The 72,089-nt window shown below is 44.1% G+C and overlaps 2 protein-coding genes and 1 long non-coding RNA gene across 3 annotated transcripts; 2 read left to right on the forward strand and 1 right to left on the reverse strand.

The window, feature by feature from the left end:
• Positions 1–15,740: 15,740 nt before the first annotated feature.
• On the forward strand, positions 15,741–21,460 carry LOC123399503 (calmodulin-binding receptor-like cytoplasmic kinase 3). Its single transcript, XM_045093908.1, has 7 exons — positions 15,741–16,714; positions 17,617–17,874; positions 19,159–19,421; positions 19,647–19,812; positions 19,891–19,980; positions 20,217–20,515; positions 20,996–21,460. The coding sequence occupies exons 1-7, from the start codon at positions 16,411–16,413 to the stop codon at positions 21,203–21,205; spliced, it is 1,590 nt and encodes a 529-aa protein (XP_044949843.1). The 5' UTR covers positions 15,741–16,410; the 3' UTR covers positions 21,206–21,460.
• A 272-nt stretch (positions 21,461–21,732) lies between these two features.
• Positions 21,733–32,589, reverse strand: LOC123399504. The gene is made up of 2 exons (XR_006610384.1): positions 32,427–32,589; positions 21,733–22,309 (listed from the first exon to the last, which is right to left on the reverse strand). It is a non-coding gene; the product is annotated as an uncharacterized LOC123399504 (long non-coding RNA).
• Positions 24,473–32,418, forward strand: LOC123399501 (protein PHOX1-like). Its single transcript, XM_045093907.1, has one exon. It carries the CDS (start codon positions 25,638–25,640, stop codon positions 28,305–28,307), a length of 2,670 nt encoding a protein of 889 aa, XP_044949842.1. The 5' UTR covers positions 24,473–25,637; the 3' UTR covers positions 28,308–32,418.
• Positions 32,590–72,089: the final 39,500 nt, after the last annotated feature.

Here is a 72,089-nt window from a genome sequence, read left to right on the forward strand (position 1 = left end):
CCTCGGCATACTCTTCTTCGCTCCATCGCTCTCCTGCCACAGCATACACCACCGAACCCTAGCGCCATCGCTGGTAGTCTCGTCGCCGGTGAGGAAGAGCTTCACTACCTCGACTTCTCCGTCGCCGGAACCACGCCGGAGTCGGACCATCTTCGTCCGCCGCCGCCGTAGACGTCCTTTGTCACCGAGTTAGGGTGCATTGGACACGCGACCGAAGAGCTTCTCCACACACCTTTCTGTGTTCTTCGTGGGCACCTTCCAGGGTAAATAAATCCCATTTTTACAGCAAGTTAGATCTAAAATTTTACATCTTCTATGTGAAATCTGTTTTTCCTCAAGAAACGATAAGCACTTGATTACTCAAACACTGCCTATCACCACATCATTGATGAACTATGCTAAGCATCTAAGATTTTCACGAGATTCCTCAATTGTGCGAATTTTCGGATCTGTACAACTCTGGAACCCAAGAACAGTATGCTTAGGCAAATTCCTCAACCACTGGTTATATTCCTCAAACTGTCAAACTTTTTCATTTTCCTCAAATCTGAGAACGCATATGACCTCTCCAAATTCCTCGCAACTATACTCTGTTCACAGGTACACACATGTCAGCTGATGAATCTCTCGGTTCTCATAACATTAACTCATTTGCAGCGTTTCTGGAAGAAAATCTTCAAGTCTCATCAGAATCCTCAAGAATTCAATCTCATCACCAAAATCCTCAGCTGAAGAAAATGGAGGATGACAGAAAATAGAAGGGAGGAAAGAAACTTGAGCAAAACACAGCTGTGGATATCCCTGAGGATATTTACTTGGACTATTGCACTCGAGATGAAAATGAGACAATGGCCAAAAGAAAAATACGGCTGCAGAAGATAGAACACCGATGGGCAAAGGAATGGAAGGAATACAGGTTTGTGACTGCCAAGTATGCGAAGAAATTCGCTCTGAAGCCCCCCTGGCAGACAGGCCCCACTTGAGGATCATCAAGTAGCACATCCCTCGAGCCTCAAGACCATTGATGACTATCGAGATGAGAAGGAAAAGCATCTGGCTAAGCTCAAGAAGCAGGCAGAAGCTGCAGTGAGGAAATTCAATGAATCCTCAGTTGCTGCCTCAGCTGCTGCTACTTCCTCTGCCGCTGAGACCTCTGGTTCAGCAATTCCTCAACCACACTCTGTGCCGTCAAAGCCAAGGGCTCCAAAGCCTCAAGAGAAGTCTGCTCAGGCTTCAGTCACAAAACCCTCAGCACCAAAACCTTCAACACCAAAACCATCAGCGTCAAAGCCCTCAGTACCAATCTCCTCAGTACCAAAATCCTCAGCTCCACCTCCAAAGCCTCAAGAGAAACCAGTACAGAAGCAGGTCATGAAGCCTACAACCGCCAGCTCCAGCTCCTCACTCCCAGCTGCAACCAGCTCGGAGACAAAGTCTTCAACACCTCCTGCGAAGACTTTGGTAACTGCTGAACATGCAACTCTGCCAAGCCCCAGCAAAATCATCACTGTCCCGTCTGCATCAGAGGACAGTGATGAATATGATGATCAAACCCTGCAAGCCATCATCAGAAACAAGCAAGAAAGAGTAGCTCAAGCATCAGGCAGTGCCATCCCTCTGGCCATGGACCCCAAGGTTCTCCTTGACTACATCAACATCTGGTATGAGGACCCAAACACTCTGCTTGATGATTTGAAACTTCCCCCTGGCATTAGCCACATGGTGGCCACTTTTATCAATGAAGCCAAGTGGAAAGAACAGCAGGCCAGGCACGCCAAAGTTGCAAAGATTAAAAAGGAGAAATTCCTCAAGCAGAATCTCCTCAAATTAACTCCTGATGCACTGGTATCAACACAAGCAGAGCTGAAGAAATTGACTGACAAGTACGCCAAGCTGTCAGATCGTAAAAGCCTCAAGAGCAATTTCATCAAGCTGGCCACTAGTGCTGTTGATGACTACAACAAGAGAGTCGCACCCCCAGCACCAACTCCTCAGCCCTTGATTGAGGAGCCAGCTGATGAATCTCCTCATGATGAGGAAACTCCTCAAACTGAGGAAGTACACCAAGAGCGCCATGTTGATGAACCGGCTATTGAAGAAATCATCATGGAAACTCCAGTTGATGAATTTGCTAGCACTGATGAGACTGCCCCTGTCCTAGCTGCTTCATCAAAGCAGGCTGATGACTCTGTTCCAGCTGGTTCCTCAATACCAGCTGAAGAAACTATAGAGAGAACACCTTCACCAAAATCTTCAAAGGTGAAGAAGATGATTCCGTCTGCATCAAACGTGAAGAAAATCTGGGCTGCTGAAAAGGAAGCCAAAAAGAGAAAGGCCTCTTCAGCAGAAGAAGAAACAGAGACAAAGCGCCTCAAAGCACTTGAAGAATCTGCTCCTCTGGACCCTGTGCCCCTGAATGTTGCTCCTTCCTATGAAATGGTCATCATTGATGGTCCAGCGAAAAAGGCAGATGAGGAAATGAAAGATGTCGCCTCTGAGGAACACACTGATGAGGAAATTCTGATAGACGACAGTCCTCAACCTTTCAATCCTCAAACAGGCAATGTTCAAGCATCAGCTGCACCAGCTGATGAAACTGCCTCTGCCACCAAGCCAGCTGAGGAAGAACAAACTGAAAATCCTCAAGCTGATGAAATTCAACACTCTGAGCAGAATCCTCAAGATGAGGAACAGGCTGATCCAACTCCTCCAACTGAGCAAGAAGCAGAAATTCCTCACCCTGAAGCACAGCCAGAGCCATCTCCTCAGCCTGACGCCCAGCAAGCACCATCTCCTCAGCCTGAAGTACCAGCTGCTGAAATTCCTCACCCTGAGGAAAATGCTGAAGAGAATGCACCTGCCCAAGACAATGCATTTGTCGTGCTCAACCCAGAGACTGCTATTGTTGTCTCCCCTCCTATTCCTCAGCAAAATCTTCAGCCAGTTCAGCGTCAGCCATTCTCCAAGCGTCCAAAGTTTCAAAAGGAAAATTTCTTTGAAGAACGCATGTACTTCATCGGAGAGAACCCCTATGACAAGCCTCAAATGAGGCATCTGAAGTTTTGGACTAGGACTCAGATGAACAACTATGCCTCTGTGCTCTGTGGACGAAACAAGATATTCCAGCACAGGCATATTCCTCATGTTGAGCTTGAAGAAATACCGTGCCTGGAGCCAGTCCTCAGTGTACTCCATGATGCAGGTTTACTCCCAATGTGCTCAGACATATCTGACTGGAACAGCGAGTTAATTCTTCAGTTCTATGCCACTCTTCACATATCTGGCAACCGTGAAGACATCAACACATGGGTGTTTGATTGGATGTCCCAAAACACTCACTACAAGGCTCCTGCTACTGAACTCCTCACAGAACTGCCAATACCAATTCCCTCAGATGAGGCTGTGAAGCTTTATGGCGAGCGTGAGCTGCCAAATGGAATGATGGAAGTCCTCATGAAGCCTTTGGCTAAAGTAAAATCTCCGAGAACAACCTTCCTCGTCCACGAGCTCAAGTACACACCCAGGTCTGTCTACAGAATCCTCTGCACCGATCAAAGGCCATGACGATGAAGAAGATGTAGTAGGCCTCATGAAGAATATCCTCTTCAACATCATTCATGGTATTCCTATCAATATCCATGATTTCTTCTTGAGGACTTTGGCCGACAATGCTATGTGTCCTTATGATCACAAGATATATGCCCCATGGATCATGAGATTCATCAGGACAAGGACTGGCATCAACTTTCTTGCTGAGTGCCAAAACCATGTTGGTTATATGCCTCCTATTCGAGTCAACAAGAAGACTTTCGAGTCCATTGAAGGCAAAGGAAAATCTGTGATTGAAGAAGGCAGTAGGCCCCTTGATGGCCAGTTCAGGGAGCCAGAAGCTTATTCTTCATGGGATGATACTGAGACTCGTCCAGCAAGCCCCGTTCCTCCTCGCGTGCTGAATACCAGAGAGCTTCTCCTCAGTCTTCACTAGAAGGTGGATCGCAACCACAAATGGGTCAAACGTCAGTTTGGTGCCATTGTGAAAACCCTCACTGAAACACAGAACTCTGTGAAGCTCAACCATCACTATCTGCATGAGGTTTTTGATCGCACCTGGGCTACACTTGCACATCTGAAGACTCAGACTGAGCTTGAAGAAATGGACTTTGAGCGAGACTTTGAATGGTCGTGGCCTCCCAAGAAGAAGTTCAGGCCTATTCCAGTGCCAGACCTTGAAGACAGCTCCTTTTCTTCATTCCGCACTGCTGAATCTGATGAAGAACAACTTGACACTGCTACCAGTCCAAGGAAGAAGACTACCCCCAAGCAGCATCACGGCTCTTCCTCAACCGCCAAGGAGTGAAGTCTTCACGGGCGTTAGTCCTCAGTTTGTCCCTTTTTGTCACTTGATGACAAAGGGGGAGAAACTTGAGAGTTAGTCTTCAAGCGGGATATTTTTGGAGCTTATGAACTATATTTAAGTTACAAACTCTTGACTCTTCTGAAGTTTTTATGTAATGAGTTGTAACTTAAGCCCGATGGTTCTCTAACGCTTTTGAACGTTTTTCTTCGCATGCTTATTCCTCAAGTTTTAATGCACGCATGCTGGAATTCGTCAGATACCATTTGTCATCATGCATCTCCATTTTCTTCATATGATATGCTACATGTATGCATGATTTACAAGACTCACGGGAAGATCTCCATGATATAAATCATCAATGTGCATTTGATGTAAAAAGCAAAATCCTTAGGATATGCACATCTTCAGGGGCAGTCTCTCTGAATCTTGATTTCAAATTCCTCAAATGAGTATTTACACTTCATATTTTTGATCCATGTTGAAGACTTAACCTAATTGTCATCAACCACCAAAAAGGGGGAGATTGTAAGTGCATCTAGTGCCCCTTAGTGATTTTGGTGGTTTGAAGACTTATAGGTTAAGTATCTAATGTGTTTATGAGTGTACACAGGATCTATAAGTCATTTAGGAGTTTTGAGATATTTGAAGAACATCGACCCCTAAAAATATATGTCTTCAGTTGAAGAAATTGGTGTAAAGCTGAAGAAATGAATCTCGAGGAATCTGCGATGAAATTGATATTCCTCATGAAGATACTGACATTGAGAAGTTCGGTGGTTCCTGAAGAAAATCACTCTAAAGAATTGAAGAATGAAGATTTACACTTTCTGTTTTACTTTCTTCGCATTCGAGTAATAGGAACACCGTACTGTTAAAGGGGGTCAAAGTTACACTATGGAATGAATTTCCTCATGATGCTCAACCCAAGACTAATCCTACCAAAAGCCTCAAGTGAGGAATATGAGTGACATGAGGACTCTCACAGTTGAGGGTTCCGACCGTTTCGATAGCCACGCCAAGTCACTGGTCTTATCCACTCCAACGGTCATATTATTTAAAGGCATTAGTGTCAAATCATGTCGGGATGCTCCCAGGCTATAAATAGCCACCCCCCACAACCACTAGCTGGTTGGCTGCTCCGTTAGAAACAGACACTTGTCATAAGAGCAACCCAATTCCTCAGAGCCTTCGAGAGTAATTCATCAGTGAGGAAATACACCATACACCGAAACCACAAACCAAACCTAATGATTGAGCATCACTGAAGAAGTTGTTCCTGTGTGGGACTGAAGCCTTTTACCTTTGAGGACTGTGCATCCTCCAGACGGTTAGGCGTCAAGGTCTAGAGCTTTCCAGCAGTCAATTGTGGATCGCCGGGTGACCAAGTTTGTGAGGGTTTGGAAGTCTGCCCTGAAGACTTACCACGAGTGTTGGGCGAGGACTGTGTGTCCTTTGCTCAAGGAGAATACGGTAGGGACTGTGTGTCCCGGGACTGGGTGTCCTTTGGTTTCGATACCAAGCCGCTCCAAACCAGATGTACGAGTGTCACAGCAGTTGGAACTGGGTCATCAACGACTGTCTTCACTGAGCAACGGGCTCTAATTCCTCGACTCCTTACTTTCCTTGTATTATGTGTTGATGACTTTCACTGCAACTGTTTGAAGAATTTGCTAAAGACTTTCTCTGAATTTCCTCAACCCCAAATTCTTCACGTTAGTTAATCCTGATCTGTATTCTGCGTGGCTGCTCACAGTGCAATCTGTTTTCACATTCTTCACTCTGAAAAACTGCTGTTGTGAAACTTTGCACATCTGATCCTTTACTGTTTCCGCTGTAAGTTAGTCATCAGTGAGGAATTTCCTCAAAAGGAGTTTCGTCAGTGATGAAATTCTGAAAATCTCCTATTCACCCCCCTCTAGTCGATATAACGCACTTTCACATTGCCCCTTTTGACTAGGGGTTTGACCTCCACGGTCACAGACAGGTGGGGCCGAGCTGTGGTTAATTAAGGTTTTAGTTGTTAATTAAATAGTTAGTTTAAACAAACTTTCAGTAAGTATAGATGGCCCCACTTCTAATTAGTTAACTAGTTAGTTAATAAACCCTGTTATTAAACTGAGTCACTAACGTGTGGCCCCCACACGTCAGGTTTGACCTGACCCAGGTCAGTTGACCTGCTCACTTCATCCTGACATGAGTGCTGATAAAATAAATGTATTTCTGATTTTAAATAATTCCAAAATAATAGCAAAGCTTCAAAAATTCATCGAAAATAAAATATAAATCAGATGAAAATAATTTATATATGAAAAATGATCAGAAAAATTCAAGGAATCTGATTATGGCATTTTCATGCATGTTTGAGAAAGTTAACATCACCAAGTAGGCAAAATGATGATTAGGGTAAATTTAATAAATAGTTTGGAATTGGAATTTTGTATACATTTGAATTCCACTTCAATTAATAAGACCAAACATTGAGCTAGGAAAACTCAGTACCTCAATATGCCATCTCCATGCATGATAAAACAAGGTATGCCTCAGCATGAGGTCGAATCAATTAAAAGGGTATCTGGAAAATACCTTGCTTAAAATGATATTTGAATTCTAGTTCAAACAAGCTTGAACTCAAGAAATGGTAGCTATATTAGCCCTGCCACTTCTCATTTTCATGTCATGATCATGCATCATAGTGTTGCGTTTCCGTGAAGTAATTATTGTCCTTTCTTGTTTGCCGGAGTTGTTCCCTCTCGGTAGATGATGGTTCCGACGATGTGATCCTTGACATTGATGAAGACACATTGTTATCTTCAGACGTGTCAGGCAAGCAAACCCCCTTGAGCATACTGATATAACCCACTCTCTCGCTCCTACTTTCTTTTACTGCATTGGGACAAACACGATTCAACTGTTACATGTTCTCGGTAGTTGAACCCATTCCTCTGCATGACCTGATTTTGCCACATTAAATAGTTGAAACCACTTAGCATGAGTAGCAACTGCTTGAGCCTTGTTGTGCTTACTCATACCTGCTTGCTTACTGTGCCTGCTATGCTTAGAGTTTTGTCGGGTCTGATCCATATGGGTGATGAATCGAAATGGTTCTGTTCATGTTCTACCGTGTGAGAGTAAAGGTGTGAATCCGATTTGGTAAAGGTAGCGATGAGAGGCCATGTAGGAGTACATGGTGGGTTGTCTCATTAGGACCGTCCTTAAGAACTGAGTTCTGTGTATGTTATCCAAGACAAGTTACTACCACGCATTGGAATGCTTAAGTGCCCCGCTCGGCTTATTAATCGCCTAGATCTCTGTCCAGGAGTTGCAACTAGTTTCTGGTGTTTGTAGGAAAAGTGTTGGCGGCCGTGTTTAGCTCTGCCCGACGGGGTAGGCTTCTCTGCGGTAGATACACAGTGGCACGATGTACCAAGTGGCACCCGAATGGTGGGCTTGGGAACCCTGCGCACATCGTTTGGGCCTGCTAAGGAAACTTCGGCGGGACTTCCTTGCGGGTTCAGTCTCAAATAGGCGATAAACCTGGACTAGGGTCTTGTGTGGTTAACGGTCGTGGCCGACACCCACGGCAGTGCTTCCGCTTGAAGGTTGCCGAGATGCATGACGTGCATATGGTGCGAAGTGGTGAGAGCATGTGTGAAGAAGTATACCCCTGCAGGGTGATTTAATCTGTTCGAATAGCCGCGTCCTCGGATATGGACTACTTGGAAACATTACGTGGTACATAGACAATTTAAGTGGATACTCTAAAACATGCAAGATAAGTGTGAGTGCTATGGGTGGCCTTTTCGTAGGGAGACAAGAGTGGATCCATGGTGGTGTGTTGATTGGTGAATATGTGGACTCGTGTGCGCTATCCCACCCCCAAAGAAAGAACTTGTAGTTGTAGTACAGGTTAGCCAAGAGTCAAAGCTGGCTTGCTGCAATCAAACCCCACAATCCTTTCATTGATATTGATGCATATGTAGATAGTTCTGATGTAAGTCTTGTCGAGTACCTTTGTACTCATGGTTGCTTTATTTATGTTTTTGCAGAGAAGATTTAGTCTCATTAAAAGGTTCTACGAGATGTGTTCGATGTTGACCGGAATAGCTTGGGAATCCCAGACAGAGGTCTGGTTTCTTTGGTAGGGTTGTTGTAGCTTTTCAGGCTCTTCCAGCCACTTTTAGTAGATGTCTGTACCCAGACATCTACCAGCCACTTTTAGTAGATGTCTGTACCCAGACATCTACCAGCTACTCTTCCAGGCTCTTCCAGCTACTCTTTACGGGGAAATGCCTCTTTCTGCTTCCACCGAGCTTTGGTAGCTTGCTACTGCTCCGGACACATTGATTGACCGACATGTATCCTTCTTTGCTGCTATGTCTGTCCCTTCGGGGAAATGTCACGCGGTGTAATGGAGTCATTGTAGCTTGCTACGACTCGTCTACACACGCTCATGACCGACACCTGCTTTGTTGGGTTATGTATGCATGTCCCTGTACGGATGAACCACTTGGGTATATAACTAGTCATGTCTACCCGGGTTCTTTGTCGTTTGAACGCTAGCGACACATTCATATACGTGAGCCAAAAGACGTAAACGGTCCCGGCCAAGGTAAGGTGGCAGCCGTGGAATTTACCGTTCGTGAGGCCGCAAAGTGATGTGATGTGTTAGAGGCTAGGTTCTTATGACTTAGGATCGGGGTCCCGACAGCTTTGGTATCAGAGCTTGACTGCTTGTAGGATAACGAAGCCAAACTGGTCGATGTCTAGTCTAGCAACTCTTTAGTTATATAAGGGAATTGCTTGTGGAAGGGAACGTAAGGCTCTTTTTACCCATTTCCTTGTGTCATTCTTATTCTGAGTCATCCTCTTCTTTATTCTACGGGGTTTAAGAATTAGGCTTTCTCATCTATTCATTAGGATGATGAGTTACTATGTTGGAGACCTATAGGAAAGTTGTTGTCTTCAAGGATCAATGTCTCCATAAGAATTCAATTGTTATGTTGTTAGTTTTCTTGCAGGTTGCCTCATATTTCATGCCCGTACAGCCGTTATGTTGTCTGAGTTTTCCAAGGTTTCTATTAATCTGATGCAATTGAAAATCCTCTCATCCCGAGTTAATGTCTTTTGGCCAGACAAAGCACACTAATCATTGTGTTGAGGTACTCTATTACCTCGATGTTTTGTTGAAGTATTAGGAAAACATGTTACCTCGAAAACTACCCAATAGTCTAGTTGTGTTTTGGTTCCCAGTGTGATAATTCTGGCCATCATTTTCGAAAACATCTCGTGATGTTATTTAGCTAGTAGGTATTCTATTTATGGGTCTTTGAACCAAAGGATCATTCTGCTCACTTCTGTTGATAGTGTTGCTAGTTCCTTTAGAATGATTAGTAGCCTTGTTGTAGTTCCCAAGGTTCGTGGTATATCATTCTTCCAACACCATGGATCATCTCTGGCAGAAGTTCTTCATGAACTAAAGATCATAACAAGAGTGCTCATGATGAGTTCTCTACTCCATATTGAGATTCTGCCAATTCCACGTTTCTGCATGGGTTATCTGGAAGAATTATGTTGAACTCGTTCGACATGCTAATCTATGCATCCACAACTCAGAGAAATCATGTGCTTTGAGTTGGTCCTAACTAGTTGTATTCTAACCTTCATTTATGAGAGGATACTTAAGAGTAGTTGTGCATTCGTGTCATTGATGTTTTTTGTTCTCGTAGTCTGTCGAGCCGTTCTATTTCAAAATGACTGGGAGAAGCAAACTCCAGTACCACATCCATTTTGTGGATTGGATCAAAGTAGTTGTATTCCGCAGATCAAAATGCCAATCCAGCTTTTGCTCTGTTCTATCTTGGAGTATTACCCTCTTTTGTCAAGAATGTCATGAGAATTGCACCATATCTTATGAGCTCTTGATGTAGTGATACTTCTCGACATCATTATTCATCCCTCGGTTTCCGTGTTGGTTGTAACCGGAATATCGACAAGTGAACCATGATGTGTGAAATCAATACTCCTAGCAATGTTATTGCTTGGTAGCTAATGGACAATAATTTCACTCTTATGGTGATGGTGATTGAATCGTCATCCTAAGATTGACCGTGCTACCCAGTCCATGTTTCATGGTGCACTTTTCGACCAATGGGTTAGGATTGTGTCAACCCTTCGCTCTTTGATCATATCATCTTGCCCTGAAAAGCGAGATTGTTCCCGAGTTTAATAACATATCGGTGGTTCGTGATTTTCCGAATATCTTCTTGGAAGTAATACCAAGTTTTTCCTGACTGTTATGATAGAGCTCGTGATCAAGTTGGTTTCCCTATAAGCCATATTCTCCAAGAATCCGTGTTGGATACCCCCGAGCTAGTTGGTTAAACTAAACAACAACTTGGAGAGTTGGAAGATAAAAGCTTCGCCTAAACTTAGTTCATTTTAAAGGGATATATTTCCTGTTGTATGAGTCTTGAAGAAAGATGATATTGTCATCGGTTGATTCGTGTGATCAATTGTTGCATATATTATCTTGTCCAATTTTGATTTGAGTATGGGCTATTGTCAAATCAAACTCAGAACCAAATATATTCATAACGGTGTCTTACTCGTGGATTTCCTTGAGCATACACCATTGTATTCTTTGATCTTACCAATGCTATTATCTTCCTCACATAGTTGTGGAAATCCATTTATATGGGTATCTTGATGAATTGTTGTTGAGCCCATCGGCAACATTTTCATTTGTTCCATGATTTATGTTGGACATTAAGCTAGTGCTGGAAACTTTGTAGACATTGTCTTCGTGTCTCGAGCACGAGGTATATGTTAGGTGTAAGAAGTGACTTCGTCTAATTCATGTGCATTTGATGTAAGTTGCCACCATGAATTCGAGAAAAGTTAATTTGTTTTCTTCGGAATCATCCCAAGTCATTCACACATGTGCAAAGTATGCTATGGTTTGATAGACTGATCATCTCCACTCCATATGTAATTCCTAGAACACCAAGCCACTGATTGATTTGTTCAAGGAAAAGAACTTAAGTGCCATTCCTAAAGGTACCAGACGGACTTGCACATGGCTTCGTTATCTGCAATGATGGTTCCCAACCCAGAACTCGGTAGTGTTTTGTTGTAAGATTTTTCATGTGCTCATCCTTGTCTTGGACAGTGTGTTCATGTGGAACTCATGTTTTGGAGTTGTCTTCTGTAGTTCACTTCCCGAGAATCTTGCAGCGTTATCTCGTCGATTTGTGTTGCAAACTTTCTTTCCAGACATGCTGAATCTGAAACATCATGTCACCAACCAGAGCTGAATCTCAGGCAGTTATAATGGTTGGAACTTTTCGCAAGAGTTATAATGTTGGTCTCTCTGTAACCAGTAGAGTGATGTAATGGCTAGCACACCTAGCCGGAAGACTTAATATTATAATATCTTGCGTCAGCAACCTTAGCCATCTCCCTGTGAGGACCTTGTATGACTTATTTTGGAAGTTGTTCCTCATGGACCCCTTCGTGCCCCGAAGTCCGACCTATACTTGATGTGCTAGATATCAAGTATGACCTATAATTGGGTTGTGCTAGTACATCAAAGAGAACATTAGAAGCGGAGTGCTAAATGTCTCTCGGTCGATTAACCAGATTTCGTTTCCTTGGCATAGCTAAGGTGAAATCTGGAAAGTGTTGTCTTCCTTTGCGTCTGCATTCTCCATTATTGTTCATCATGGTAATATGTTGTGTCACCAGGATCCTTGGCACGGATGTTGGTAAACCTTGATGGATATGGAAATGCTCAAGTTCTTGAGAGCACGCTCAGACACTAGGTTATATCCTCGGCATCAATTGGAATGTGCCTTCCGTTTGCTGAGTTGTTCTATAACCCTAGTTTCTTTCCAACCTGAGTATGCAGTTAGTGAATTGCCTTACCCTGGTATGAAGAGTTTTAATGATCTTTGTATCAAAAGTAATTCTTTTTGCCACTTAAGGGAATAATTCTGCAAGTCACCCTCCTAAGGTGCCCCGTTATGGTATGATGGGCAACTTAACTCCTCGCAACTTTGAAACCTCGTTACCATCTATTTTAAGCGTGGAATTGTTGCCTACCAATTGAACCTCGATCATATGTCTCATTTCCTCATCCGTGTTATGTGTTTTATGTCTCAGCTCAAGGGACGTTCCTACGTCTCATTTTGTGAGTTGATCATGTGTTGCTTGATCTTCGAGGAGATCGAATTGGGTAGAGTCTTCCTGTTCTTTTGTCGTCGTGTTAGATGAAGACCTCAAAGTCAAAGACGTCAAGGTTATCATGATGCAATGAATCAACATTTTCGAGAAGGGCAATTGGATCGTGAAGATTTCGATAGTATAGTGTCCCCTCTTCCTCTTCCCGACTATGCTTGAATCTCGGGACGAGATTCTTGTTCAGTGGGGGTGAGTTGTCACAACCCTAGCTTAGAATTGCTTGCCATTGCATCTCATGCATGCATTCCTATTTTTTTTTGGAAATGAAATGAGGAGTGATCAAGCCTCATCATTTAATTTTTTGTCAAACAAGCAACATAAAAATTGCTTCAAACTGATTCAAGGAAATGTCCCTGATTTTCCAATAAAATATTGGACTGAAATAAAAATTGTCAACCAATAATTTGGATCAGATAAACATTTTATATTGGATTCTTGAATTAATCAAACAACTATTTTAAATGGAATTATATTTTTATATATAAAATATAGCTTTTCAAATACTGAAACTAATATGTGGCATTGGACATTTATATTTATGCCACATAAAAATATTATCAGGATTTTGCAAATGATTTGGATTTATTTTCAAATCAACATAAATGTCAGCAATTAGATAACAGAAAAGAATAAGAGAAAAATATAGAAAACCTTACCTTTCGCCTAGCCAAGCCCACCAGGGGCACATGCGTCTTCTTCCTCCTGCGAGAAGGCACAGGAGAAGCTCGCCACGGCTTGCGGCCGATGCCTCCACGCCGACAGATGCTTGCCTGCCTCGTCGCCCCTCCCCTCTTCCTTATCCCCGCGCTACCCAGACCCCCTCGAGCTCATCCCCCTCTCTGGTCTCTCCCCCATCTCTCTGTTTCTCCCTCCCCCGCGGATCCCAGCGAGGCCGTCGCCGCCGTCCGTCGCAGCCATAGCCTCCGGCCACCCCTCGCCCCTCTGTTGTGCCCTTAAGATCCACCGCGAAGCCCTGGTCGTCTCCGCCATTGGAATCAAGCCGAGATGCCCTGCATCACCAACGCCATCTTCATCTTCTTCCTTGGACTCGCCGGTCGTCGTCGTTCGATTCATCCCCAACAAAGCCTCCCCGGACGCGTTGACCACCTCTCTCTCACCGCAGTGAACTATCGAACCCATTCCCCCTCTTTCCGCAGTCGTTTCTGCCCTCTAGCGCCGGTTCCGGTGAGCTCGTACTCTGGCCGCCGCGGACGTCGTCGCTGCCGTCGATGTAGTGCACCCTAGGTGCTACCGCTTGCTTCATCGGATGCGCGCGAGCGCGTGCTTTCTATAGAGCCAAACCGCGCCAAAAACGGATGCCCGTAGCGAATTTCCGACGAGCTCCACCGTGTCTGGTGTCGCCAGCGTTGAGCCGCTTTGTGTCCGCGTGCGATCCAGATGTGATCCAAATTTACGCGAGAAATTGGTCTGCGCGGATACAAAACAGACACAAAATAAAAATAAATCTATGCATTGGGCCATTACTTTTGTGTGCGTCGATCCATACGAACGCAGGTGGACGGTTTGGGTCCTTACGTTGAAGTTGCTCTTAGCTATGATTGATTGGCATGAAAAACAGTAATAAAAACCAGATTAAGGCAGGATTTGCGTTGAAAAGTTGAAGAAGGTATACGAGACGAACGAGTACCAAATCTCCGTTTAGGAGTAGGGATTTATTAGGTGTTTGTTTCAGAGATTTTCGCCCGTCAACTGTTTATGTCGTAAAAGGGAAACGTTACTAGCATTTGTTAACTCGACATCGTAAACACATCCCTCTGTAAACAGGTCCGGCCCAGTCATCGCTTGATACCGCCCAAGCCCCACCGGTAAGGTCACGGTACCAAGCCCAAGCCATCCTCCTGCCCCACGAGCCCTCTCCTCCCGCACAGCCCCCTTTGCCTCGTCCGTCGCCGCCTCCAAAATCCCCTTCGAGTCCGACGTCAATGCCTCCCAAACCCCTTCGAGCCCCCCTCCGCCTCCCTTGCAACAACTACCTTCGCCGACATCCATGGCTCCCTGACGAACTGAACGAGTTCCTTGTGGAGATCAAGACAGCCGGCGCCGCTTATGACCAGGAAGGCTGCGGCGCTTGAGATCGGTGGCGGTCGCCAGCGCACATGGTCAAGATGGCCGGTGTGGCACAAGATCCAGCGGTTGGGGGCTGGATTTGGGAACGGTTGGCGGTGTTTGAGATCTTGGTCGGCTCGGTCCGGGGCGAGCAAGAGCAGAGCCATCTACGGGGACGATGGTGGCTGGTAAGCAGTAGGGACGAGCAAGAACAGAGCGATGGTAAGCAATTCCTCTACCTGAACGGGAAACAAACAAACTTAAAAAAATCTCATTACACCTCCTTAAACACTGTGATCTGATTACGTTACCGTTACCGTGACCCTTTGTGTTGCCAAACACCTCCTTAGGCCTTGTTTGGTGCGCAGGGTTTGAGAAGGTTTGTAGGGGATTATCCCCGAGGGGATCAGAAACTCTGCAATTTCCCGCATGTCCATTTGGTGGACAGGGTTTGTGGTGAGCAAACCCCTTCAATCCTCTCTAATCTCCTCGATTTCTTCCTACCCATGCGGTTCAGAAACCTTATCTCATGGCTCGGGGATTTGACAATTGAGGGGGTTTGACAGGATTGGGTGAAAGGAAGGGATTCACCCAATCCTCTGAAACCTCCCCCTCCACAATCCTCCCCAACCCCTTCCTGTCAAAAAAGGCCTTAGGCCTCGTCTGGTTAAGGGGGATTGGGGAGGTTTTGAGAGGAAAATCCCCGGGAGGGCCAGAAACCTCACAGATCCTCGGACGCTCATTTGGTAAGAGGGGTTTGCTTAGCCCAATCCCCTCCGTTCCCCTTCAGTCTCTTCCTATCCATGTGTTTCAAAACCCTTTTTGGGGTACTAGTGGAAGCAAAATCCTGGGGATTTGAGAGGATTGGGTGGAACAAAGAGATTCACCCAATCCTCTGAAATCCCTCCCTTTCAAAACCTCCTTAACCAAACGAGGCCTTAGGTAGTCTATTTCTCTATCCGGGCATGATACCCCCACTATGGCCAGTCTTATAGGAGTATTTAAGAAGGGAGGGAGTAGTTTTTTTTCTATCCCTGCACGGGCATTTATAGCTAGTCTAGAAAGAGAAAGCTGAGCAACCTGTCCCATCTGGCAGCAGCCAGTGACGCTGCCACCTGCTAGAAGTTTCGCACCCCGGTCCGCAGTTGCCACCCGGAAGTTACCGGCGCCGCCGGTTCCCACCCCACCCCGCCTCTCCGGTCTCTGCCTTGACCCTCCAACTCTTCCCACCTTCTTCGGGCAGGCTTCACTTCAGCTCAGCTGCAAAGATATCTCCTTTCTTCTTTTCCATCCGTCCCCCAACTGCTCCTCACTTTTCTTCTCCCCTTCCTTTCTCCCGATCTGAGCACCACCCATTCGCTCTATCGATTGATCCCCACAGCTCCGATCCTCGAGTAGCAAAGTGGCCAGATTAGTCGGCGTTCTGCTTCCTGCTCAGCCCAGATTAGATTTGCTTGTCTTGTTGTTTTTGTGCTGGGTCGCTCGCTCCAATCGGTCAAGATTTTCTACTCTCTCTCTCTCGCTCTTGGCGTCTAGTTCATCCGCCGCGGAATAGCCCGATTCACTTCCTTGATTTGATTTGACTTCATTTCGTCTTCTTGGAGGCAAAACAATCGTCCTCGTTGAGTTGGAGGAGAAAGGGGATGCAAACTTCGCTGCGGCCACTCTTGTATCCCCATTTTTAAGTAGCATATGCTCGTCTCGGGGATGAGATACTTGTGAATTTCACGGTCCAGTTTGCTGTCTCCATGTCTCCTCTGGCTCTTCTCCTCGCTCTGCTCTTCCTTTTGTGCTCGTCTCTGGCTTTGGTTTCCGGGTCCGAGCCAACCCTTCCATGGACCTGTGGGGATGAGCAAGTTTCCATCTTGGAGACCTCTGACGGCCGTCAAAACCTGTCCATCAATGGGGTTTTGGTGAAGGACCGTGCTCAAGGCTGCGACAGGCTCCGGTCCTACTTTGGGAGTGGTTGCCTCAGCTGCGATGAGCGGTCGCAATCCTGGAGGGGTGCGTGGATGCGCTACTGCAGCGATGATGGGAGTCAATCTAGCTATGGTGAGTCGCTTCTAGGTTTCTAGCTTCAGTTGTGTCTGCAGTTCGTTCCATACGTTTATGCTTGTATTAGAGCTTGAATTGCGCTCATGGTGATGTCAGTTGAAAATATGATTCGGTTGGTTGAGGATTACCTTTAGTTGCAAATGCTATCCTATAGTGAATTTACAATAGGGGCCCTTTATTATAATAATAAGTACGGCAGTATATCTTCTTTTGTTATTTTTCTCAGACTAGTCATTGGCAATTATCTATGGAACTTTGGCCATTTGCTAGCATGCACCGATGTAGTAATGAACAAAGTGACTACTGAAAATGAACAAAATGACAATCAAGTATTTGGCTTAAAATGCCTGATTGCGGTTGCTGGATTGTGCTGTGCTGAACCTATATTATAATTTTATGATCAAACATGAAAAGATCGGCACAGCAATAGGAAAAGAACAGATTATACAAATGATAAAATCGGCAAAAGCTGGTTAAGACAAATAGGATTATCAATTATCATAATGCACTACAATACCAAACACATGCATTGTACTGAATGATTCTGTTTACAAGACATGAATTGTACTGATGGAAGCTGTTGTTGGTACTTCGTGTAACACTAGCATTCATGCATCCTACTATTATTCTTTAGTTTTGCTGTAGACGTTTAGTTCTGTGGGAATGCCACTTCTATTCTATGCCAGACTGACTATATCTGTTAGTGTGAGCCGTGAGTGTACAGGCCCACCACTCAGGTTCTTGTCATCTTCAGCTTGAATTTGACTGCTTATTTCCATAATTAATTCGTTACCTAGTTCCTTGTAGGTATTCTAGTTACTTCTATATCATGCAACCTATAGATGACATATATGGTTTTCTAAGTTCTGTTTCCACACATGCATTGTTACGAAATGTAGTAACTTCAGCTCCAAACATACCAAGGAGGCTTTTGAAGCGGCTGTCTGAGACTGGCGTAAAAGCTGAAGATGACCCATGTGGGAACACGGGTCTACATGAAAATAAACATGATGCCAATGATTCTTCCGAAAAAGAGGATCCTCTATTGGCTGTGCCAGGTGTGCTTCTCCTATGCTGTGGTCTCATGCTCCCATGTTTTCATGCCGAAAGAAAAGAAGGAAGAAGCCACAATTCTACATCCATCCAGCGCAATGCTGGTGAGTCAATACATCATATGTTATTGTCCTTTTTTTTCCTTTTGCAACAAATGTGTTATTGTCCGTTGATATTCGGGAAAAGCCAATTCTTCCTGTCATCCTTGTAATGGGATCAAAAGTAAATACACCAAATATTAGTTTTCTGGACTCAAATTGGAGTAGGCTAATTTGGCATAATCGTTTTTAGAAAGTCCATCTAGTTCAAGCACTATACTGGGTTGGGTACGCTTGGTCAATAATAATGCATGCATTAGAGTTTGGTGAATACTATGCATGCATGGATGAGAGATGGTGATATTGGATGATGCGCACACCACTGCCCTCTAATTACACTTTTTTTAGTTATTAATTGAACGCCTGTGTGCTGCTGCAAAAGTGATATTAGTATATCCAATCATGTGAAACGTCTATTTTCATATAAATCTGATGCTAAAAAAAAAGACTGAACTTCAGAAAAAGTGGCAATGCACAAATAGAAAACCATAAACCTGATCATAACATGAAAAAAGAGAGCCATCACAAGGTAGTGGAGATTGTGAGCAGATGGCCCCACATGCCAGCAGCTTAGGTTTGGTGAAGAGGAGGTAAGATGGCAAATGGACCATCAACTCTGCTGGCGTTAAGGTGTCGAGATTAGTGTTCAGCTATGATACTAGGTTTATCAAAATTTGATTCACAGTTGTATGCATTTGCGAACTTTTTATCTACCTGCTAGATACCAGCCCAGCTTCTCCCAACTGATGTGTCCATTTCCATAGTAGGTCAGCTATACCACTTCCACACATGCTGTGTGAACTTATGAGGGAATGATTTCTGTTCAAGATTATAAAATGTTGTGTAATGTACCTATGTCAAGTTTAATAATCTTTCATTGCATAATGTTGGTTCACTATTATATAGCTCTTCTCATGTGTTGCTCATCTTATTGGTTCAATTTATATGTTCTTCCATCTCATTGCACACATATCATTGAAAGAGTTAATACCCTGCGTTTTTCACGTAGGACATATTAATCTATATCCATCTACCTGATATGAAAATCAATAAGCAATGAATAGGTTTATTTGGACTAAAATGTTGTCTGGAAGAACTTCACAGCGCATGTGCAAATTTGCAGCTAACCACTTTGGCAAGCATTTGAATACTTCCATACTGCATGAACTATCTCAGTTCCAAAATGTGCCCCGGACTGTTAAATGGCTTGGAAGATCAATGTTTGTCCATCGTGGTCTACTGCTAATCTTTGTTGCATTTTTCTCTAAACAATTAAATGTTTCTTTACAGTTGAATCTCTTTCATCCTTTGACGTAAGCACATCATCTGAGAAGATCCCACCAACTCCACATCGAATACCTCCAAGCCCATCTAGATTCGCACCGTCTCCACATATTGCTCGAGTTGGATCTGTTGACTTAAGTGTCCAGCAGATTCTCAGGGCGACTCAGAATTTCTCACATTCATTTAAATTGGGCGAAGGAGGATTTGGGACTGTCTACAGGGCTGTATTGTCAGATGGCCAGGTTGTTGCAGTCAAGAGAGCTAAGAAGGTAGTGGCATGCTATTGTTCCTTATATTTTTCTGATATCATTGATACTTCATCAGACTGTCTTCGTTGCGGATGTGTTCATTATATTTGCTCAATTAAGATTTTCTTTGGATGAAATGTAGCACAACTTATATAGTTCCTGGGAGCACTTGTTCAGGTGGCAACTATGACTTTAGTTCTTTGGTCTCTGTTAGCGACGTATAATGGGTTCTATTATTTATTACAGGATCAATTTGCAGGTCCTAGTGACGAGTTCAGCAATGAAGTAGAATTGCTTGCTAAGATTGACCACCGGAATTTGGTGAGATTACTGGGTTATACTGATAAAGGAAATGAGCGTATTATTATCACTGAGTATGTTCCAAATGGCACTTTGAGAGAACATCTCGATGGTAAATAGCATTTCCTGCCCTTGCTGTTTGGTTTAGCTTCAACTGTTATATACTTACATGTATTTCTTCATTCTGCAGGCCAACATGGCAGAACCCTGGATTTTAATCAACGCCTAGAAATTGCGATTGATGTTGCTCACGCACTCACTTATCTCCATCTATATGCAGGTAGACAATCTACATGTTTGGTCCATAAATATTGATGCGCTGCAACTTAACTACTTTAGATTCAACATTATGAACTCATGGAATAATATAAATGAATCATGTCAAGCAGAAAAATTGCATATGGAGTTGGTATTTTGGTTAGTTATTTAGCTATGGCTATTTCGTATACTTGTTTTGATAAAATTTGTTATTGAAAATAATGTTTGAGGGACTGAGAATTTCTATAATTTGAACAGAGAAGACAATAATCCATCGCGATGTGAAGTCATCAAACATACTTCTGACAGACAGCTACCGGGCCAAGGTGTCAGACTTTGGGTTTGCTAGAAGTGGCCCTAGTGACACAGAGAAGACACACATCTCCACGAAAGTGAAAGGAACTGCTGGCTACCTGGACCCTGAGTACCTAAGGACGTACCAGCTCACTCCTAAAAGTGATGTCTTCTCTTTTGGCATACTTCTTGTAGAAATCATTTCTGCTCGTCGACCCGTAGAGCTGAAGCGGGCCACTGAAGAGAGGATTACTATCAGATGGGTATGTTGGATGACTTCTTCTTTCATTTCCAATGCATGACTATCAATTCGACTAATGATAAAGTGTGGTTTGTTAGTACTCTCATCATTCCCTTTAGAATGTCATTTTGGAATGTGTACCCAACCTTTAAAAACTAGACCAGTAATATACAGAGTTATTTAAACTTACCATGCATAAATGATGTTAATAGATTTATGCTGGTCAATATTTATACCATTATATTTATTATAACTGTCTTGATATATTAGTAAAATAATAATTGCCGAAGGTGTTGTATTACTATTACAGAGATGTCATGTTTTGTTTTCTCATCTTACCTGTTCAGAACTTTGTGCTCAGTTTAAAATTTATATGTAACATCATAGCAGCAGAATCTCTAGCTAGACTCACTTGCAATGAAAAAGTAGATTGAAGTTTCATTTTGTTTGTGTTCCCATCATGAGAAAGATGAAGGGTGTTTCATTCTATATTTTTCCGTAGACTTTCAAGAAATTCAATGAAGGCAACATGAGAGAGATACTGGACCCACTACTGGAAGATCGCGTGGATGAGGATGTGCTGGAGAAGCTTCTGAGTTTGGCGTTCCAGTGCGCCGCTCCAACACGGGAGGACCGTCCGACCATGAAGGAGGTCGGGGAGCAGCTGTGGGAGATCAGGAAAGAGTATGGAAAGAGTGTCAGGAAAGCGTGAAATCATGTGCTTTTTAATCACGACCAGAGCATACGCAAATTCTTTCCATGAACATCTTGATGGTTATGCTGTGTGCTCACAGAATCGAATGTGCTCTTGAACAATGTACAGACGAACCAGCGATTTGTGTGTGCCTTCCTAACCACTTTGCAGTCTAGTTTCTCCGTGGACTTAAAATTCCCTTTACACGAACAAAATGGAACCTGAAATTTGTCTGTACCGGAAGTGAAAATCTTTCACTTAGTTGATCTGAAACCAAGCAAGTATCGTTGTTGTTTCTTGGAAAGTGTTGAAACGAGAACTTTATATTTTAGGTTGTAACTGCAGACTACAGCCTGTTCGGATGTCCTCCACTCTGCATCTCCACTCCCGGAGTTGGAGGAGCAGCAGGTAAAAATTGTAGAGCTGGCCACTCCCGGAGTTGGAGGAGCAGCAAGTAAAAATTGCAGAGCTGGACAAGAGGTACTCTGCAGATTCTCAGATTTCATGAAGCTAGAAGGTTGCCGAACAGCTCCTACATTTTTCAGTTTTTTTGAGGGAAGACCATCATGTCTAGCTTTATTGGTAACAGAACAACGTTACATTACTCACAAGCTTGTTGACCTGGAGGTTCGCCAGTCCAATTAGGCGAGTTCTTGTTACAATAACAGAGATTAGCTAGCACATGTGCTTGATCAGCTGAACAAAAACAATGTTTAAAAGAGATCTTCCCAATCATCGAAGCTAAGTCTAAACTTCTGCAAAAATCGCCGCTGCTGCGTCCCACCATTTTGGTTGGCCGTACAGAAGTTTTTTTTTTACAGGGGCCTGTACAAAAGTTGATCACTTGTAGGGAGTCTGATTCCGCCTCCGATCGATGGAAACCTAGCGAGTTAGCAAATTTCAGTCCATTACGTGTGGGGAGTGATCTTTGTCGGTGCGCCGTCCCAAATTTGGGCCGGTCGCACCCTATGCGTCGGATCTGGCTATTTTTAGCTGTCGGATCTCCTCTCTCGCTCCTAACCTTTAACCGACGAACATGAGCCCCTCGTCGTCCGTCTTCGTCCAACATGCAGCGGAGCTTCCCCCGCCCTTCCAGTCGAGCGGTCCTTCTTCCGTCACCACCTGAAAAAATGTTCAATCAGAATGGAGAAAAACTTCAACCATGACAGAAAGCTTCATCCGACATGAAAAAAGCTTCAACCGACGTCAAGAAAAGCTTCAACCGCTCTAAAAAACTGTGTCGATCGGAATGGAAAAAAACTTCAACCATGACAAAAAAAGCTTCATCCGACGTGAAAAAAGCTTCAACCAACATTAAGAAAAGCTTCAACCATTGAGAAAAAATGTTTCGATCGAATGGGAAAAAACTTCAACCATGACAAAAAAGCTTAATCCGACGTGAAAAAAAGCTTCAACCGGTATGAAAAAAGCTTCCACCGTGAAACTTCCAAAAAACAAGCGTTGGCGAGAGCTACGGGGTGACGGCGAAAGCTACAACTAGCGTTGACGAGAGCTACAAGCGGCTATGAAAAAAGCTTCAACCGGTTGCAGCTCCGACGTGGCCGGGACCAACGAGGCAGGTAGAGCTCCGATGGCGCAGATCCGAATAAATCTGACCGGCGGCGAGGGAAGCTTGTAGTGGTTCGTGAGCAGTGGAAAGGAAAGAAGCCTCTTGTGAAAAAAGAAGAGAGGAAAGAGTGATCCAACACAATGAAAAAGGTAAAGATGGGATGTGCGGCCACGCGACACACAGGTGGCTTAGTAGCGAAAGCTACGTGAGCGAGCGAGCGGTGCGACCGGATCAGATAAGGTCACTGACCAAGGACAAAACAGTTTGACCTCTAGGAGTAATAATCTTTCTGAAGGGATCCAATGGTCAATACAGATATCCACATTCTCTCCAGCCCCAATCCTCCAAATGTATCCAAGCTTGAATGTCTCAAGTCCCGATATCCACATTCTCTCCAGCCCCAATCCTCCAAATGTATCCAAGCTTGAATGTCTCAAGTCCCGATATCCACATTCTCTCCAGCCCCAATCCTCCAAATGTATCCAAGCTTGAATGTCTCAAGTCCCGATATCCACATTCTCTCCAGCCCCAATCCTCCAAATGCATCCAAGCTTGAATGTCTCAAGTCCCGATATCCACATTCTCTCCAGCCCCAATCCTCCAAATGTATCCAAGCTTGAATGTCTCAAGTCCCGATATCCACATTCTCTCCAGCCCCAATCCTCCAAATGTATCCAAGCTTGAATGTCTCAAGTCCCGATATCCACATTCTCTCCAGCCCCAATCCTCCAAATGTATCCAAGCTTGAATGTCTCAAGTCCCTTCATGACACTCCGCCATGTGAAGCTGATAATTCCGAAATTGAGACGAAACAACAAAACAAAAGATCTACACTGTACATGTCATTGAAAGAAGATACTCTGCCATGTGAAGCTGATAATTCCGAAATTGAGACGAAACAGCAAAACAAAAGATCAACACTATATAGGTCATTGAAAGAAGATACTCTGCCATGTGAAGCTGATAATTCCGAAATTGAGACGAAACAGCAAAACAAAAGATCAACACTATATAGGTCATTGAAAGAAGATACTCTGCCATGTGAAGCTGATAATTCCGAAATTGAGATGAAACAACAAACAAAAGATCAACACTGTATAGGTCATTGAAAGAAGATACTCTGCCATGTGAAGCTGATAATCCTGAACCAGAATGGTTCCCTCATCTTGTTCAAGCTGGAAGATTATCTTTTCCAAAAGTTTTCCATTTGCAATCAAATGGAAGAACTTCGTATTGCTATCACTTTCTCGGACAAGTCTTGCTTTTGGCCACCGAGCCCAATTGATTTCTTCCTCTCGCTTAGCCTCAAGATCTGTTGCAGAGGGGGGAGCGGATTCCGCCTTAATGTCCAACGCATTAACAATCTTGTACTCACAGCTAATACGCTTAACCCAACTCCAACATAATTTTCTAAGGTGCCGGTGTTTAAATTGCCACTTCTCAATGTTAGTAACTCCTATGGTCTTCTTCAGCCATTCATGAGCTACAGTAGCCATGTACTCCCTCCGTAACTTAATATTGCTCATATCTGTCGTAGTGAAAATACTGCTAGTGATTACATGGCTACTAATGGCCAAACCGAAGCCCAAACTGTTGCGTGGATAGATTCAGGTACGGTGAACTTATGAACATCTCTCACAACGATTGCAATGGTCCAGGCTGAGTAATACAAAGTTACAAACTACTCCCTCCGTCCCAAAATAACTGTCTCAACTTGAGACAGTTATTTTGGGACGGAGGGAGTACTTTCTTGCAAAGGAAAAAAACATGATATTGCTAATAAGCAGATGTACACTTTGTTAAGACCTAAACAAACACGGACCGGCGGGTAACTCAAAAGATCGGCCTATCTTCAACACGCCATATTCTAAAAAAATGGACCCTAATCCCTGGCGAACAGTTGCCAGAAGGGATGGCAGCCGTGAACCCCCTGGATGGCATTTTTGTGTATTGGTGTGAGGCTGGGTTCGCAGTTTGATTGTTTAATTTGCGTCATTTTCTCGGATGTTGCTTCCATAGTTCCATGCTCGTACTGTGCTTCCATGTCGATTTTACCCTTGACCAATCCACGGCTAGTGAGGTAAGTGGGAGCGTCTTGACATTTTCCTACATTCTGATCTGAACCCCTTCTTGGATAAACACGTTGCTCCAGTAAACATCTGCAGCAGAAATCAGGAAGAAATAGGGAGCGCCACACAGGGCGCTCTTTCGGAAAGTGGGCTTATATCCATTCTTAGATAGATAAAGTAAAAGCGCTAAAATTAGTAAAAAATGTTTTTCCATGCACACCTAGTGATCGACTATGCTAACCACAGAGGCCATGAGTCAAATATAGCTGACGAACTTGGAACCTTTGAGAGACGGCCCAAAAAAAGGAGCATGCATGCCATGGTTACCCAAAAAGTGTGTGGCTTCCCTTCTGCTCGCACCCCGCCCATCCAACCCTTTGCTCCATTTCGTGTCATGCTTCCTCATGCTTTGCTTTCCCATTTGCCCCATTCTTCCTCCTTGAAGCATTTTCTTCCCCTTCTCCTTACATTTACTTTCTTGCCAAATTTAGGACAGCCCCCGCCAGTTCCTTTTCCATCTGATGCATCATTCTATCCTGTGTGTTCTCAATGGAGTTGCCAGGGTAGGGTAAGGTGTCCATTTGCACGGGGAAGAGGGAGGAGCGAATCCTTATTGCTCAATCTCTCTTTCCCGTATTCCTCTATTTCATTCTTGTTATCATCGCAGCTACTTCATCCGGAAGGAGGAGCAAAAGATCCTTTTGTCGATCCGGGAAGAAAAGAAAAAAGGTGGCGCAACAACAGCTTGCTTGTATAATTCAAATGCCTCTTCCTTGACTTGGGAAAAGGGAAGGCTTGCAAATTCTGAAGCATGGAGGAGGTGCCAAGCGAGAAGAAACAAACTGAATCTGAATCAATTAATTGCGCAACTAGTTCAAGCAGCAACCAGGACATTCCCAATTCACTGGTGAATAAAGATGAAGACCCCGCTGTTGGGGTGGTAACAGAGTTAAAGAAGGAGGGGACGTCCGTTGGACAGAAGGAGGAAAGCGCATCTACGGCTATCGACTTGAAGGAGGAGGGTACAGCCACCCAACTGAAGGAGGAGGGTGCAGCCACCCAACTGAAGGAGGAAGGGGCTTCCAAGGAGGATGGGGCAGCTATCGACTCCAAGGAAGAGGGGGCAAAAACCGAATTGGAGGAAAAGTTAATGTTATCCCAGAGGAAGGACTATGAGAAGGCTATCGAACTAAAGGGAGAGGGGACAAGGCTATTCCAGAGGCGGGATTATGAGGGTGCGGCCCTCGAGTTTGATAAGGCAATAAAGCTCTTGCCAAAGGAGCACAATGATATCGCCTTCCTCCACTGCAATATTGCTGCATGTTACATGCACATGAACCCTGAGAGTTATGAACGAGCGGTTGACGAGTGCAACGCAGCACTGGAGGCATCGCCCAAGTATACAAATGCGCTGCTCAAAAGGGCACGGTGCTTTGAAGCATTGGATAGGCTGGATCTGGCTTGTGAGGATGTGCAGAAGGTGCTGAGCTTGGAACCAAACAATGTCAGTGCATTGGAGCTCTATGAAAGCATTAGGGAGGAGATGGAGACAGAAAAATTGCTGGAGAATCAGGTTGTGTCACCGGTAGAGCCTAAGGCCGGTTTTTCAAAAGAAAAAATCCAGCGGAAAATATCTCGCAAATTTAGAAACAATTCCATAGTTGAGGAGGTGTGGTTGATTCACGATGACGATGCGCAAGAGGATGATGAAGATGACACGGATGAAGAGTGCAGTGAAGAAAACCACGTGGAGAATGATTTAAGCAATGAAGGAAATGATACTCGGGATATGCCATCGAGGCATAATCATGACGAGGATAAAAGGAACACAGAACAGAACCATGTGAAGCATGGTCAGTACAAACTAGGAGCAAGTGATGAAGGCCAACAACTGCAGCATGCTTCGAGGGATATGGAACAAATCCACTGTAAAGAAACAGAGAGTCAAAATAAGCATGAAAATCCCCTCAAAGAGATAAAGGTGAGAAGTGGTCAGCATCAGCAGAATCAAGTCGGTGATATGGACATGCGTCAAAAGCAAATTGAGGATGTACCAACCACTAGCCGTAGCAAGCAAGAAATCAACACTGAGATGTATGAAAGGTTTATCAATGGAGGCCAAGCAAGACGCTCCTTGCAGCGGCATACCAGTCGTGGTGGGGAAAAGCAGGAAAAGCAAACCCCAATCAAACTAGCAAGTCATGGGGGAGATGAGCACCAAAAACAGAAGCGCACATATGCTACCAATGGAGATACAAAGACTGTAAAATTTGTTATGGGAGATGACATAAGGATCGCACTTGTTCCAGAAGAATGTAGTCTACTGCAAGCGATAAGCGTAGCTCGGTGTAAGTACAGCCCCCACCTGAAGGCGATGCTTCTTAAGTTTCAGGACATAGAGGGTGACTTGGTGACAATTACATCAACTGAGGAACTAAGGTGGGTTGAAGATCTGAAGCAAGGACCCGCTCGGCTGTACATAAAAGAAGTAAGTCCTGAGCGCGAGATCACCAAGGACATCGTCATGCCCAATATTTCTACGGTGATGCTGGAAAGAAAGCATAGCGTCTCTGAGTGCGAAAGCTCTAGACATGCAGCAGAAGACAAGAGCTCATCATATGCTGATGACTGGATGGTGCAGTTTGCTCGTCTATTCAAGAACCATGTTGGTTTTGATTCTGATGCATTAGTGGATCTCGGTGACCTTGGTACGCGGCTGTGCATTGAGGCAATGGAAGACACCATCACAAGCGAAGAAGCCCAGGAGATATTTCATGCCGCAGAGGCAAAATTTCAGGAAGTGGCAGCTTTAGCATTTTTTAATTGGGGCAACATACACATGTCTCGTGCAAAGAAACGGTTATCTTTATCAGAGGATGCTTCAAAAGAATCTGTACTTTCCCAGGTCAAAACTGCATTCGAATTGGCATGCGCTGAATATGCCAAAGCTGGGAAGAAATTTGAAGATACTGTGGATGTAAAGCCAGACTTTTATGAAGGTCTTATTGCCCTTGGAAATCAACAGTTCGAGCAAGCAAAACTTTCTTGGCGTTATGCAGATGCTTGTAAGGTAGACATGGGAACCGAAGTGCTAGAACTATTCAATCGTGCTGAGGATAATATGGAAAAAGGAATGGAGATGTGGGAGGGAATAGAATACTTGCGACTAAAAGGGTTATCTAAATCAAAAAAGGAGAAAATCCTACTGGATAAGTTGGGAATGGATGGGCACCAAAAAGATTTAACAGCAGATGATGCTTTTGAGCAAGCTTCAAATATGCGATCACAGCTAAACATTTCATGGGCTACCATTCTTTATGAGCGTTCCGTAGTAGAATTCAAGTTAGGTCTTGCTAGCTGGGAGGAGAGTCTCACCGAAGCAATTGAGAAATTTAAGACTGGTGGGGCTTCACTGGCAGATATCAGTGTAATGATAAAGAACCATTGTGCGAATGAGAAAACTCAAGAAGGTATGATGTAATCGTGTGACCTTTTTCTGTAATTTCTTTGTTCCTCTGTTGCTAAATCATCAAATACCAAAATTTGTATATGTACACCATGTATGCTAATAATTTCATGCTTCTTATAATGATTATTCTGGGAAATGTAAAGCTTCTGCATGCAGTTCAAGTTTTACTACTTCATTCATTGAGAAAGACAATTTAAACCCTAACATAGGGAGCCATCTTCGAATATTTTTGATGGACCACTAGTGTTAACCCAAATTGGTGGATGGCTATTTGTAATAGTAGACAAAAAAGACTATGGCACATTTCCAAATATCCAACATATACAGACTTGTATGTTATCACGAAGAAACACAAATATTAGGATCTGCCATAGTCAGTGTATAGCTTGCCACTATCCAAAGACAATTGGTTTCATCAGCGGATAGTAAGGTATGTCCACAACAACTGTCGTGCTACAATTTGTAACAATAGATTCCGGAAGCAACTTCAGTATTACTTGAGATGGACAAGAAAATCAGATTTCATTAATTTGTCTTGGTCATGTTATGCCTTACAAGTACTAAAGATTACATTTAATCTTGGTGCTGATTGTTACATTTTAACTTTACTAATCTGCTATGCTAGAAGTTGGAAATTTTAGATCCTCTTAACTACATTCAAGGGCATAGAAGTTGTTAATATTTTCTATTTGTTATTCAGGATTGAGCTTCAAGATTGATGAGATAGTTCAAGCATGGAATGAAATGTACGATGCTAAAAAGTTGAAAAATGGTAGTTCTTCTTTCCGTCTTGAACCTTTATTTCGAAGACAGCCTTCGAAGCTGCATAATGTACTAGAGCACATAAAGCACACATGAGCTTGTATTTAACATAGGACTTGATGCTGTCGACATGGATACGACTGTTGATACTAATTGCAAAAAGGTAATTTCATTCTTTGTTGAGATGTATTGTTGAGGTTATTCCAAGATATCTATTTGATGTAATACACTAGTACTAGAAAAGTAACCGCGGCAACTTTTTCACCATGCGGAATCACTGCATACAACCATAATAATGACTAGATATAAAATTAAGAATGTGATGCAATAAATCACAATATAATATCCCTTATGCAGTGACCAAAGCTATAATACCACAATAATATAACAAAATGAAGTGTTGTGGGCACTGGGGCCACACTTCTCTCCAATACTCCAACCCTTTCCAATCAATCATCTCCCCCTCTAAACTTCCTCGCTACCGTCTCTATAGAAAGGGCTAAGCAACTGCAAAAGCCAGGACTTGAACTCAAGACCTTAGCACTGTTACCATGTTAAGCTTCATGCACTAGCCAACGCAATCAAAAGTCTGAACTGATGAAAAGGGCTAGGCAATCCACATATACACTTCAACAGCATCTAGATCAGGGCATAGCTCCCGGGATAGGATGACAACAGTGGACGGCTGAAAAGGGGCAACATGTACATCTCCTATAGTGCTTAGACCCATTGATGGTGACAGCATGGCAAGGGCGGGAGCGTTTCCATGCTTGAGAAGGCCGCTAGCTACCTCTGTTTCTCATTGTTCAGGCCTGTCATCACTCATGAGAGCAGTTCAGCAGACAATTTTCATAGTTTGGGATTGTAATGTTTAAGGTCATAAATGTTCAGGGCCAAAAAACAGACTTCTGCAAGAAGAGCTGAAAAGAAGACGGCGTTTTCTATATTGTTGCAAAATAATGTATTATAGCGATGTTCTGGTTTTACGGTTCTTACACTGATTGTAGTTCCTCTGTTGCTGAAGAGGATGCTCTATATAGACGAGCAAAGAAACGAAGCTTTTTCCCAAGGCTGATAACCAGAATTGAGCAATGGGTATTAGAATAAAAAAGTTATATGTTTGGTTCATCAATTATTGACGCGGCTTTAAATTGCAACCCAGTTTCAATGTTGTTTTATTTGCAAGTCAACTCTAAGTACCGTAACATTGTACCCTTTGCCCCAATAGAAGGGTAGCTTTGAGCTGAGGTGGACTTTTGGCTAACTGATGTGGCAGACACCTCAGCTCTCCACACCCAAAGTAAAAAAACATCATCACAAGTTTTTATTGGCCCCACGTGGCATCCCCTTCCATACCTTACTATCTTCCCTTGCTCATCTCTCTCCCTTTTATCGGCAAGTGGAAACATGGGTTATGGATGTAGTGGCATCTCTTCTTCTTCGTTACACACTCTAGCTTCCTCAGTCGCTTGCTTCCTCATCCACCCTTGGAAACATTTGTTCAGTATTCTCCATATCGTCCAGAAGTTAAGGACCTTCACCGTATGGGTACTCCCGGAAGATGTCACTTGGTGGCAGCAGCACCACCGAGCAGACACTCCACTCTAAGACCACAAGGATGTCACTTGGTGGTACCTGGATCTGGGAGATGAGAAGTTTCATATCATCTCCTGGCCATGCCAGCCACTTCCTGGTTATCTATCTCCAGTGAGGGACTGTCCACCTACGAATAGCAATGCTATGGAGGTATGGCTTGACGAATCACACCATGTCCAGCACTTAGAGCAGACTGGTGGGTGATGTCAATGGGCTCCCGTAGGTGGGTCACCATCTATGGTGTAGACTGATCTCATTCTTGGTGTTTGCAAAATATACTACGACAGTAGCTGAATCCTTTGAGGGACTAATTATAGACCTTTTCCTATTTCCAAAAATTTTAAAGGCCCATCTTTTATGTGTTATTCTGTTAGTATTATTTTGATCATTGGAGAAACTTGAGTTATCCGCATATCTTTTCCATATGATACAGGCTCTGTTAACTCATCTTATGTTTATCATTTTCTTTGTGCGTTCTGTGAGCACACCAAGTCATATGCATGCTCAAATACGAAATGATTTTGACATGTTCTGCAGGCTGTTGACTTTTCGGAACTGTCTATATTCATGAACTGGAACAGATGATATTTCCAACTCAAGCTACAAGGGCTGTTCAGGATGCACTTTGCAAAGCTTACAGGATATTTCACAAGCTGCAGATCTATTTTACCGATACAAGTGCCCCAACTGCGTATTATTAGATACATAGCTAATCTCAACTGTTGTAGACATATAAGGGTTAAAGTTCAGTGTGAAAGTTTATAGTTTTGGAATGATCGAATGGTATGTAATTTACTAGAAGGATTTGCCATATGTACTGTGCTGAAAATAGAGTAACAGTTCACATCCACTATTCGTATACATGAACAGTACAAAGTTAGCAGCACAGATGGAACCTGACAATAGATTAGGGATATGATTCGATAAGTTTCTCTCTATTAGGCATATGCTTCCTCAGATTTAGAGATCGATTCTTAGTGGTTAATTTTTATCCCCAAATTGCGATGTTCAGCTATAGTCTCTTCCTTTGGTAGATATCATAGATCCGTTCACTCCTCCTTCGCCTGGTGTTATTTTACATCTAATAACTTGCTTCAATGGAATTTTACTCCAGTTACATGCTATCATGCACCGCAGATATGCAGAAAAGAGAAAGGAACTCCTATTGATGATTTTTTTACCATTTACAAGAAAACTGCATAACGTTGAAGGATTCATGGAGCCAGAGGCACTCAACTTGATGAATAACCATCCGATCCTACTCTCTGCTAGAAGAGTTCTGCGTTTTTTTTTTAAGTTATATGAAATATTCATTCATATATCTCGGCTACCTAAAACTGTGCATACATCTTAGGATGCAGAGTCCAGGGCTAATAAAAGCTTCCATTTCTAAGAGATAATCCAAAAGTGCACATTACTCTTTGTAAAATTCAACTACAGGAAGTGTGCTAATTTTAGGTCATATAGAGTGAGGTAGAGACAATAATATTTATTTTTTACTCTGTTGGAAATGAACCTGTACAGAAGACCTACAAGGATACAATACAGGTGAATGATTAACCAATTACCCCAAAGAGGAACAAGAGAAGAGTAAGTATAAACTCAGAACCTCAAGAGAGGCCAAAGCAATCCAACTAACAACACAGGAAAGTGAGATCAGCGAGGCTACTCCCCTTCGTACTTATATTTTTAACTCGATGCCCACCAGTTTCTAGCACTTGCATACACAAGCAAATCTGGTCCTATACAAGAGCGCAAGGGTTTGACGGTAACCTGGGATCTGAGGACTGAAGGGAGGGTGGCCAGGCGTTACGTCCCTCTTCTCAATCTATTCCACTATGGATCTGGATACAAGCTAGGAGGAATTGCGGAAGGGAGGTTGTCTTCGAGAGGAAGAAGGTTAGAGCCATTTCCAGTCTCCCCAGGTCCTTTTATTATAGCCGACCCAAAAAAATCAACCTGTCGTGTTGTAGGAGTCAAATTTTGCCGATTAGGGCCAAAATTAGCGTCGGTGGACCCAGACCGAACCCAACGGTTGGGGCGTGCCTGGAGGCGTCGGGGAAAGAAATTCGGTGCGAAAACAAAATCGCGCCAAATTCCTCCTGTGTGGACCCATCGAGTCGGCGGGTGCGCGTCGCTGAGAGGCTTCGTTCTCATCGCCTCAGCTCCCGCGCCGTCGGTTAGATTTCCAAGGTCTGGCGGCGCAGTGATGGCAAGCTGCCGCGCGTGCCGCCCTCTCCTGCCACGCGTACACACCGCTCTCGCCCTTCTCATTGCTATAAAAGTCATGCCTCGCCGCCGCTCGCCGCACACTCGTCATCCATCCCCATCTCCCCATCTCTCTCGTCTTCACAACCGGAAAATCTCTCCGCCAAGGCCATGGCGGAACGATTCCCCGGTGACGGAGCGGTGGCCAACGGCTTCGGCCGTCGCTTTGTGCGCGAGTGGGAGTCGCGTCTTCTTCATGAGGCGAACTACTCGACGCCGCTGGACATGTGCGTGCCGGGTGCATAGCGACCGAGCGCTCGTGGCGTCATCGTGCCCCTGTCACCCTCCGGCGCGGAGCGACAGGTCGAGATCTCGCGGATCCGGTAGTCTTTGCCCGCCGACGCGCGCTAGCAGCCCAGGTACGCCTGATAACCCACAAGTATAGGGGATCACAACAGTTTTCGAGGGTAGAGTATTCAACCCAAATTTATTGATTCGACACAAGGGAAAGCCAAAGAATATTCTCAAGTATTACCAGTTGAGTTGTCAATTCAACCACACCTGAAAGATTTAGTATCTGCCGCAAAGTATCAGTAGCAGAGTAGTGTGATAGCAACAGTAGCAACAGTAACCAGTAGCAACAAAGTGACAGCAGTAGCGGTAAAGTAACAGTAGTAGCAACAGAGTAACAGTAGCAGCAGTGACAGCAGTAGCAACAAAGTAACGTAGCAAGGACCAGTAGGAAAAACTCGTAGGCATTAGATTACGGATGGCACCCGTCCCCATTGGGTGTGGGCGGAGGCTAACCAAACCCTCACCCACGTCCCCGTATCTTAACCACACCCGCACTCGCACCCTCACATGGGTACATATTTTCTCTCATACCCGCACCCGACAGGGTATAACAAACCCGCGGGTAAACCCACTAAAAAACTTATCGATGCAATATTAACAAACACATATAAGAAAAACAATGGCGTGTATGATCATTCACTAACTCATTCTGCAACATAGCACACACACACACACATATATATGATAAGAAACAATATCACAACACAACCTATATGAAATTGATCAACAAAGCAGCACAACATATATGAAAAATAACGTAAAAAAACAGCAATATACTATAGGTATGAGAATAACAGCAACACATATATGAAAAATAATGGCATCACAGCCCAATATAAGTCGGATAAAAGCATAACAATATATAGTTCAAGTGCAAAACAACCACATGGCAGCACACAACCAACCACATAGGCACCACTCATCAACTCCAGAAGTTTTGAATTTAGCGATTACAAAGTTTCACACGGAAGTAACATAAATAAGGTCATCACGTATTGACACTTCAATACTTTCGACGATTGCAAAAAGAAGGATCGTTGAGCCATTACTCCAAATCTACAGTACGCGCAGTCTGCAGCAAACCAACTCAAAGTATCCAAGTTCTTCCATGTCAAATTGCCAAATCCTAGTTTGAAAATTAATGGCAAAACATGAGATCATGGCAGTTTGAATATTTAAAAATTATACAAGGAATTGTTGGTAAACCGTGAGTACAAACCTGCATGCCCTCTTGGATGTCTTGAAGGCATGTCCAGAAGCCAGCTTCTCCTTTATGTGCATCTGCAACAAATAGAGGAGTTGTATGAGAAGCAAGAAAATTAAGAGATTGAAAATAAATGCACTATTTATTTACCTTTGAACTTGTTTTTAAGCCAATCTTGTGAGCACATTAATACCTCCAACATATGAGATGTTAGACGGCTCCTATGCTCATTAATAATTCGACCACTTGTACTGAAGGCTGATTCTGAAGCAACTGTTGTGACAGGAATGACGAATATGTCTCTAGCTACCTTCCTCAGGGTTGGATATCTTGTTCCAGCTACCTTCCACCAATCCAACACGTTGAACTTTTCAACATAAGGCAATAAGGCATCGCTCAAGTACTGTTCAATTTCACCTTGAAGTCTAGATGCTGTAGGCGCTTGTTGAGCTACAATATTATGAAAGACATTCATAATTTCAGGAGCTTTTGTTGTACTAATCATGTTACCTTCAGCTGGAGAATATGCATCGTCTTCCACCTTATAATCCTCTATCAATTCATGCAGACTAGTAACCATATCATCAACCTTTTGAATACACTCATATGAAGATGGCTCAACTCCATGAAGCATGGCAAAACAAGCTACCAACATCTGCTTCTTGTACCGAGGATCAAGAAGTGTAGCTATGCCCATTAGACCTTGAATGTCCTTCCAATACTTATCAAATTTTGTATTCATCTCTTCTGTCATTTCTTTGATAGTTGGGCTGCTAGAAGTTGCCCACTCCCTCATTTTCATTTTAATTTCACATATATTAGGAAAGTAAACATTGGCACTCGCATAATCACTTCCTGAGAATATCTCGGTTATTTCATAAAACAACCTAAGTCTACCTACAACATCCATAGCAAACGCCCATTCGTTATCATTAGGTAGACACACATAGTTCTTCTCAAGTATTAGCAGTTGAGTTGTCAATTCAACCACACCTTAAAGATTTAGTATCTGCCGCAAAGTATCAGTAGCAGAGTAGTGTGATAGCAACAATAACCAGTAGTAGCAAAGTGACAGCAGTAGCAGTAAAGTAACAGTAGTAGCAACAGAGTAACAGTAGCAGCAGTGACAGTAGTAGCAGCAGTGACAGTAGTAGCAGCAAAGTAACGTAGCAAGGACCAGTAGGAAAAACTCGTAGGCATTGGAATATTGGATCGGTGATGGATGATTATGTCGGATGTTATTCATCATGCAACAGTTATAACACGGAGAGATATGTAAGTAGCTCCAGTTCGTCAATGTAATGTAGGCATGTATTCCGTATGTAGTCATACATGCTTAGGGAAAAGAACTTGCATGACATATATTGTCCATCCCTCCCGTGGCAGCGGGGTCCTAATGGAAACTACGGGATATTAAGGTTCTACTTTTAATAAAGAACCGGACCAACACATTAACACTTAGTGAATACATGAACTCCTCATACTATGGTCATCTCCGGGAGTGGTTCCGGCTATTGTCACTCCGGGGTTGCCGGGTCATAACACATAGTAGGTGACTACAACTTGCAAGATAGGATCAAGAACACACATATATTGGCGACAACATAATAGGTTCAGATCTGAAATCATGGCACTCGGGCCCTAGTGACAAGCATTAAGCATGACAAAGTAGTAGCAGCATCAATCTCAGAACATAGTGGATACTAGGGATCAATCTCCGTCAAAACTAACTCGATTACATGATAGATCTCATCCAACCCATCACCGTCCAGCAAGCCTACGATGAGATTACTCACGAACGGTGAAGAGCATCATGGAATTGGGGATGAAGGAAGGTTGGTGATGACAATGGTGACGATCTCCCCTCTCTGGAGCCCAGAACGGACTCCAAATCTGCCCCTAGAGGAAGAACAGGAGGTGGCGGCGCCTCCGTATCGTAAAACGCGATGAACTCTTCTCCTTCATTTTTTTTCCGGACGAAGAGGCTAAATAGAGCTGAGATTGGAGGCGGTGGAGCAACGTAGGCCCCACAAGCCTGCTAGGCGCGGCCAGGGGGTGCCCGCGCCTGGTGGGCTTGTGGGCTCCACGCTCCACTTCCTCTGTTGATTCTTGCGCCAGTATTTTTTATATATTCCACAAAAATTCTCCATAAATTTCCAGGTCATTCCGAGAACTTTTATTTCTACGCAAAAACAACACCATGGCAATTCTGCTGAAAACAGCGTTAGTCCGGGTTAGTTCCATTCAAATCATGCAAATTAGAGTCCAAAACAAGGGCAAAAGAGTTTGGAAAAGTAGATACGACGGAGACGTATCAATTTCCCCAAGCTTAAAACCTTTCTTGTCCTCAAGCAATTCAGTTGACAAACTGAAAGAGACAAAAGAAAAACTTTTATGAACTCTATTTGATCTTGTTGTTGCAACTATGTCTAACTCATATCCAGAGTTTCAGCAAGATCACAAGCTAACCACATAAGCGAATGGCATCTAGGTCTCACGGTAAACTCATATCAATGGCATAATTAACTAGCGAGCAAATAATAATAAGTTTCAAACGTCAACACTTCAATCAAAACAATCATGAAGCAGTGTGAACAGATGGTATCTCGCTAGCTCTTTCTGAGACCACAAAACATAAATGCAAAGCACCTTCAAAAGACCAAGGGCTGACTAAACATTGTAATTCATGGCAAAGAAGATCCAGTCACAGTCATACTCAATCACAGTTAAAAGCAAAGCATAAAAATAACATAGGTGATCTCTAATTGGTGCTTTTATAAGAAAAGGATGACTCAACAGGAACATAAATAGACAGGCCCTTCACAGAGGGAAGCATTGATTTGCAGAGGTGCGAGAGCTCAAGCTTTGAAAACAGAGATAATAATTTTGGGTGGCATGCTTTCATTGTCAATGCAATGACTAAGAGTTTTCACCATCTTCCACGCTACACATGCTATAGGAGGTTCCCAACCATAAAAGTAAAGTTTTGACTCCCCCACCACCGATCAATCACACTCCACGACTAGCTGAATACTCGGGTGCCGTCCATACCAACATCAATCCAGGGGGAGTTTTGTTTGCAATTATCTTTTCGATTTGACCATGGAACTAGGCATTCCAATTACCGGCCCCTTTCTCGTGAGTGATAGTGAATAAACACATATCAAGGATAACACGCCTAGCATGGAAGATACGTATAGCCCCCTGTCACCACATGAGCAGTTCGGGCATGCAAAACAGATTATTTCTTGAAGATTTAGAGAGTGGCACATGCAAATTTACTTGGAACGGCAGGTAGATACCGCATATAGGTAGGTATGGTGGACTCATATGGAACAACTTTGGGTTTATGGAAGTGGATGCACAAGCAGTATTCCCGCTTAGTACAAGTGAAGGCTAGCAAAAGACTAGGAAGCGACCAACTAGAGAGCGACAACAGTCATCAAAATGCATTGAGATTAACCAACAATGAGTGCAAGCATGAGTAGGACATAAATCACCATAAACATGAATATCATAGAGGCTATGTTGATTTTGTTTCAACTACATGCGTAAACATGCGCCAAGTCAAGCCACTTGAATCATTCAAAGGAGGATACCATCCTATCATACTACATCATAGTCATCTCAAAATTCATGTTGGCATCCAAGGCAAACCATTATAAGCTCCTAGCTAATTAAGCATGGCATCAGAAACTATGATCTCTAAGTTGTCATTGCAAACATGTTTCTCTCACAACAAAGCTGAATCAGGAACAATGAGCTAGTCATATTTACTAAAACAAAATAGATCGAGTTCATACCAGCTTTTCCAGGCTCAGTCACTTCATCATATATCATCATTATTGCCTTTCACTTGCACGACCGAAAGATGTGAACAATGATAAGAGTGCTCGTACATTGGACTAAGCTGGAATCTGCACGCAAACACAAGGGAGAAGACAAAGTAATATGGCTCTTTGACAGATAAACAGATATGCATGCGAGAGCCACTAAACATTGTAACCATGGTCTTCTACCTTGACCCAAAGAAAAAGAAAACTATTTACACGGGAAAGCTCCCAACAAGCAAAAAGAAGAAAAGAAAATCTTTTTGGGTTTTCTCAAACTAGACAAACACACGAAAAGAAAACGAGAAAAAATAAAAAAAATAAACTAGCATGGATGATACAGTGACAAACTGTGAACACCGACTAACAAAGTGAAAGTGTAAGCAAGAATATAAAGTCGGTGAGAAAAACGTACTCCCCCAAGCTTAGGCTTTTGGCCTAAGTTGGTCTACTCCCAAGGAGGGAAATAACCAGCTCCAGGTTACTCCGGAGTGTACTGAGGATGCCACTGCTGTGTGAGCTCCTCTGGCTCCCACTAATAAACTGGCGTCTGGTACTCGACTGGTGGCTCGGGCACGGGCACCTGTGGTTGGGCCATGCCCTAATATGCGTAGATGTCCGAGGGCATAATAATGTACCTGCGTGTATGAAGATTGAGCAAAGAAGGAGCAGGCAAAGTAATAGTCTCATGAGTACCCTGACTAAATACCAGATTATAAATCATCCTTCTATTTATATCTATATCAAGAAAGTCATGGCGAACCATGCTATTGTAATCTAGATATCTCTCGGGAAGAAGAATCTCTTCTTCCTCGTCCAGTCTAATAGGTATCTCAAAGTGTCTGGCAAGACGGGTAGCATAGATACCTCCATAGACAACGCCTTTACAACGGTTCGTGTTCAACCTTGAGCTACTATAGCACCCAAGCTATAAGTTTTATCATAATAAAGGGCTTTGCGCAAGACCACAATATCTGGGGAGCTAAGGGACCCAACTTTCCCACGACCAATCAAACATTTTCCCACGAATAGTGAGAAGTACCGAAGCACGGGAAAATGTATGCTAGCAGCTCTGGCGCAAGACACTCCTCTCTCCTCTCCTACAGAAATAGTATCTATGAAAGCCTCCAAGTCCCGTGGACGAGGTTCATGAATATCCCCAACATACGGTAATTTGCGGACATTGCAAAAATCCTGAAGTGACATGCGCTGGGGGATATCATATAATTTGAACTCAACCATAGGAGGATTCTTCCTTGGATAGAAGTTAAAGCTTTGCATGAAAATATTAGTGAGGAGGAGGTATTGCGGACACTTATCTTCAACGAAGGCGGTAAGGCATGCGTTCTCCACCAAGTAGTAAAAGTCCTCATAAAGTCCGGCGGCGCGTAAGAACACATCGCTTGGCCACTCGCACGCTCGAACTTCTGCAACTCGGGGGACCGGATACTTGGGTTTCTTCTTCTCATTCCCATCATCCTTGGGGTCACGGTTTGAAGAGCCTCTTAAGAAGCTCCTCATCTTTTCCTTTTTCTAACTGAAAATTTCTGAAATTTTAGTGATTCTAAGGAAAAGTTAATAAGGCCCAACGAAACTCGTAGCAACTACTCCCTCAAGTGCCTAGAGGCCATATTACGTATCAAAACTACTTGGGACCAGCTAAAATTAGCATGCAAAGCTCAAGAACAGGGTCATCAAGGCAGCAAAAATACGTGAAGTATAAGGCACTAGAGCAAAAACTAATTGGACCAATGGAGGAGTCACTTACCAAGGAGTAATTTCCCCCAAAACTGTTGGAATTATGCCCTAGAGGCAATAATAAATATAGTTATTATTATAATTCCTGTATCAAGATAATAGTTTATTATCCATGCTATAATTGTATTGAATGAAGACTCATTTACATGTGTGGATACATAGACAAAACACTGTCCCTAGCAAGCCTCTAGTTGGCTAGCCAGTTGATCAAAGATAGTCAGTGTCTTCTGATTATGAACAAGGTGTTGTTGCTTGATAACTGGATCACGTCATTAGGAGAATCACGTGATGGACTAGACCCAAACTAATAGACGTAGCATGTTGATCGTGTCATTTTGTTGCTACTGTTTTCTGCGTGTCAAGTATTTGTTCCTATGACCATGAGATCATATAACTCACTAACACCGGAGGAATACTTTGTGTGTATCAAACGTCGCAACGTAACTGGGTGACTATAAAGATGCTCTACAGGTATCTCCAAAGGTGTTCGTTGAGTTAGTATGGATCGAGACTGGGATTTGTCACTCCGTGTGACGGAGAGGTATCTCGGGGCCCACTAGGTAATACAACATCACACACAAGCCTTGCAAGCAATGTGACTTAGTGTAAGTTGCGGGATCTTGTATTACGGAACGAGTAAAGAGACTTGCCGGTAAACGAGATTGAAATAGGTATACGGATACTGACGATCGAATCTCGGGCAAGTAACATACCGAAGGACAAAGGGAATGACATACGGGATTATATGAATCCTTGGCACTGAGGTTCAAACGATAAGATCTTCGTAGAATATGTAGGATCCAATATGGGCATCCAGGTCCCGCTATTGGATATTGACCGAGGAGTCTCTCGGGTCATGTCTACATAGTTCTCGAACCCGCAGGGTCTGCACACTTAAGGTTCGACGTTGTTTTATGCGTATTTGAGTTATATGGTTGGTTACCGAATGTTGTTTGGAGTCCCGGATGAGATCACGGACGTCACGAGGGTTTCCGGAATGGTCCGGAAACGAAGATTGATATATAGGATGACCTCATTTGATTACCGGAAGGTTTTCGGAGTTACCGGGAATGACGAACGGGTTCCGGGAGTTCACCGGGGGGGGGGGCAACCCACCCCGGGGAAGCCCATAGGCCTTGGGGGTGGCGCACCAGCACTTAGTGGGCTGGTGGGACAGCCCAAAAGAGCCCTATGCGCCATAGGAAGAAAAATCAAAGAGAAAAAAAAGAGGAGGTGGGAAAAGGGGGAAGGACTCCTCCTTCCAAACCTAGTTGGACTCGGTTTGGAAGGGGAGGGCTGCCCCCTTGGCTCGGCCGAAACCCTTAGGGGTCCTTGGACCCCAAGGCAAGGCTCCCCCTCTTCCCCCTATATATACGGAGGTTTTAGGGCTGATTTGAGACAACTTTTTTGCCACGGCAGCCCGACCACATATCTCCACGGTTTTACCTCTAGACCGCGTTTCTGCGGAGCTCGGGCGGAGCCCTGCTGAGACGAGATCATCACCAATCTCCGGAGCGCCATCACGCTGCCGGAGAACTCTTCTACCTCTCCGTCTCTCTTGCTGGATCAAGAAGGCCGAGATCATCGTCGAGCTATACGTGTGCTGAACGCGGAGGTGCCGTTCGTTCGGCACTAGATCGTGGGACTGATCGCGGGACGGTTCGCGGGGCGGATCGAGGGACGTGAGGACGTGCCACTACATCAATCGCGTTCACTAACGCTTCTGCTGTACGGTCTACAAGCGTACGTAGATCACACAACCCCTCTCGTAGATGGACATCACCATGATAGGTCTTCGTGCGCGAAGGAAATTTTTTCTTTCCCATGCGACGTTCCCCAACAAAAACAGCTTGGTGAATGGTGCTTTGCACAAGGAGATCAAAAATCCCAGCAAGAAGAGCAAGACCACGGGTTTGAGCTACGAAACGATTTTTTCTGGAGGTAGGAGAAGCAGATGGGAGCTAGAATGAGTGAAGGGGTGCACGTGGGCCCCACAAGCCTGGGTGGTGTGGCCAGGGGGTGCTCGCGCCTCCAGGGCTTGTGGCCCACTGGTGCAGCCCCCTGACTAGCTCTCCGTCTCAGTATTTTTCATAAATTCCAGAAAAAATCATATTTGATTTTCACGACGTTCGGAGAACTTTTATTTTCGGGATACTTTTCTACGGGGCGCAAAAAGCAGAAAATAGGGAAAACTAAACTAAATCTATCATTTTTCTTCTAAGCAACCGAAGGTGAAAGCTTGGAACAGAGGTTTGTGACTCCTCGATTCATCCATCTCATGATCATCGAAAGAAATCCGTCAATGAGGTTGATCAAGTCTCATTGACAAAAAATTTCGAATCGCAAAAGAAGACGAAGAATTTTCGAATAGACACTAGGTTACCTCATTGGGGATATGAATATCCCCAACAATCAAATCATACTTTATCTTAACAGTAGGTATAGGGCATTCAAAGCTCCCAATAAGAATCGATGAAGTTTTTTCGATAACATTGATGCAATGTACTCGATATTGTTTCTTCGGAAAGTGCACCGTATGCTCATTACCGTTGACATGGAAAGTGACATTGCCTTTGTTGCAATCTATAACAGCCCCTGCAGTGTTTAAAAAGGGTCTTCCAAGGATGACCGTCATGGCATCGTCCTCGGGAATATCCAGAATAACAAAGTCTGTTAAGATAGTGACGTTAGCAACCACAACAGGCACATCCTCGCAAATGCCGATAGGGAAAGCAGTTGATTTGTCGGCCATTTGCAGAGAGATTTCAGTGGGTGTCAACTTATCCAGTTCAAGTCTACGATAAAGAGAAAGAGGCATAACACTAACACCGGCTCCAAGGTCGCATAAAGCAGTTCTAACATAGTTTCCTTTAATGGAGCAAGGTATAGTGGGCACACCGGGATCACCTAGTTTCTTAGGAGTTCCACCCTTGAAGGTATAGTTAGCAAGCATGGTGGAAATCTCAACCTTAGGTATCCTCCTCTTATTAGTCACAATATCCTTCATGTACTTAGCATACGGAGACATTTTGAGCATATCTGTCAAACACATTTGCAGAAAGACATGTCTAATCATTTCAACAAAGCGCTCAAAATTCTCATCATCCTTTTTCTTGGATGGTTTGGGAGGAAAGGGCATGGGTTTCTGAACCCATGGTTCCCTTTCTTTACCATGCTTCCTAGCAGCGAAATCGTTCTTATCGTATCTCTTATTCTTAGGCTGTGGGTTATCAAGATCAAGAGGTTCAATCTCCACATCCTTATCATTCCTAGGTTGAGCATCAACATGAACATCACTATCGATATTGTCATTAGGCTCATGTTCATCACCAGATTGTGTTTCGGCATCAGAGACAGAGACATTGTTTAGACTCTCAGGTGTAGCAGCATCAGGGTTGCTAGCGTGCAGGTTCCTATCATCTCTCTTCTTCTTTCTAGGATGACTAGGTGCATCAGTGCTTACTTGTTGAGAATACTGTTCAATTCTCTTAGGATGACCCTCGGGATACAAAGGTTCGTGAGTCATTCTACCGCCTCTAGTGACGACTCTGACAGAATTGTCATTCAGCTCATTGAGCAAGTCATTCTGAGCTTTAAGTACTTGTTCTACTTGAGTAGTAACCATAGAGGCATGTTTACTCCGGAGCTTAAGATCATTGACATTTCTGTCCACACAAGCACTTAAATGACTAAGCATACGAGCATTCTGTTCCAATTGTCTGTTAACATAATCATTGAAACTCTGTCGTTTGGCAACAAAGTTATCAAATTCATCCAGACATAATCTAGCAAGTTTATCAAAAGGAATATCACTCTCATTGAATCTACGCAGAGAATTTACTTCTACTACGTGTATTGGGTTATCGAGACCATGGATCTCTTCGATAGGTGGTAGATTTTTGACATCTTCAGATTTAATGCCTTTCTCTTTCATAGATTTCCGAGCTTCTTGCATATCTTCAGGACTGAGGAATAGAAAACCTCTTTTCTTCGGAGTTGGCTTTGGAGGTGGTTCGGGAATAGTCCAAGCATTCTCATTGCACAAGATGTTATTCAATAGGATCTCAGCTTGTTCTACAGTTCGTTCCTTAAAAACACAAACGACACAACTATCTAGGTGGTCTCTAGAAGCATCGGTTAATCCGTTATAGAAGATATCAAGTATTTCATTCTTCTCAAGAGGGTGATCAGGCAAAGCATTCTGTAGCTGGACGAGCCTCCCCCAAGCTTGTGGGAGACTCTCTTCTTCAACTTGCGCAAAGTTGTATATTTCCTACAAGGCAACTTGCTTCTTATGGGCAGGGAAATATTTCTCAGAGAAGTAGTAGATCATATCCTGGGGGCTATGCACACAACCAGGAGCAAGACAAGTGAACCAGGTCTTAGCATCATCCTTTAGCGAGAAAGGAAACAGCTTGAGGATATAGTAGTGGCGGATCTTTTCCTCACTAGTGAATAGGGCGGCTATATCGTGCAGGTTGGTAAGATGGGCTACAACCGTTTCAGACTCATAACCGTGAAAAGGATCAGATTCGACCAGAGTGATTAACTCAGGATCGATAGAGAATTCGTAATCCTTATCGGTCACAAAGATAGGCGAAGTAGCAAACTTCGGGTCGTATTTCATCCTAGCATTCAAAGATTTTTCTTTCCACTTGCACAGTAATTTCTCAACATCATAGCTATCCTTACACGCAAGAAAATCCTCAGCTATCTCTCCCTCCATAACATAACACTTAGGCATATCAGGCAATTCATATCTAGGAGAGCTAGTTCTAGCAGGGAAAATAGCAGGTTCTATTTCAATAGTATCAGCAGTTTCAGAAGTATCATCACATGTAGCAGCAACTCTAGCAATTTGTGCATCAAGGAATGCACCTAGTGGCAAAGCAGTATCAAGCATAGCATCATCACAAGCATCATGGGCAACAGAAGTAGCATCATCAAGCATAGGCGACATATCAAGATTTGTAGCAGGAGGTGGTGTCGCAAACTTACTCATAACTGAAGGTGAATCAAGTGCAGAGCTAGATGACAGTTCCTTACGTGTCCTCGTAGTTGAGGGCAAGACTTTAGTTCTTGGATCTTTCAGATTCCTCATAGTGACCAGCAGACGTAAATCCCAAGTGACTCAGAGAATATTGCTAAGCTTCCCCGACAACGGCGCCAGAAAATGGTCTTGATAACCCACAAGTATAGGGGATCGCAACAGTTTTCGAGGGTACAATATTCAACCCAAATTTATTGATTCGACACAAGGGAAAGCCAAAGAATATTCTCAAGTATTAGCAGTTGAGTTGTCAATTCAACCACACCTGAAAGATTTAGTATCTTCTGGAAAGTATCAGTTGCAGAGTAGTGTGATAGCAACAGTAGCAACAGTAACCAGTAGCAGCAAAGTGACAACAGTAGCAGCAAAGTGACAGCAGTAGCAACAGAGTAACAGTAGCAACAGTGACAGTAGTACCAGCAAAGTAACGTAGCAAGGACCAGTAGGAAAAACTCGTAGGCATTGGATCGGTGATGGATGATTATGCCGGATGTTATTCATCATGCAATAGTTATAACACGGAGAGATATGTAACTAGCTCTAGTTCGTCAATGTAATGTAGGCATGTATTCCGTATGTAGTCATACATGCTTAGGGAAAAGAACTTGCATGACATCTATTGTCCATCCCTCCCGTGGCAGCGGGGTCCTAATGGAAACTACGGGATATTAAGGTTCTCCTTTTAATAAAGAACCGGACCAACACATTAACACTTGGTGAATACATGAACTCCTCATACTATGGTCATCTCCGGGAGTGGTTCCGGCTATTGTCACTCCGGGGTTGCCGGGTCATAACACATAGTAGGTGACTACAACTTGCAAGATAGGATCAAGAACACACATATATTGGCGACAACATAATAGAGCTGAGATTGGAGGCGGTGGAGCAACGTGGGCCCCACAAGCCTGCCAGGCATGGCCAGGGGAGCCCGCGCCTGGTGGGCTTGTGGGCTCCACGCTCCACTTCCTCCGTTGATTCTTGCGCCAGTATTTTTTATATATTCCACAAAAATTCTCCGTAAATTTCGAGGTCATTCCAAGAACTTTTATTTCTGCGCAAAAACAACACCATGGCAATTCTGCTGAAAACCGCGTTAGTCCGGGTTAGTTCCATTCAAATCATGCAAATTAGAGTCCAAAACAAGGGCAAAAGAGTTTGAAAAAGTAGATATGACGGAGACGTATCAACGCCCCTGAAAACCAGCCCCTATGGACGACATATTTCCAGCGTCGCCGTGCAGAGCAGTTGGCGTCCATCAACGGCGCTACGGTGCCGAGGGGGTGCCACAACTCCGACGGCCGCTGCTAATGGTGGGGTGCCCCCGGGCGCACGCTCCACGCCATCCTCGAGCACCTTGAGGGAGTCAACAAGCCGCCATTGGAGTACCTGACGCCGTCTTTCTCTCACCGGAGCGGGAGCTGGCTACCGAGGCGCATGGCGTCGTCATCATTGACGTCCTCCGGCTCCCGCTACTCTGGTGGGGCGATGCCGCCCGTCGTCGTCAAGCCCGAGCCACATGAGACGCCTCTCCGCCGACACAACCATGATGGCAACCTCGTCATAAACGAGGGCTGTCGCCAACCTTCCCCTCCCCGCAAGCACCTTCGTCTGGTCAAGCCGAAGATGGTGAAGGTCGGGGTGAAGCAGTAGCACAAGGCCATGGCTGCCGACCTCAAATGGTCGCGCAACGACTACGCATGGGAGGAGATGGAGCGCCGGCGCCGCGCTCTGAAGGAGATCGCCGAGTGACGTCGCGTCTGCGAATATGACAACGTCATCGTCCTCTCTGACAGTGACGAGGAGGCGACCACGCCGACCCCGCCTGTTCGTAGCGGCGACCCATCGAGCGACGACGACTACACAACCTTCTACAAGCTCATCGGCATGAACTAGGCTCGGGGTGACGCCGGCGTAGTTTCTTTAGTTTTTTATGTATGTTTTTAGATTTGTATAAATATGAATGAACTTCCTATATTTCGTCCAAAATTGAGTAAATTTTTGTTGAATTTGGGCCGTTTGTGTTTGAAATCGGCGGCTCGGGGGCGAACTTGGGGCGACGGCTCGGAACCAGAGCCCCCCTGGCAAAAATATCACCGGTTAGCCCCGAAGCGGCGATATTTCAAGCCTTTGGGGGGGCTGAATGGCTGGAGATGCCCTTAGGGTTCGACAATGAGACGAAGGGGGGGGGAATGGATACAAACAATTACATTACCGTGCCTGACTCCCTAGATAATAACTGGGTATATCTCATTTTTCTTAACACAATCTCTACTATTAAAGGGCAATCAAACGTCGTTGCCGGCAGCGTGATGGTTCGTCCACTTGCCTCCACATACGATCCCCATACAACTTCTTCCACCCCTCCCGGAAAAGAGAGAGAGACACACGAATGCACGTCCCACGCGCACGCAGCCTCCTCCTCTCCCGCGACCCACCCCGTCGCTCCCGATCGCGTATCTTTCCCTACTCCCAAGATTTTTTCCCCTGACTCAACCCTCCTCGTCCACCCCACGGTCATGGCCCTTGTCGACGGTGGTTGGAGCCAGTCTTGTTGATAAATTCTCCACTCCTCCTTCTTATCTGCACCACTCTAGATCGTGTCCATGCATAGGCAAGCTTGGCAGCAGCACAAAAGGAGAGATCGTAAGCAGCACCGGTTCCTTGATGTTGGAAATATGCCCTAGAGGAAATAATAAATTAGTTATTATTATATTTTTTTGTTCATGATAATCATTTATTATCCGTGCTATAATTGTATTGATTGGAAACTCAAATACATGTGTGGATACATAGACAAAACAGTATCCCTAGTAAGCCTCTAGTTGACTAGCTCGTTGATCAAAGATGGTCAAGGTTTCCTGACCATAGATAAGTGTTGTCACTTGATAACGGGATCACATCATTGGGAGAATGATGTGATGGACAAGACCCAAACTATAAACGTAGCATATGATCGTGTCAGTTGATTGTTACTGTTTTCTGCATGCCAATGTACCTCTTCCTATGACCATGAGATCATGCAATTCCCGGACACCGGAGAAATTCCTTGTGGTTAATCAAACGTCGCAACGTTACTGGGTGACTATAAAGATGCTCTACAGGTATCTCCAAAGGTGTCTGTTGGGTTGGCATGGATCAAGACTGGGATTTGTCACTCCGTTTGACGGAGAGGTATCTCGGGGCCCACTCGGTAATACAACATCACAACAAGCCTTGCAAGCAATGTGACTAAGAAGTTAGTTACGGGATCTTGTATTACGGAACGAGTAAAGAGACTTGCCGGTAACGAGATTGAACTAGGTATAGAGATACCGACGATCGAATCTCAGGCAAGTAACATACCGAAGGACAAACGGAATAGTATATGGGATTATATGAATCCTTGACATAGAGGTTCAACCGATAGAGATCTTCGTATAATATGTGGGTGTCAATGTGGACATCTAGGTCCCACTATTGGTTATTGACCGGAGAGTGTCTGAGGTCATGTCTGCATAGTTCTCGAACCCGCAGGGTCTGCACACTTAAGGTTCAGTGACGTTTTAGTATAGTTGAGTTATATGTGTTGGTGACCGAAAGTTGTTTGGAGTCCCGGATGAGATCACGGACGTCACGAGGGTTTCCGGAATGGTCTGGAAACGAAGATTGATATATAGGAAGTTGGTGTTTGGATTCCGGAAGGTTTTCGGGCATTGCCGGAGTATACCGGGAGTGACGAATGGGTTCCGAGGGCCCACTGGGTGGGCCCACCACGGCCCAAGGGGTCCACATGGGTTTATTGGATGCGAAATAAGGCATAATGGGCTGACAAAGTCATCCAAGGAAAGCCCATGAGGAAAAAGTGGAAAATCCAAAAGAGGTGGGAAATTAAGGAAGGAGTCCTGATCCAAGTGGAGTTGGAGGAGGACTCCTCCCTCCTCTAGTTCGGCTGACACAAGGGAGCCTCCCTTGTGGCGCCAAGGCTGCCCCCTCCCTCCTCCTATATATACTAGAGGTTTAGGGCTTTTTGAGGCACAACTTTGCCACGTGCAACTCAAACCTATACCTCGTAGTTCTTCCTCTAGATTGGATTTCTACGGAGCTCGGGCAGAGCCTTGCAGGAATAGATCATCACCATCACTGGCGCGCCGTCACGCTGCCGGAGAACTCATCTACTTCCCCGCCCCTCTTGCTGGATCAAGAAGGCGGAGATCGTCATCGAGCTGTGCGTGTGCGGGACGAGGAGGTGCCATCCGTTCGGCACTTGATCGGAACGGATCGTGGGACGGATCACGAGACGGTTCGTGGGACGGATCGTGGAACGGTTCGTGGGACGGATCGTGAAGATATACCACTACATCAACCACGTTTATTAATGCTTCCGCTTAGCGATCTACAAGGGTATGTGGATCCGATCTCCCTCTCGTAGATGAACATCACCATGATAGGTCTTCGTGTGCGTAGGATTTTTTTTTGTTTCCCATGCAACGTTCCCCAACAGTGGCATCATGAGCTAGGTTCATGCGTAGATGTAATCTCGAGTAGAACACAAAAGTTTTTGTGGGCGTTGATGTTCGATTTGCTGCCCTCCTTAGTCTTTTCTCGATTCGACGGTATTGTTGGATTGAAGCGGTCCAGACCAACATTACTCGTACGCTTACGAGAGACCGGTTTCATTGACTAACATGCAACTCGTTGCATAAAGATGACTGGCGGGTGCCTGTATCTTCAACTTTAGTTGAATTGGATTTGACCAAGGTGGTCCTTGGAGAGAGGTTAAATAGCAATTTGCACATATCCGTTGTGCTTTTGCGTAAGTAAGATGCGATCATACTAGATACCCATAGCAGCCATGTAAAACATGCAACAACAAATTAGAGGACGTCTAACTTGTTTTTACTGGGTATGCTTGTGACGTGATATGGCCAAAGACATGATGTGATATATTGGTTGTATGAGATGATCATGTTGTAATAGTTAATATCGACTTGCACGTCGATGCTACGACAACTGGCAGGAGCCATAGGGTTGTCTTTAAACTAACGTTTGTGCTTGCAGATGCGTTTACTATATTGCTAGGTTGTAGATTTAGTAGTGATAGCATATATAGCACGACAACCTCGATGGCGGCACGATGACGGAGATTATGGTGTGGCGCCGGTGACGATGAAGATCATGTCGATGCTTTGGTGATGGATATCAAGAAGCACAAGATCATGGCCATATCATGTCACTTATGAATTGCATGTGATGTTAATCCTTTTATGCACCTTATCTTGCTTAGAACGACGGTAGCATTATAAGGTGACCCCTCACTAAAATTTGAATATAAAATTGTGTTCTCCCTGACTGTGCACCGTTGCGACGGTTTGTCGTTTCGAGACACCACGTGATGATCGGGTGTGATAGACTCAACGTTCACACACAACGGGTGCAAAACAGTTGCACACGCGGAACACTCGGGTTAAACTTGACGAGCCTAGCATGTGCAGACATGGCCTCCGAACACAAGAGACTGAAAGGTCGAGCATGAATCGTATAGTTGATATGATTAGCATAAAGATGTTTACCACTAAAACTACACTCAACTCACGTGATGATCGGACTTGAGTTAGTGGATTTGGATCATGCACCACTCAAACGACTAGAGGGATGTATTTTTTGAGTGGGAGTTCTTAAGTAATATGATTAATTGAACTAATTATCATGAACATAGTCAAAAGGTCTTTGCGAATTATGATGTAGCTTGCGTGATAGCTCTATTGTTTTTTATATGTTCCAAGAGAAAATTTAGTTGAAAGATGATATAGCAACTTTGCGGACTGAGTCCGTAAAACGGAGGATTGTCCTCATTGCTGCGCAGAAGGCTTATGTCCTTAATAGACCACTCGGTGTGCTGCACCTCGAGCGTCGTGTGTGGATGTTGCGAACATCTGGCATACACGTTTTTTATGACTACGTGATAGTTCAGTGCGTAATACTTAATGCCCTAGAAGCAAGGCGCCGAAGACGCTTTGAAACGTCACGGAACATGAAAGATGTTCTAAGAGATGAAATTGAGATTTCATGCTCGTGCCCTTGTTAAGAGGTATGAGAACTCTGACAAGATTCTTTGTTTACAAAGTAAAGGCGAAAAGCTCAATCGTTGAGCATGTGCTCAGATTGTCTAAGTACAACAATCGCTTGAATCAAGTGGGAGTTAATCTTCTAGATGAGATAGTGATGGTTCTCCAAAGTCACTGCCACCAAGCTGCTAGAGCTTCGTGATGAACTATAACATATCAAGGCCGATAGATATTATGATCCTTGAGCGATTCGCAATGTTTGACACTGCGAAAGTAGAAATCAAGAAGGAGCATCAATTGTTGATGGTTAGTAAAACCACTAGTTTCAAGAATGGCAAGGGCTAGAAGGGATACTTCATGAAACGGCAAACCAGTTGCTGCTCTAATGAAGAAACCCAAGACTGAACCCAAACCCGAGACTAAGTGCTTCTGTTATGAGGGGAACGGTCACTGAGGCGGAGCTACCCTAGATACTTGGTAGATGATAAGGCTGGCGAAGTCGACAGAAGTATATTTGATATACATAATATTGATGTGTACTTTACTAGTACTCCTAGTAGCAGGAGGGTATTAGATACCGGTTCGGTTGCTAAGTGATTAGTAACTCGAAATAAAATCTACGGAATAAACGGATACTAGCTAAAGGCGAGGTGACGATACATGTTGGAAGTGTTTCTAAGGTTGATGTGATCAAACATCGCATGCGCCCTATACCATCGGGATTGGTGTTAAACCTAAATAATTGTTATTTAGTGTTTGCGTTGAGCATGAACATGATTGGATCGTGTTTATTGCAATACGATTATTCATTTAAAGATAATAATGGTTATTCTATTTGCTTGAATGATTACCTTCAATGGTTTACTAAATCTCGATCGTAGTGATACACATGTTCATAATATTGATGCCAAAAGATAAAAATTAGTAATGATAGTACCACTTACTTGTGGCACTGCCCCTTGAGTCATGTCGGTATAAAATGGATGAAGAAGCTCCATAGTGATGGATCTTTGTACTCACTCATTTTTGAAACATTTGAGACATGCAAACCATACCTATTGGTATAAATGCATGAAGAAACTCCATGCAGATGGATCGTTTGGACTCACTTGATTTTGAATCACTTGAGACATGCAAATCATACCACATGGAACAAGAAAGTAACTTGTTGGAAGCAATACATTTTTGATGTGTGCAGTCCAATGAGTGCTGAGGCACGTAGTGGATATCGTTATGTTCTTACTTCACTTACGATTTGAGTAGATACAGGAGTATTTACTTGATTAATCACAAGTCTGAAATATTGAAAAGTTCAAAGCTATTTCAGAGTGAAGATCGTCGTGACAAGAGGATAAACTGTCTACGATATGATCATAAAGATAAATATCTGAGTTGCGAGTTTTTGGTACACAGTTAAGACAATGTGGAAATTGTTTCGCAATTCATGCCACCTGGAACACCATAGTGTGATGGTGTGTCCGAACTTTATAGCCGCGCCCTATTTGATATGGTGAATACTATGATTTCTCTTATCGAATTACCACTATCGTTTATGGGTTATGCATTAGAGACAACCGCATTCACTTTAAATAGGGCACCGCTTATTTCCATTGAGATGACAAAGTATGACTATGGTTTGGAGAAACCTGAGCTGTCGTTTCTTGAAAGTTTGGGGCTGCGACGCTGATGTGAAAAGTTTCAGTCTAATAAGCTCAAACCCAAAGCGGATAAATGCATCTTCATAGGATATCCAAAACAGTTGGGTACATCTCCTATCTCAGATCCGGAAGCAAAGTGTTTGTTTCTAGAAACGGGTCCTTTCTCGAGGAAAGGTTTCTCTCGAAAGAATTGAGTGGGAGGGTAGTGGAACTTGATGAGGTTATTGAACCGTCACTTCAACCAGTGTGTAGGAGGGCGTAGGAAGTTGTTCCTGTGGCGCCTACACCAATTGAAGTGGAAACTGATGATGGTGATCATTAAGCTTCGGATCAAGTTACTACAAACCTCGTAGGCTGACAAGGTCGCGTACTACTACAGAGTGGTATGGTAACCCTGTCTCGGAGGTCATGTTGTTGAACAACAATGAACCTACGAGCTATGGATAAGAAATGGTGGGCCCGGATTCCGGCAAATGGCTGGAGGCCATGAAATCCGAGAGAGGATCCATGTATGAAAACAATGTGTAGACTTTGGAAGAATTACTTGATGGTCGTAAGACTATTAAGTAAAGATGGATCTTTAAAAGGAAGACAGACGATGATGGTGAAAAGTCACTATTAAGAAAAGCTCGACTTGTCGCAAAGATGTTTCCGACAAATTCAAGGAGTTGAGTATGATGAGACTTTCTCACTCATAGCGATGCTAAAGGTTTGTTAGAATTATGTTAGCAGTTAATGCATTGTTTATGAAATATTGCACATAGGATGTCAAAACATTGTTTCCTCGACGATTTCCTTGAGGAAAGGTTGTATGTGATACAACCAGAAGGTTCTTTCGATCCTAAGGATGCTAACAAGTATCTCGGACTGGTGCAAGCATCTCGGAGTTGGAATATAGGCTTTGATGAGATGATCAAAGCTTTTGGGTTTATACAAGGTTTATGAGAAACTTGTATTTCCAAGGAAGTGAGTGGGAGCACTATAGAATTTCTGATAAGTATATGTGGGTGACATATTGTTGATCGGAAGTAATGTAGAATTTCTGTAAAGCATAAAGGGTTGTTTGAAAGGAGTTTTTCAAAGGAAAACCTGGATAGAGCTACTTGAACATTGAGCATTAAGATCTATAGAGATAGATCAAAACGCTTAATAGAACTTTTAGTGAAATGCATGCCTTGACAAGTTTTTGAAGGAGTTCAAAATAGATCAGCGAAGAAGGAGTTCTTGGTTGTGTTGTAAGGTGTGAATTTGAGTAAGACTCAAAAGCACGACCACGACAGAAGAAAGAGAAAGGACGAAGGTCGTCCCCTATGCCTTAGCCGTAGGCTCTAAAGTATGCCAAGCTGTGTACCACACCTGATGTGTGCCTTGCCATGAGTCTGTCAAGGGGTACAAAGAGTGATCCAGGATTGAATCACTGAATAGCGGTCAAAGTTATCCTTAGTAACTAATGAACTAAGGAATTTTTCTCGATTATGGAGGTGGTTAAAGAGTTCGTCGTTAAGGGTTATGTCGATGCAAGCTTTGACACTAATCCGAATAAACTCTGAGTAGTAAAACGGATACGTATAGTAGAGTAGAAATTTCGAATATTTATGAATAGCAGGTAGTAGCAGCGTCTATAAGATGACATAAATATTTGTAAAGCACACACGGATCGAGAAGGTTTAGAACCGTTGACTAAAACCTCTCTCACAAGCAAGACGTGATCAAACCCCAGAACTGTATGGGTGTTGGATTCGTTAAAATCACATAGTGATGTGAACTAGATTATTGACTCCAGTGCATGTGGGAGACTGTTGGAAATATGCCCTAGAGGCAATAATAAATTAGTTATTATTATATTTCTTTGTTCATGATAATCGTTTATTATTGATACGTCCATTTTGCATCATGCTTTCACGTTGATATTTATTGCTTTTTGGGCTGTTATATTACTTGTGGTACCATATTTATGCCTTTTCTCTCTTATTTTGCAAGGTTTATTTGAAGAGGGAGAATTCAGGCAGCTGGAATTCTGGACTGGAAAAGGAGCAAATCCTAGTCCACTATTCTGCACATCTCCAAATGCCCTAAAAAGTTACGTGGATTTTTTTGGGACTATATAAAAAATACTGGGCGAAAGAACTATGAGAGGAGGGCTGCCAGGGCGCCACAAGCCCTGACACCGCCACCCCCTGGTGGCGGAGTGGGGGCTTGTGGGCTCCCTAACGGCCCACTAGCCCCCCTCTTTTGCTATATGAAGCGTCTTGGTCCAGAAAAAATCAAACGGGAGCTTTTTCGTGGTTTTGCCGCCGCCACGAGGCGGAACTTGAGCAGATCCAATCTAGAGCTCCGGCAGGATCATCCTGCCGGGGAAACTTCCCTCCCGGAGGGGGAAATCATCGCGATCGCCATCACCAACACTCCTCTCGTCGGTGGGGAGGCATCTTCATCAATATATTCATCAGCACAATCTCCTCTCCAATCCCTAGTTCATCTCTTGTAATCAATCTCCATCTCACGACTCCGATTGGTACTTGTAAGGTTGCTAGTAGTGTTGATTACTCTTTGTAGTTGATGCTAGTTGGATTACTTGGTGGAAGAGTTTATGTTCAGATCCTTGATGCTATTCATTACACCTCTGATCATGATTATGATTATGTTTTGTGAGTAGTTACTTTTGTTCCTGAGGACATGGGATAAGTCATGTTAATAATAGTCATGTGAATTTGATATTCGTTCGGTATTTTGATATGCTGTATGTTGTCTTTTCCACTAGTGGTGTTATGTGAACGTCGACTACATAACACTTCACCATATTTGGGCCTAGAGGAAGGCATTGGGAAGTAGTAAGTAGATGATGGGTTGCTGGAGTGACAGAAGGTTAAACCCCAGTCTATGCGTTGCTTCGTGAGGGGCTGATTTGGATCCACTAGTTTAATGCTATGGTTAGACTTTGTCTTAATTCTTCTTTTGTAGTTGCGGATGCTTGCGAGAGAGGTTAACCATAAGTGGGATGCTTGTCCAAGTAAGGGCAGTACCCAAGCGCGGTCCACCCACATATCAAACTATCAAAGTAACGAACGCGAATCATATGAACATGATGAAACTAGCATGACAGAAATTCCCGTGTGTCCTCGGGAGCGTTTTTTCTCCTAACAGACTTTGTTCAGGCTTGTCCCTTGCTAAAAAATGGATTGGGCCACTTGCTGCACCGTTGCTACTACTTGTTACTTGTTACTTTTTGCTTTCTACGTTTCACCTCGCTACACAATCACTTGTCACCGCTACTTTCAGTGCTTGCAGTTATTACCTTGCTGAAATCCGTTGATCAGAGCCTTCTGCTCCTCGTTGGGTTCGACACTCTTACTTATTGAAAGGACTACGATTGATCCCCTATACTTGTGGGTCATCAAGACTCTTTTCTGGTGCCGTTGCCAGGGAGTAAGCGCCTTTGGTAAGTGGAAATTGGTAAGGAAACATTTATATTCTGTGCTGAAATTTATTGTCACTTGTCACTATGTAAACTGTTCCTTTGAAGAGTTTGTTCGGGGTATCTTCACCACGAACAGAAGCACGAGGAGTTGTTCCTTAACCTGAGGTACCTACTGAAAATATCTTTTATGAAATTCCTTCGGGTATGCTTGAGAAACTGCTAGCTAATCCTTTCACAGGAGATGGATCTTCACATCCAGACTTGCATCTAATCTATGTAGATGAAGTTTGTGGTTTATTTAAGCTTGCAGGTTTGCCCGAGGATGAGGTAAAGAAGAAAGTCTTTCCTTTATCTTTGAAGGATAAGGCGTTGACATGGTATAGGCTATGTGATGATACTGGATCATGGGGCTACAATCGGTTGAAATTGGAATTTCATCAAAAGTTCTATCCTATGCATTTAGTACATCGTGATCGGAACTTTATTTATAACTTTTGGCCTCGTGACAGGGAAAGCATAGCTCAAGCTTGGGGGAGGCTTAAATCAATGTTATATTAATGCCCCAATCAGGAGCTCTCGAGAGAAATCATCACTCAAAACTTCTATGCTCGGCTTTCTCATGAAGATCATACTATGCTTGACACTTCTTGTACCAGTTCTTTTATGAAGAAGGATATTGATCACAAGTGGAATTTATTGGACAGAATCAAATGCAACTCTGAAGATTGGGAGCTGGAGGAAGGTAAGGAGTCAGGTATGAATTTCTAGTTTGATTGCGTTAAATCTTTTGTTGAGACAAACACTTCTAGAGATTTTAGCGCTAAGTATGGACTTGACTCTGAGATAGTAGCTTCTCTATGTGAATCTTTTGCTGCTCATGTTGATCTTCCCAAAGAGAAGTGGTTTAAATATCATCCTCCTGTAGAAAGCAACATAGCCAAAATCAATCTAGTTGAGGAGAAAATCATTGCTTTTAGTGATCCTGTTGTTCCTTGTGCCTACACTGAGAAACCACCATACCCTACTAGGATAACGGATTATTCTAAAGCTCCAACTGTGATACGTAGGGGTTACATTAGACCACTTGCACCCCCTGAAGAGATTAGAGTTGAACCTAGTGTTGCTATTATCAAAGATCTCTTAGCCGAAGACATAGATGGGCATGTTATCAAATTCTGTGAGGACTCCGCTAGAATTGCTAAACCTCACGCGAAAGACAAACACGGACCTGTAGTTGGCCTGCCCGTTGTTTCTGTCAAGATAGGAGATCACTATTACCATGGTTTATGTGATATGGGAGCTAGTGTTCGTGCAATACCCCGTTCTCTATATGATGAAATCAAAGATGAGATTGCACCTGCTGAGTTAGAACCCATTGATGTCACTATTACGCTAGCTAATAGAGACACTATTTGCCCTCTGGGAATTGTGAGAGACGTAGAAGTCCTGTGTGGTAAGATGAAGTATCCTACTGATTTCCTCGTCCTTGGTACTGCACAAGATAGCTTTTGTGCCATCATATTTGGTAGACCCTTTCTCAACACTGTCAATGCTCACATTGATTGCATTAAGCAGACTGTCACAGTTAGTTTCGAGGGCGTGTCTCATGAATTTAACTTCTCCAAGTTTGGAAGACAACCCCATGAAAGAGAGTCGTCTGGTAGGGATGAAATCATTGCTCTTGCCTCTATTGCCGTACCTCCTACGGATCCTTTAGAGCAATATCTGCTTGAGCATGAAAATGATATGCATATGGAGGAGAGAGATGAGATAGATAAAATTGTCTTAGAACAATATCCTATTCTCAAGAATAGTCTGCCTGTTGAACTGCTTGGGGATCCCCCCCACCAAAGGGTGATCCTGTGTTCGAGCTTAAACAGTTGCCTGATACTCTTAAGTATGCCTATCTTGATGAGAAGGAGATATATCCTGTCATTATTAGTGCTCTCCTCTCAGAGCACGAAGAGAAGAAGTTACTAAGAACTCTGAGGAAGCACCGTGCTGCTATTGGATATACTCTTGATGATCTTAAGGGTATTAGTCCTACTCCATGTCAGCACAAGATTAAAACCGATCCTGACTTTAAACCAGTTGTTGATCATCAAAGGAGATTAAATCCTAAGATGAAAGAGGTCGTTAGAAAAGAAATATTAAAGCTTCTGGAAGCAGGAATCATTTATCGTGTTGCTCATAGTGATTGGGCAAGTCCAGTACATTGCATACCTAAGAAGGGAGGTATCACCGTCGTTCCTAATGATAAGGATGAACTAATCCCACAAAGGATTATTACCGGCTATAGGATGGTGATAGACTTCCGGAAACTGAACAAGGCAACCAGGAAAGATCATTATCCTTTGCCGTTTATCGACCAAATTCCAAAAAGGCTATCAAAACGTACACACTTCTGCTTTCTAGACGGTTATTCAGGTTTCTCGCAAATACATGTTGCACAATCTGATCAAGAGAAAACCACTTTCACCTGCCCTTTCGGTACCTTTGCCTATAGACGTATGCCTTTTGGCTTATGTAACGCACCTGCCACCTTTCAAAGATGTATGATGGCTATATTCTCTGACTTTTGTGAAAAGATTGTCGAGGTTTTCATGGATGACTTCTCCATTTACGGGTCTTCCTTTGATGATTGCCTCAGCAACCTTGATCGAGTCTTACAGAGATGCGAAGAAACCAACCTCGTCTTGAATTGGGAGAAGTGCCACTTTATGGTTAATGAAGGTATCGTCTTAGGACACAAAATCTCTGAAAGAGGCATTGAAGTTGATAAGGCTAAGGTTGATGCAATTGAGAAAATGCCTTGCCTCACAGATATCAGAGGTATAAGAAGTTTCCTAGGTCATGCTGGTTTCTATAGAAGGTACATTAAAGACTTCTCTAAGATTTCTGGGCCTCTTACCAACCTCTTGCCGAAGGATGTTCCTTTTGTTTTAGATGAGGATTGTGAGGAAGCCTTCGAAATACTTAAGAAGGATTTGATAACCGCACCTATTGTTCAACCACCTGACTGGAACTTGCCCTTTGAAATCATGTGCGACGCTAGTGATTATGCTGTTGGTGCTGTTCTAGGACAAAGAATTGACAAGAAGTTGAATGTCATTCACTACGCTAATAAAACTCTAGACAGTGCCGAAAGAAACTATGCCACTACGGAGAAGGAATTTTTAGCAGTTGTGTTTGCATGTGAAAAGTTCAGATCTTACATAGTTGACTCCAAAGTCACTATTCACTCTGATCATGCTGCTATTAAGTACCTCATGGAGAAGAAGGACGCTAAGCCTAGGCTGATCAGATGGGTTCTCCTGCTAGAGGAATTTGATTTGCACGTAGTTGACCGAAAGGGTGCTGATAACCCTGTAGCAGATAACTTGTCTAGGCTAGAGAATGTCCTTGATGACCCACTACCTATTGATGATAGCTTTCCTGATGAGCAATTAAATGTCATCCGCACTTCACATAGTGCACCGTGGTATGCAGATTATGCAAACTATATCGCAGCCAAATACATACCACCCAGTTTCACCTATCAGCAAAAGAAGAAATTCTTCTTTGATTTCAGACATTACTTTTGGGATGATCCTCACCTTTATAATGAAGGAGTAGATGGTGTTATTAGACGTTGTGTGCCTGAACATGAACAGGGACAGATCTTGCAGAAGTGTCATTCCGAAGCCTACGGAGGACACCACGCTGGAGATAGAACTGCCCATAAGGTATTGCAATCAGGTTTCTATTGGCCCACTCTCTTCAAGGATGCCCGTAAGTTTGTCTTGTCTTGTGACGAATGCCAAAGAATAGGGAACATCAGTAAGCATCAGGGAATGCATATGAACTATTCACTTGTCATTGAACCATTTGATGTCTGGGGCTTTGATTATATGGGATCCTTCCCGAGTTCCAATGGGTACACTCACATATTAGTTGCTGTGGATTACGTTACTAAGTGGGTAGAAGCTATCCCCACTAAAAATGCTGATCATCACACCTCTATTAAGATGCTTAAAGAAGTCATATTCCCAAGATTTGGAGTCCCTAGATACTTGATGACTGATGGTGGTTCACACTTCATTCATGGTGTTTTCCGCAAGATGCTAGCTAAGTATGATGTCAACCATAGAGTTGCATCTCCTTATCATCCTCAGTCTAGTGGTCAAGTGGAGTTGAGTAATAGGGAGATCAAGCTGATCCTACAAAAGACCGTCAATAGATCTCGAAAGAACTGGTCTAGCAAACTTGACGATGCACTATGGGCTTATAGGACTGCTTATAAGAATCCCATGGGCATGTCACCGTATAAAATGGTTTATTGTAAAGCCTGTCATTTACCTTTTGAGCTGGAACACAAAGCTTATTGGGCAATCAAAGAGCTCAACTTTAATTTCAAACTTGCCGGTGAGAAGCGGTTGTTTGATATCAGCTCTTTAGATGAATGGAGAACCCAGGCATACGAGAATGCCAAGTTGTTCAAGGAAAAGGTTAAGAGATGGCACGACAAACGAATACAGAAACGAGAGTTCAATGTAGGCGATTATGTCCTGCTATACAATTCTCGTTTGAGATTCTTTGCAGGAAAGCTTCTCTCTAAATGGGAAGGTCCCTTTGTTATCGAGGAAGTATATCGTTCCGGTGCCATCAAAATCAATAACACGGAAGGAAATTTTCCTAGAGTGGTAAATGGGCAAAGAATCGAGCATTACATCTCTGGTACTCCCATAAATGTTGAGACCAATATCATCAATGTCATAACTCCAGAGGAGTACATAAGGGATGTTTATCAGCCTGTTTCAGACCCTGAAAATGAAGAGGTGTCTGTTTCAGTAAGAAATTGTAATCCGATGTTTTTCCAATAGGAAATTTCTTCCGTTTTGGAATTTTCGGAAAATTAGAAAAATAAAAAGCAGTCCGGAGAGCGAACGAGGCGGCCACAAGCCCTGCCACCGCCCCTACCCCCTGGTGGCGGAGGGCAAGTTTGTGGGCACCTCGTGTGCCTCCCGGACTCCGTTTTCTTGCGGAGGACTCCTTCTAGCCCAGAAAAATCAATATATAGTCACCCGAAGGTTTTGATCTCTGTATCGCGCAGTTTTCCTCTGTTTTTGTTTCGAGCTTGTTCTGCCGTAGATCTAGGTCAAGATGTCTTCTCAAGATTCAGAGGGAGAGAGCTATGTGGCTGACTACCTTGCTAACCCCAAGGCCTATGGGGACTTGGAACCATATGGCTGGACCACTGATGAGGCTCCTCTACCTCAACCTGCAAACACCCATGTGGAGTTCAAGAAGTCAAGCCTCCCTGACCATAGGAAGAAGGCTAAGACCTTGTTTATCCCTTTTCGTTTCTTGCAGGAGAGTGAGGAACTTTGCCATAGAGCGTTGAAGCTTGAGGAGGAAAATGACGATCTGAGGGAGCATAACTTTTTGCTCAAGTGGAAATTAGACAAGCTCAAGACTGCTTCAACAACTCCACCACCATCACCACCAAAGGAAGACAACTAAGCATTGGTATGGGCAATCCCCTTGGCTTCTGCCAAGCTTGGGGGAGTTGCCCTGGTATCGTACCACCTTTATATCTTTTGCTTTTACCTTTGTTTTAGTTCTTTCCTTTTCAGTTTTTATTTCTTCTCTTAGAGGAATAAGTCTTTAGTGTTTAGTTTGAGTCTTTTGCTTTTGTCTCTCCCCTGATGTATTCGAGCTTACAAGCTATATAATAAAGAGTGTCTTAGTCAAGGGCTTTGCTTTGTGCCATGATCAAAAGTATGAAAAGAACGATAGCATGAAAGATCATGATACGATCTTATGGAAAGTGATAACTTCACTTATGACACATATGATGATTGAAACGTGTTGAGAATAAATCAACATAGACCTCAGTCATTGTTGCAATTAGTAAGAAGTAATAAGGAAAGAGGGGGTTCACATATGAATATATCATCTTAGACACTTTTTACAATTGTGAGCACTCACCAAACTATTACATGTCTAGGTGTAGATGTTGGACAAGGAAGACAACATAATGAATTGTGTTTGCTTGGTTCCAAACAATGTTATATGATTAGAGATCCCCTAGCATGTGACGATTGCTTCCACCTCATATTAGCCAAAACTCCTGCATCAAGTAGAGATACTACTTGTGCATCCATAAACCTCCAACCAGTTTTGCCATGAGAGTCCACCATACCTACCTATGGATTGAATAAGATCCTTCAAGTAAGTTGTCATCAGTGCAAGCAATAAAAATTGCTCTCTAATATGTATGATCTATTAGTGTGTGGAAAATAAGCTTTGTACGAACCTGTGATGAGAAAGACATAAAAGCGAAAGACTGCATAATAAAGTTCTTTATCACAGGAGGCAATATAAAGTGACGTTCCTCCACACTAAGAGGACACACATTCAAACCTCTAAAGAGCATGACAACCTCTGCTTCCCTATGCGAAGGGCCCGTCTTGTACCTTTACTTTTTTCCCTTGTAAGAGTCATGGTGATCATCACTAATTCCCTATTTTTTGCCTTTGTCTTGGTTACCATCACATGCTTGGGAAAGATCTATATTCATATATCAACTTGGAGTTGAGTACTTGTGCTTTATTGTTGTTGACTTCACCTTTGAGGTAAATGGTTGGGAGGCAAAACTATAAGCCCCTATCTTCCTCTGTGTCCAGCTGAAACCTTGACACCATGAGTACCACGTGAGTTGTAACAATTGTGGAAAACAAAAGAGATGATTGAGTATGTGGGTTTGCCTTACAAGCTCTTATTTGACTCTTTCTGATGTTGTGATAAATTGCAATTGCTTCAATGACTATGGACTATTGTTGGTTACTTCTCGGTAAGGTTTTTGCTTCATGCTTTGCTTTGCGAAGGAATTGTTACTTTCCCATAAGAATATTTATGATGTATTGCCGTCCTATGTGTGATCATGATGCCCTCATGTCTGTATTATGTTTTATCGACACCTTCGACCCCAAACATGTGGACATGTTTATGGAACTTGGTTTTCGCTTGAGGACAAGCGAGGTCTAAGCTTGGGGGAGTTGACACGTCCATTTTGCATCATGCTTTCATGTTGATATTTATTGCTTTTTGGGATGTTATATTACTTGTGGTACCATATTTATGCCTTTTTTCTCTTATTTTGCAAGGTTTATTTGAAGAGGGAGAATTCAGGCAGCTGGAATTCTGGACTGGAAAAGGAGCAAATCGTAGTCCACCGTTCTGCACATCTCCAAATGCCCTGAAAAGTTATGTGGATTTTTTGGGACTATATAAAAAATACCGGGCGAAAGAACTACCAGAGGAGGGCTGCCAGGGTGCCACAAGCCCTGACACCGCCACCCCCTGGTGGCGGAGTGGGGGCTTGTGGGCTCCCTGGCGGCCCACTAGCCCCCCTCTTTTTCTATATGAAGCGTCTTGGTCCAGAAAAAATCAGACGAGAGCTTTTTCGTGGTTTCGCTGCCGCCACGAGGCGGAACTTGAGCAGATCCAATCTAGAGCTCCGGCAGGACGATCCTGCTGGGGAAACTTCCCTCCCGGAGGGGGAAATCGTCGCCATCGCCATCACCAACACTCCTCTCGTCGGAGGGGAGGCATATTCATCAATATCTTCATCAGCACCATCTCCTCTCCAATCCCTAGTTCATCTCTTGTAATCAATCTCCGTCTCACGACTCCGATTGGTACTTGTAAGGTTGCTAGTAGTGTTGATTACTCTTTGCAGTTGATGCTAGTTGGATTACTTGGTGGAAGAGTTTATGTTCAGATCCTTGATGCTATTCATTACACCTCTGATCATGATTATGATTATGTTTTGTGAGTAGTTACTTTTGTTCCTGAGGACATGGGATAAGTCATGTTAATAATAGTCATGTGAATTTGGTATTCGTTTGGTATTTTCATATGCTATATGTTGTCTTTTCCTCTAGTGGTGTTATGTGAACGTCGACTACATAACACTTCACCATATTTGGGCCTAGAGGAAGGCATTGGGAAGTAGTAAGTAGATGACGGGTTGCTAGAGTGACAGAAGCTTAAACCCCAGTCTATGCATTGCTTCGTGAGGGGCTGATTTGGATCCACTAGTTTAATGCTATGGTTAGACTTTGTCTTAATTCTTCTTTTGTAGTTGCGGATGCTTGCGAGAGAGGTTAATCATAAGTGGGATGCTTGTCCAAGTAAGGGCAATACCCAAGCGCCGGTCCATCCACATATCAAACTATCAAAGTAACGAACGCGAATCATATGAACATGATGAAACTAGCATGACGGAAATTCCCGTGTGTCCTCGGGAGCGTTTTTCCTCCTATAAGACTTTGTTCAGGCTTGTCCCTTGTTACAGAAGGGATTGGGCCACTTGCTGCACCGTTGATACTACTTGTTACTTGTTACTTTTTGCTTGCTATGTTTCACCTCGCTACACAATCACTTGTTACCGCTACTTTCAGTGCTTGAAGTTATTACCTTGCTGAAATCCGTTTATCGAAGCCTTCTGCTCCTCATTGGGTTCGACACTCTTACTTATCGAAAGGACTACGATTGATCCCCTATACTTGTGGGTCATCAATTATCCATGCTATAATTGTATTGATTGGAAACTCAAATACATGTGTGGATACATAGACAAAACACTGTCCCTAGTAAGCCTCTAGTTGACTAGATCATTGATCAAAGATAGTCAAGGTTTCCTGACCATAGACAAGTGTTGTCACTTGATAACAGGATCACATCATTGGGAGAATGATTATGATGGACAAGACCCAAACTATAAACATAACATATGATCGTGTCAGTTTATTGTTACTGTTTTCTGCATGTCAATGTATCTGTTCCTATGACCATGAGATCATGCAATTCCCGGACACCGGAGGAATGCCTTGTGGGTTATCAAACGTCACAACGTTCCTGGGTGACTATAAAGATGCTCTATAGGTATATCCAAAGGTGTCTGTTGGGTTGGCATGGAACAAGACTAGGATTTGTCACTCTGTGTGACGGAGAGGTATCTCGGGGCCCACTCGGTAATATAACTGTTGGCGAATGTTGCATGGGAAACAAAAAATTTCCTACGCACACGAAGACCTATCATGGTAATGTCCATCTATGAGAGGAGATTTGGATCTACGTACCCTTGTAGATCGCACAACAGGAAGCGTTAAGAAACACGATTGATGTAGTGGAACATCCTCACGTCCCTCGATCTGCCCCACGAACCGTCCCGCGATCCGTCCCACGACCCGTTCTGATCTAGTGCCGAACGGACGACACCTCCGCGTTCAGCACACGTATAGCTCGACGATGATCTCGGCCTTCTTTATCCAGCAAGCAATACAGAGAAGTAGATGAGTTCTCCGGCAGCATGACGGCGCTCCGATGGTGGTGAGTATCTACTCCTGCAGGGCTTCGCCCGAGCTCCGCAGAAATACGATCTAGAGGTAAAACTATGGTGTCTAGATCTGAGTTGCACGTGGCAAAAGTTGTCTCAAATCAGCCCTAAATCACCACTATATATAGGAGGGAGGGGGAGGAGGCTTGCCTTGAGGGCCAAGCCCTCAATGGTGCGCCGACCAAGGGAGAGGAGGAGTCCTACTCCAATCCTACTCCAATTAGGATTGGAAAGTGGAGTCCTTCTCTTCCTTCCCACCTCTTTTTTTTTCTTTGGTTTTCTTTCCTTGGCGCCAAGGAACTCTTGGGCTGTCCCACCAGCCCACTAAGGGCTGGTGCGCCACCCCTAGGGCCATTGGGCTTCCGCCGGTGCAATGTCGATAATGCCCGAAAACCTTCCGGTAACCAAATGAAACCATCCTATATATCAATCTTTGTTTTTGGACCATTCCGGAAACCCTATGACGTCTGTGATCTCATCCGGGACTCTGAACAACATTCGGTAACCACACATATAACTCAACTATACTAAAACATCGCCGAACCTTAAGTGTGTAGACCCTGCGGGTTCGAGAACTATGTAGACATGCCCCGAGGCACTCCTCGGTCAATATCCAATAACGGGACCTGGATGCCCATATTGGATCCTACATATTCTCCGAAGATCTTATCGGTTGAACCTCAGTGCCAAGGATTCATATAATCCCGTATGTCATTCCCTTTGTCCTTCGGTATGTTACTTGCCCGAGATTCGATCGTCGGTATCCGCATACCTATTTCAATCTCGTTACCGGCAAGTCTCTTTACTCGTTCCGTAATACAAGATCCCGTGACTTACACTTAGTCACATTGCTTGCAAGGCTTGTGTCTTGACACACATAAAACAATAGCAATAAAACAACACAATCAATATGCCACGTTCATAGTTTGGGTCTTGTCCATCACATGATTCTCCTAATGATGTGATCCCGTTATCAAGTGACAACACTTGTCTATGGTTAGGAAACCTTGACCATCTTTGATCAACGAGCTAGTCAACTAGAGGCTTACTAGGGACAGTGTTTTGTCTATGTATCCACACATGTATTTGAGTTTCCAATCAATAAATTATAGCATGGATAATAAACGATTATCATGAACAAAGAAATATAATAATAACTAATTTATTATTGCCTCTAGGGCATATCTCCAACAGTCTCCCACTTGCACTAGAGTCAATAATCTAGTTCACATCACCATGTGATTTTAACGAATCCAACACCCATATAGTTTTGGGGTTTTGATCATGTCTTGCTCGTGAGAGAGATTTTAGTCAACGGATCTGAATCTTTCAGATCCGTGTGTGCTTTACAAATCTTTATGTCATCTTATAGATGCTACTACTACGTGCTATTCGGAAATACTCCAAATATCTACTCTACTATACGAATCCGTTTTACTACTCATAGTTATTCGGATTAGTGTCAAAGCTTGCATCGACGTAACCCTTTACGACGAACTCTTTAACCACCTCCATAATCGAGAAAAATTCCTTAGTCCATTAGATACTAAGGATGACTTTGACCGCTGTTTTAGTGATTCAATCCTGGATCACCTTTTTGTACCCCTTGACAGACACATGGCAAGGCACACATCAGGTGCGGTACACAGCTTGGCATACGTTAGAGTCTACGGCTAAGGCATAGGGGACGACCTTCGTCCTTTTTCTTTCTTCTGCCATGGTCTGGCTTTTGAGTCTTACTCATATTCACACCTTACAACACAGCCAAGAACTCTTCTTTGCCGATCTATTTTGAACTCCTTCAAAAACTTGTCAAGGCATGCATTTCATTTGAAAGTTCTGTTAAGCGTTTTGATCTATCACTATAGATCTTGATGCTCAATTTTCAAATAGCTCTATACAGGTCTTTCCTTTGAAAAACTCCTTTCAAACAACCTTTTATGCTTCACAGAAATTCTACATTACTTCCGATCAACAATATGTCCACCACATGTACTCATGAGAAATTCTATAGTGCTCCCACTCACTTTTTTGGAAATACAAGTTTCTCATAAACCTTGTACAAACCCAAAAGCTTTGTTCAGATCATCAAAGCGTATATTCCAACTCTGAGATGCTTGCACCAGTCCATAGAAGGATCGCTGGAGCTTGCATACTTGCTAGCATCCTTAGGATTGACAAAACCTTCTAGTTGTATCACATACAACCTTTCCTCAAGGAATCTGTCGAGGAAACAATGTTTTGACATCCTATGTGCAATATTTTACAAACAATGTAGCAATTGCTAACATAATTCCAACAGATTTTTAGCATCACTACGAGTGAGGAAGTCTCATCATAGTCAACTCTTTGAACTTGTTGGAAACATCTTTGCGATAAGTCGAGCTTTTCTTAATGGTGACTTTTCACCATCACCGTCTGCCTTCCTTTTAAAGATCCATCTTTACTTAACAGTCCTACGACTATTGAGTAGTTCTTCCAAAGTCTACACTTTGTTTTCATACATGGATCCTCTCTCGGAGTTCATGGCCTCCAGCCATTTGTCGGAATCCTGGCCCACCATCGCTTCTCCATAGCTCGTAGGTTCATTGTTGTTCAACAACATGACCTCCAAGACAAGATTACCGTACCACTCTGTAGTAGTACGCGACTTTTTCGACCTACGAGGTTTGTGGTAACTTGATCCGAAGCTCAATGATCACCATCATCAGTTTCCACTTCAATTGGTGTAGGCGCCACAGGAACAACTTCCCGCGCCCTGCTACACACTGGTTGAAGTGACGGTTCACTAACCTCATCAAGTTCCACCACCCTCCCACTCAATTCTTTCGAGAGAAACCTTTCCTCAAGAAAGGACCCATTTCTAGAAACAAACACTTCTCTTCCAGATCTGAGATAGGAGATGTACCCAACTGTTTTGGATATCCTATGAAGATGCATTTATCCGCTTTGGGTTCGAGCTTATCAGATTGAAACTTTTTTCACATAAGCATCGTAGCCCCAAACTTTTAAGAAACGTCAGCTTAGGTTTCTCCAAACCATAGTCTATACTGTGTCATCTCAAAGGAAACATGCGGTGCCCTATTTAAAGTGAATGCGTTTGTCTCTAATGCATAACCCATAAATGATAGTGGCAATTCGATAAGAGACATCATAGTATGCACCATATCAAATAGGGCGTGGCTATGACATTCGGACACACCATCACACTATGGTGTTCCAGGTGGCATGAATTGCTAAACAATTTCCACATTGTCTCAATTGTGTACCAAAACTCGTAACTCGGATATTCATCTCTATGATTGATGGGGTCATAGTCCTAGGGTAGGGTCATAGGCCTGCCATGCAGGTCCTACCCAAGGACTACCCCTCACAAAGGACAGGTCCCTTAGTCAGTCCTGACTGAATTAAGGAGTCCCCATCATCCAGTCGGTAACAGGTCCTCAATCATCCAATCGGAGACTAGCATTCGGCGGATACCAAGCTAACCGACTGGATACACTCGGTACATCGTAACCTCCGTGGAGGGAAACGGCCGTACGTTTCCGTGTGCATTTATTAGTATTTAGAGCATACGTTACCTGTAACGTACGCATTCAATCCCCACAACTCCACCCCTGTACTGGAACCGTTGTGGAGGGCAGCGCACTCTATATAAGCCGCCCTCCCCCACTGGTAGAGGGGTTAGAAAATCATTGTATTCCATATTCCACTCGACAACAAGCTCCGAGAGCACTGAGACGTAGGGCTGTTACCTCCACCGCAGAGGGGCCTGAACTCATACAACCTTGCCGTATCTAGGACTCTGCCCATCTCATCCGTACCCTACACATCTACTGTCAGGCTTATACCCACGACAGTTGGCGCCCACCGTGGGGCAGGCGTCTAAGTGACTTCCGGCGAGTTTGCGACTACTTATTTTCGTCATGTCGTCCGGTGGAGATTCGAGCATGGTTCACCAGATCTTCTTCGGCGCTCTCTCCTTCATCGTCGACGACTCGGCGTGGCTTCGGGATGCGCCCCTCGACATCGAGGAGCTTCCCCGTCGCGGGGCTACGCACTTCTGTGCCGGCGCCCGCTGCATTCTTCTTCTCCAGCGGTCGGCTCCCGTGTCGACCTACACCGCCGTCACACGCCGCGTCAAGCGGTCCCGCCGTCCGCGACTCCAGCGTTGGGTGCAACACGCCCAGGCGCGCCAGAACGCATCTTCGCAAGTGGCGGTTCTTGAGTCCGTTGTGGTTGCCCCGTCGGCCCAACACTCGGACTCGGTTCCGACTGAGTTTCCTTCCGAGTATGCGGGTCACGGGCCCGCAGCAGAAGTACACATGGCCAACTCCCATGAAGATCCCCGTCAGGCTGGCCGGAACGAGCACGAGATGGGCGAAACGTCCGGCGCACGTCGTCCACCTCGCCGTTCTGCTAGTCGGCACACTCGGCGGAGCAACGTGGAGCTGTTCCGCACACCCCTCCTCAACTTGGCTGCAGCTGCCAAGATAGCCGATTCCCTCCAGTCGACTGATTCAGAGGCTGGTAGAGGGATCGAGCAGATCCGAGCCCTGTTGCACATGGCGCAGCAGCAGAATTCGGCAGTCTCCCAGTCGCACAACCGGATCTATAACAGTTCCGTCCACGCGAATACACATCGGTCGGTTCACAGCCCTGGTTCCCATCAGCGCCACAGGGGAGGCAGTCGTTCCATGATTCATGAAGATCGCTGCCGCTCACGCACCCCTCCGCGGGGTGGGCCATATGGTTCCTGACATCATGATGATCGGCGTTCAGTCAGCGACACTTACGACCCAAGACCCGACGCAAGAGGACATATCGCCCAACAAAGAGTCGACAGAGGTCGAGTCCACCGCGATGGTCGCGATACCGACCGTCCGAGTGGAAGCAGGGCCACCGTGTCTGGGCCCGAGTGTTTTAGTCGAGCCATCCGTTCGGCTGACATCCCTCCCAACTTCCGATTGGCGACGGGAATTAGCAAGTTCATAGGAGAGTCCAAGCCAGAAACGTGGCTAGATGACTACCGAGTGGCGGTCCAGATCGGAGGAGGGGACGACCATGTCGCCATGAAGCACCTCCCTCTGATGCTCGACGGCTCGGTGTGAGCGTGGCTAAACCAGTTGGCCCCCTCAAGCACCTACAGTTGGGCAGATCTGGCCCGAGTGTTCATCAGGACCTTCGAAGGGACGTGCAAGCGCCCTGCTGGCCTTGTGGAGCTCCAGCACTGTGTCCAGAAGCAGAATGAGCCCCTGCGTGACTTCATCCAGCGCTGGACAACTCTCTATCACACGGTGGAGAACGTCACCGAGCATCAAGCAGTCTGCGCTTTCAAGGCAGGCGTGTGGTACAGGGATCTGTACCTGAAGTTCGGCCGAACAGGCGACATTTCCATGAGCAAGATGATGGAGATAGCAACACGCTACGCAAATGGCGAAGAAGAGGACCGTATCCGGAGCGGCAAGCACAAAACAGTCGCTGATGGCGATGGGGGCAACACTCGGAAGCAGAAGCAGAAAGTTCTGACCGCTTCGCAAGCGGAGGCTGCAACCGTAACCAATGCCAAGTTCAAGGGTAAAGGGAAGGCTCAGTTCACCCCCAAGAAGAAGCAGTTCAATAACCCCATCCTGGACCAGCCATGTCCGGTTCATACGAAGATGGACAAAGAAGGCAACCCCATATATGTGAAGCATACCACTCGACAGTGTCGCCTCCTGATCCAGGGGTTCAGCGAAGGGCAACCGAGTGAGAAGGACCATGAACAGGATGAGGAGGATAAGGAGGATCCGTTCCCCCAAGTCCATGCAACCCTGATGATCTTTGCTGACGTCGAGAGCAAGAGCCGACTGAAGCTGGTTAACAGAGAGGTGAACATGGCCACCCCTTCCAACCCCAAGTTCCTCAAATTGTCTCAAACTGCGATCACCTTCAACCAGTCGGATCATCCGGCACATGTACCCACCCCGGGGAGACAGGCCCTGGTCATCGACCCGGTGGTAGAAGGAGTCCGACTGCGCAAAGTCCTCATGGATGGCGGCAGCGGCTTGAACATCATGTACGCCGACACCCTCAAGGGGATGGGCATCCTGATGTCCAAACTCAGCGAGAGCAGCATGCAGTTCCACCGAGTCGTCCCTGGACGGAAGGCCAAGTCACTCGGCCAGATCACGTTGGACGTCGTTTTCGGCTCCGACAAGAACTTCCGCAAGGAAAAGCTGACGTTCGAAGTGGTTGACTTCCAGAGTGCTTATGACGCAATTTTGGGTGGCCTAGCGTATGCGCACTTCATGGCCCGTCCATGTTATGTGTACCTGAAGTTGAAGATGCCGGGTCCGAAAGGTGTGATCACCATCACAGGCAATCGGCAACAGGCGGAAGAGTGTCTGCAGCAGGGATCAAGGATCGCCGACCAGCAGATGGCCGTCCTCGAGCTGGACGAGTACAAGAAAACAGTCGACCCCGCCGACCTGATGCGCTCGAAGAAGCCAGCTTCAGAGTCTGCATTTCAGTCGGCGGGAGAG

The sequence above is a fragment of the Hordeum vulgare genome, chromosome 5H, assembly GCF_904849725.1.
Source record: "Hordeum vulgare subsp. vulgare chromosome 5H, MorexV3_pseudomolecules_assembly, whole genome shotgun sequence".
Lineage (NCBI taxonomy): Eukaryota > Viridiplantae > Streptophyta > Magnoliopsida > Poales > Poaceae > Hordeum > Hordeum vulgare.

Coding starts and splice junctions, on each gene's coding strand:
- LOC123399503 (XM_045093908.1), top strand. CDS start 16,411: ATGTCTCCTCTGGCTCTTCTCCTCGCTCTGCTCTTCCTTTTGTGCTCG. Junction 17,875..19,158: donor ATCCATCCAGCGCAATGCTG/GTGAGTCAATAC, acceptor GTTTCTTTACAG/TTGAATCTCTTTCATCCTTT. Junction 19,981..20,216: donor TTATCTCCATCTATATGCAG/GTAGACAATCTA, acceptor TAATTTGAACAG/AGAAGACAATAATCCATCGC.
- LOC123399501 (XM_045093907.1), top strand. CDS start 25,638: ATGGAGGAGGTGCCAAGCGAGAAGAAACAAACTGAATCTGAATCAATT.